This window comes from Lampris incognitus, chromosome 20 (genome assembly GCF_029633865.1).
Source record: "Lampris incognitus isolate fLamInc1 chromosome 20, fLamInc1.hap2, whole genome shotgun sequence".
In the NCBI taxonomy this organism is placed as follows: domain Eukaryota; kingdom Metazoa; phylum Chordata; class Actinopteri; order Lampriformes; family Lampridae; genus Lampris; species Lampris incognitus.
The window spans coordinates 19,267,111-19,339,199 of record NC_079230.1 but is presented as its reverse complement, the minus strand read 5'-3'; the positions used below and the strand labels follow the sequence as shown (position 1 = coordinate 19,339,199).

Here is a 72,089-nt window from a genome sequence, read left to right as displayed (position 1 = left end):
TGTCTTAAACTACAATTAGTTGCCTTTAGATTGAATACTTCACAACCTGTACTGCATGGAGGGTCGGTTTCTGTCTCAATGAATTTACCAAGCACTGTTCTGCTGACAAGATTATAGAGTATAGATTATTGACTATTGCAACTGTTCTCCCTCACGTTTTTTCTCCCTCTCTGAAAGTCTCTATCCTCCTCTCACTCCTGTGTGAATAATGTCTTCTATCTCTTTTCCTGTGTATGTTAATGGTATGATGCAAGTCTCCCCTGTGTGCATGTGCAGTCTGTCCTCCCAGGTTTCCATGGTGATGATGGTTGCCACCTGGACACTGCTTGGCGTCCTCCTCGTCCATTCTTTATATATCTTATAAATCCATATAATTTGGTTTTCCTGTTTCAATGTTGTAACCTCTCACTCCGGTGTGCGACTAATGTTTTTTTCTTATCTCTTCTCCTGTGTATGTGAATGGTGTGATGTGAGTCTCCCCTGTGTGCATGTGTAGTCTGTCCTTCTGCCAGGTCTACATGGTGATGGCGGTCACGTGGCTCAGGCCCTAGGCTATTCAGATGGCATCTAGACACTGCTTGGTGTCCTCCTCATCCTGCTCTTCATATATCTTATAATTCCATTATATTTCTGTTGTCCCCTTTCAATGTATTCTGTAAACTGTGTTCTATTCTTTACACACAACATCCATTGCACGTTTGTCCATCTTGGAAGAGATCCCCCCTCTGTTGCTCTCCCTGAGGTTTCTTCCTATTTATTCTCCCTGTTGTTCCTTATTCGATGTGAGGTTCTAAGGACAGGATGTTGTATTCCTGTAAAGCCCCTTGAGGCATTTGTGATTTGTGATATTAGGCTATACAAATAAAACTGACCTGACTTGACAATTGCTGACATGTTAAATGCCTAGGCAGAAATCTCAGCAAACTGTTTGAGGAGGTCTGCTAGCAGAGCTCATTTGGGGAACTGTCTCTCAGCACACCACTTCTCACAGCATGGTAGTGAGAACCACACAGCTATAGCTGGAGATGGGTCTTTTGTTCATCTGTTTTTCTCTGCTTTTCCCCTTGCCTGATCAGACGTGTTGGCCACGCATGATCTGCGGCCATTTGGATTGTGGTCGATTGGCTCAGCACTCACTGTGCATGTTCCTCCTTGGACAAATTGGGATGGATTCACTTCAGCAGTGAGAGTAATGGAAAGACAGAAAATGATGTTGAATGTTTGCCATTTGTCACATTCATGTACGCATTCAGAGAAGGGGCAACATTTAGTCTATATATCAACAACAGTTTTGTAACATAGATAAGGTTTGGCAGCATTGTAATATGGTGCACTTGACCATAAAGATACTACAATAGCTGCAAAGTAAAAGGTTGGCAAAGTTGCATACCTGCATCACCATTTGATCACAAAAAATTACTCAAGGACTACGTGATTTACTAGCAATTTTAAATGCCATGGAAATATCAGCTCTTTTGAAGGTACTTTGTAATACTGCTTGAATCCTGACCTCTATCATTCAGCAGTGTGATCAAAGTCAAAGCAAGCAAGATGAACAAATTCAAATAAAAAGACAGCAGATACACAGCACATTTACTGGCATCTGCCATTTTCAAACAGCCTTTTTATAGCGTTTTTTTGTGTGTGTCTTTTTAATGAGATCATTAAAAAAAATTTGAGGGCATATTTCTCCAACTGCAATCGAAAATCAAGTTTGTAAATAAAAATATATGAACTGACAATAAAGGCATCTGAATTGCAACAAATTTTACAGTTTTGATGGTTTTGGTCACAGACTTGAGAATTTTGCTTTTGAAGGAGGCCTCATTTGCATCATAAAAAGTTTTGATTGTTAATCAGTCCTCTTTGGTTGCAAGTCAAAAAGTTTTGCTTGTAAGTTGAACTGGACATAATGGACGGGATCGGGATCTACACTGATGGATGAGAAGAGTTTGTTTCTGATGGTGGGTTTGACTTGGATCCACAGCATGGTTAGACTCACAACAGCATGTTTGCAGTCACATGATTCCGATGACGTGTGAAATTCATATGGAGGGCAGGAAGTGAGAAGCAGAATGGACGAGATGCCTGTACTGTGCTAGTTTAGATGCTATTATGAGACACAGGTATAAACAGAACATAAGATATGTTGGACGGGATCCTTACGTTATGAAGAGGAGTAAATTTTCAACTGAACTGAAAGACTTGCCTGCTATCGAGGCAGTAGATATAAGCAACTACCTTGTCCTTGAGACATCCTTCTACTCAAGAAAACAAATGATAGCACACAAAAGTATGGAGGCATACAACTGTTTTTTTGTTAGCGGTTGGGGGTATGAGTCCTGGTCGCTGCACTGGCGCCTCCTCTGGTCGGTTGGAGTGCCTGTTCAGGGGGGAGGGGGAACTGGGGGGAATAGCGTGATCTTCCCACATGCTAAGTCCCCCTGGTGAAATTCCTCACTGTCAGGTGAAAAGAAGCGGCTGGCGACTCCACAGGTATCGGAGGAGGCATGTGGTAGTCTGCAGCCTTCCCCGGATTGGAAGATGGGGTGGAGCAGCGACCGGGACGGCTCAGAAAGCAGGGTGATTGGCCAGGTACAATTGGGAAGAAAAAAAAAAGGGGGGGGACACTGCAACTACAACTTCTATGGTTCATCTTAAACTAAGACAAATTATTTGCAATGTAATATCTTAAATTTTCCATGTGATGGACTGCAGACGTGTGTGTTAGAAATTGTTAGTTACTGTCATAAAGCACTGGCCCTTAGTAGGACAGTACTTTATGATCTTTATGCTTTTCACATTTTTCAGATTCCTGCCGCTTCTGTAACTCTTATTGCCAAGGAGAGGTTACAGAACCTCGCCTCGAAAAAAAAAAAAAAACTGGATGATGCCATAGCTGGGAAGTCAACTGAACAAACTAAGGTTGAAAAACCAGTTCAATGTCCACAAGTAAAGGGAGGGCCAGAAACGTATGCTAGGTTGTTTGATTCCTTAAGCAGAAACTGTCCGAGGAGTGCTGCACTGATGGCTAGGGAGAATTAGCACAAGGAATTTATCCCCAAATATTGCATGCTGCCTAAAATCGTTCTTGAAAACAGAACACCAGAGACTCTGCAGCTACTGCCCAAAGAACTTGGAGAACTCTTCCAAGATTTCCAGCTACAACAGCTAACCCTTTCTCAGGTCCAGGCTGTAGAAAAGGCAACTCAAAGACAGGATGCATCCAGGATTTGGTATCAACAAAGGCTTAAATAAATTCTTAAGACTAACCCTCTGCAACCATCCAAGAGCTTGATTAAGGCCATATGCTACCCAGAGGCACAGAAATTCACCACAGTTGCGACAAGTTATCTAGGGGTTTGAATTAGGATAAGACAGAGGTGAGATTTTGGGTAAGACTAGCACAAAGGTCAACATGAGGTATAGGCTTATAAGGTAAGGGTTAGGCAGGGGTAAAGCTAAGCATAGGGTTGAGGATAATAGTCAATATTTAAACCATTGAACCGTAATAATGTTACATACAATACTGACCCACTCCAGTTTCTAAATTCAACACTACATATTAAATTACCATTTCATATCAAATTACCATTCCATTTTTTGCTTACTGTTTCTGTGTACTGTTTACATTGCCAAATGCAAACATGAGGCAAAAGTTACAAAGTAACATGTTGACATGTAATATGACGAAAGGACACTAGCTCACATCATCTCAGGCACTAGCTTCAGTGATATTTTACAAAGGGAAAACGCATGATTAACATGAATTAATCTTTTTTTTGGCAATCAGATGTTTAAGAAGATTAAGTAACACAACAAAGGTATTAGTGGTTTCATATTTACAAAAACTAAAAAAGTGTACAGCTATAAATTGGATTCAATTTCATGAAAGTCCAAACTTTTCAGACCTATGGCTAAATTCAATCAAAAATACTGCGGAGTATTTGATGATCTGAGGAAGATTTGGTCTCAACCTCAGCGAAACTAAAATTATTTGTTCAAATTTAGAAAGCACAGACAAATAGCCACAGGTGATATAAGACCCACACAGTTGGAAAACCTGCATTATAACGTGTAAAAGCTTGTCTTGTCGTCCTTCTGAAAAGTCTCTAGGCTAAACTGTGTCCAATGCTTTAGTCCTAAAATCACCCAGCTCTGTTGTGGTTAGGGATGGGTATCGTTAGGATTTTATCGATACTACTACTCTTATCGGTACTGCTTATCGGTTCGGTGCTTTATCGATACTCTTATCGGTTCTTTTTGATTATTATGCAAGAAAAAAAGACAATTAAGAACAGAATCGACATTGGTTTATTATTCCATTATATAACTTTATATAAATATAAACAAATATTTATTCAGCAGCAGCAGCAATGTTTTAAATGCGTCTGAATTATAGACTTTATAATCAACATTCAACAACAACAAATAAGATAAAAAATAAAAGTAGATAAAGATAAAGAAAAAATATATATTAAAAATACACTACCGTTCAAAAGTTTGGGATCACCCAAACAATTTTGTGTTTTCCATGAAAAGTCACACTTATTCACCACCATGTGTTGTGAAATGAATAGAAAATAGAGTCAAGACATTGACAAGGTTAGAAATAATGATTTGTATTTGAAATAAGATTTTTTTTACATCAAACTTTGCTTTCGTCAAAGAATCCTCCATTTGCAGCAATTACAGCATTGCAGACCTTTGGCATTCTAGCTGTTAATTTGTTGAGGTAATCTGGAGAAATTGCACCCCACGCTTCCAGAAGCAGCTCCCACAAGTTGGATTGGTTGGATGGGCACTTCTTGCGTACCATACGGTCAAGCTGCTCCCACAACAGCTCAATGGGGTTCAGATCTGGTGACTGCACTGGCCACTCCATTACCGATAGAATACCAGCTGCCTGCTTCTGCTCTAAATAGTTCTTGCACAATTTGGAGGTGTGTTTAGGGTCATTGTCCTGTTGTAGGATGAAATTGGCTCCAATCAAGCGCTGTCCACTGGGTATGGCATGGCGTTGCAAAATGGAGTGATAGCCTTCCTTATTCAGAATCCCTTTTACCCTGTACAAATCTCCCACCTTACCAGCACCAAAGCAACCCCAGACCATCACATTACCTCCACCATGCTTAACAGATGGCGTCAGGCATTCTTCCAGCATCTTTTCATTTGTTCTGCGTCTCACAAACGTTCTTCTTTGTGATCCAAACACCTCAAACTTGGATTCATCCGTCCACAACACTTTTTTCCAGTCTTCCTCTGTCCAATGTCTGTGTTCTTTTGCCCATCTTAATCTTTTTCTTTTATTGGTCAGTCTCAGATATGGCTTTTTCTTTGCCACTCTGCCCTGAAGCCCAGAATCCCGCAGCCGCCTCTTCACTGTAGATGTTGACACTGGTGTTTTGCGGGTACTATTTAATGAAGATGCCAGTTGGGGACCTGTGAGGCGTCTGTTTCTCAAACTAGAGACTCTAATGTACTTATCTTCTTGCTCAGTTGTGCAACGCGGCCTCCCACTTCTTTTTCTACTCTGGTTAGAGCCTGTTTGTGCTGTCCTCTGAAGGGAGTAGTACACACCGGTGTAGGAAATCTTCAATTTCTTAGCAATTTCTCGCATGGAATAGCCTTCATTTCTAAGAACAAGAATAGACTGTCGAGTTTCAGATGAAAGTTCTCTTTTTCTGGCCATTTTGAGCGTTTAATTGACCCCACAAATGTGATGCTCCAGAAACTCAATCTGCTCAAAGGAAGGTCAGTTTTGTAGCTTCTGTAACGAGCTAAACTGTTTTCAGATGTGTGAACATGATTGCACAAGGGTTTTCTAATCATCAATTAGCCTTCTGAGCCAATGAGCAAACACATTGTACCATTAGAACACTGGAGTGATAGTTGCTTGAAATGGGCCTCTATACACCTATGTAGATATTGCACCAAAAACCAGACATTTGCAGCTAGAATAGTCATTTACCACATTAGCAATGTATAGAGTGTATTTCTTTAAAGTTAAGACTAGTTTAAAGTTATCTTCATTGAAAAGTACAGTGCTTTTCCTTCAAAAATATGGGCATTTCAATGTGATCCCAAACTTTTGAACGGTAGTGTACATTTTTACAGCAAAAGGCTAACGGAAGTTCAAACAAACAAGAACCTAGAACATTATCCTAACAGTTCTTCTGCAGAAAAATCAACATATCTGCCTTCTCCGGCAGGAGTCGTGATCTCTCCTGACTTATAGTGTCCCCGGCTATTAGCCTAGCTAACTCCGTATCTATGGCTTATATATTTGGAGCTAAACAATTAGCTAAGCAATTATATTTTATTTATTGGCCTATTCGTAATAATTCGTTATTAGCCTAGCTAACTCCGTATCTATGGCTCATACGGCTTACCTGCAGTGGACGTGGATGGAACACTACGAGCAAAGCAGTCGAAAACTCCGCATTTCTGCAGATTAATACCATGTTTCGACAAAAGATGTTTCGACAGATTGCTTGTATTGCCACCCTTACTGGCAAATGATTTGTTGCACTTGTAGCAACGAGCGTTGTTGTCATCAACTTTTGAAAAATATACCCAAACTTTTGAACGTTTAGTTCTCTCCGCCATGATGAGCCCTTGAGCAGAGCTGTCTGTGCGTGTGTGAGCGAGTGTGTGGAGCACAGCACAGCCCCGCCCCTCGCGCAGTAAGAGAGAGAGACAGAGAGATGGAGAAAACGGCGAACAAGATTATGTTCGCGACGTTTAAATTCCTCGAAAAACACAATTGCCACAATATAAATCTCACTCCATGATTTCTCGAGTACCTACCGACTACCGATAGCAAAACCGAAAACGTCGGATCTTAAAAATGCTCCGGTTTTTGCTAATTTAGAACCGGTTCCCGTTTAGAACCGGGTTTCGGGGGGGCATCCCTAGTTGTGGTTTACTTCAGAACATCCGCCATCGGCATACAATATATGGCAGTACAGAGAGAGTTTAGTTATTCAAATTACTCTCCAAATTATTAATAATTTGAATTGTTGTCTAGTTACCTTCTTAGTTGTCAAGATTCTTACAATGGTTCAAGTTATGTTTCAATTTATTTGCAGACTGTTGTTTTTATACCCTTATTAACTAGGTCAATTAATTGAGAACTTAGTTATTTACATTGTGTAAGCCTAATTCATAGTTTACATACGTTATTCGTTGTTAGAATCACGTCTGCCTTATTCATCGGTAATCTTAGATACTGGCTACACTTATTAATACAATTAATTTACCTTGTCGATCACGTAACATCTCAGTGATGCCCTCTGTCTCTGGGTTCTCGGCCGACTCATGGAGATACAGCAAGGCCTCTGCACCTTCTGGGAGTCTATGTCGATCACCTCCTGGGCTTCATCCTCTCCCCTCGCAGACGCAATGCCGCTGCTGGGCTTACCTTTCTGATAACCGTGGTTAACTGTAGGGGCCCAGTCTACGCCGTTTAAAGTGCTACGAACGCCTAAAGAGAACAACAAAACCATAATTACAATAAGGTTAGCTATACGGTTGCACCCTGCACAAGTCTTTGTAGTTAGCTAGCGTTAGTTATCGTTGCTGTGTGTTTGTTGTTCAGTTAAGTTAGAGATACAAACTCCAACAAAGCAAGGAAAAGACAATAACGATACCAAGTAAGGAACCAGTTAGCTACATAAACATAGCCAACTTCAGTTATGTTACCTTTAACGGAGTGGTCGCTGCACACACGAGAACATTATTCGACGCCACTCCTCCTTGACCGCCGACGAAAATGGCGATGATTCGCAAGCCGTTTTTTCCAAGTGTATCTAGTATCCGCAGCTGGTACAAACACGCCCCCACAGTGCTAAACACGCCCACATCAGTACAAGAAACGCCCGTTCCAGATCGACAAACGCGCACTTGTCAGTACAAGAAATGCCCCCTCCCACGGGTGGATGTTAAGATTAGGAAATTAAGGTTAGGGCAAGTGATGGGAGTGGGCGTGTCTTGTGATAGTACTGCAGGCTGCTGCTGGACCATGCTCATTCTTTTCCGGCGTTTTTTGGTCAATTTCTTGCATTTTTTTCCCCTTATGAACAACAACTCTTAGTACTCTTAAAATAAAAGCCCCTCGTGGTTTCTCGGTTCGATTGAAGGATGCAAACGATGCTTTTTAAGAGTTTATGACGATGGAGTGGAAAATCACTTCCATCCACAGCAACGCAGTGACGTGACGTCATATGCAAACAAGCTATTGTGGGTGTAGCCGTGCTGTGGCTCCAAATCAAGCCCACCAATGGAAACTCTTTTCTCATCCATCAGCGTACAGCGCCACAGACAAGAGATAGTAACAGAAGTACCAATGACGTGTAAGACGTAACTGGACCGCCGCCATTACTGTACGACTGGCGCTAAAATCAAAATATTGCGAATTTTGCGTGTTTTCACGCTGTTTTCATGGATTGTTGGTCATAATGAGTTGCGAAAATGCTGTTGTCATTCGTAAATGGGCTAATTACTGCCATGGCATCCACTGCAGTAGTAACAGCAAAGACACCATCGAGCCGAGGACGGGTAGAATCGTCCGATTCCATCGGTGAAGTTTGCGTCTTTTTATTGCGTCGCAGTACAAAATATTCTCTCGATGTTAATGTTACTGGCTGTATATTGATGCTTTGAGTTGAATGTTGAATTTGAATGGTTTTTCCTGCAAGGTTTAATCTCAAAGTGTCAATTTACCTGAAAGGGGATTTTAGAGTGTAGACTTACCTGATTCACCTGAACCTGAAGAGTTAACTCAAAGGATAAAATAACTGACACAAAATAGGTCTAGCTTGATAAAACAGACTATTATCCTATGAAAAATATAGATCAGTCTCATCTTAATTGGAAAATATAAAATAGATAACTGACTAAACTAATTCGAAACCTGAACCTAAAACAGCCTAATTGCAATTAAAAGGGGATTCAACCCAGGGATTTCAGTATATCTAAATGTATGAATGTGTGACACATAGCTGTGAATGGTTTACATGTTTCAAGTGAATCTACACTATTTTGTCATTAAACTGGCAGCTTTTTCATTTTGTAGCCCCAGTCTCTGGTCTGCTATTTTGTTGCTCAACCACTTTTTAAGAGCCTAGATCTGGTCCAGTGTGAGATAGTGACACAAGTGTTACATTTTTTATTCTATTTTTTTGCATCACAGTACAAAATATTCTCTCGAAATTTATTTAACACTTGTGTCACTATCTCACACTGGACCACAAAAAAAAACAATGTCATACCTTTGTAGATGTCTTTGTGATTGCTGCAAGGTTTGCTGAGGACTGCAAATGGAAGCCAATTCTTTTGGAGGGCAGAGCATTAAACAGCAACAAAACACCTCAGCCGGGTTCTGTACTTTTACATGTATTAATCTTACCTTGTTTCAGTAAGTAGCATCCAGCAACCGCTGCTGATATCTGCTATTCGTATCATTTCAGATCACGCTTTGGAAACACCAAAATATCACACATTTCACCTTTAAGTTTTGGTTTATATTTTAATTAAAACCCAAATCACTAAAAAAACAAAAAGCAGGCAAATAAACTCTGTACCTCAAAAGTGAGACAACCCTGATTTCAATGTAGGAGGGGGGGAAATGATGCAAGCAAAATGAACACAGTGCTTTGTTCTTTAGTCCTATCTCTCTGTATCCATCTGCCATAATCTGTCATGTGCTGTAGATTAATTTAAAGATTGCAGCGTGCCATACGTTTGCACAGCACAGGGGAGCACTGAGGCACAAGAAGAAATCACAAATGGTACCGCCAGCATCTTTCAGAATATATGGCGCAGTTTGCCCATACACTCCCTGTATCTTCTGTTTGCCTTTTCCTTCACTGTCAGGTGACACATCAAACTTTCCACTGACTCAAATCGATGGGCTGAGATAATTTAGTGGGACGTTATAACAATTGCGCTTTTGTGACTTAAAAGCGGATATTCTTTGCACATACCTCTGCAGGTATGCAAGACTGCAGCAGTGAAACTGGGTCAAAGTTCAGGGTAGCTACCAGTCAGTGTTGCATGGAAGTAAATGAGGTCAAATTTTATTTATATATATCCCCCCCCCCGCCTATAGGCTTAAAGTGGTTTCATATAGAGGCTGCATATTCCCCTGCACAGATACCTTCAGTAGCTGTGATTCATTTCAAACTGGCAGCCCATTTTAAACATGCAGTCTACATGCCACCTCTCCCCCACATAGCCGATCTATCAAGCCTAACCTAGTGGTTCGCGCATACGCTCCCATATCACAGAGGAGGCTGGCAAGCAACTGTCAGAGATGGCATGATTGAATTGTTCCCTTGCACTGTCACCAGAGGGGCTATTACTTCAAATTAGCATACAAATTCAAACCAGGACAGATGGATTTGTCACATTCCAGTCGCCATCTTCCTGCGAGATTGGCTGCGCTTGTGCTGCGTGATATAGATAAGACACCTGTCTGAGCCCCAATTGGTGTTGTCGGTGGTGGCGGGTGGAGGGATGTGGGGGGGGGGAAGCAATGGGAACGAAAGAGGGCTAGGTGGGTGGATGGATCTCCTGGAAATGCTGAGGTGTTCTGCAATAAACCTCCCCCACCTACGGGCTGAAATGATGATGGGGCACCATCCAGTACTCTGTGGGTGGTGGAAGATTGAGCCCTTGCTGCTGGAAGTGGTGATTTGCACTGTGTTGGGGAACTGGCTGAACAATACCCGTCTGCCATTTGTTTATCCTGGTATCTGCTGTCTTTGTTGAGTTATGGCCCAAGTCTTAAGCGGGGCTGCTCCTCGATTGTGTCACCAGAGACAAAGAGGGACTCTGTCAGCAACAGGAAGGCGCAAGAGTTGAAATGGACCTTAATGTTAACCGAGCGTGGCTGAGCTTGATTTGAACTCTGTTGATCTCGCAATGTTTTACATTACCATCACTATGTAAAATATGATATCCCTTCTGCCTCAGTGCATTTTGGATTAATAAACATTTTTGTCTAAAGCTAAGGAACTTTTACATATGAATAGCTTGGCCCTTTAAGAAAGACAACATGGTTTCGAGAACTGGGAGAGAAATAAATAAAACTACTTGCTTTCACTGTGTGGTCTCCCAACAGACAGTAACAAAATATAACTTGGAGAAATAATGATTTTCTTTTGTAATTATGGCACTGTGAATCAATGGGAAGTATTGAGCATGATAAAACGTTCTTACCTCAGGATCAATTCTATATAATTTCCCGATCAGCTCAAACTAATGGGTTTTCTATTGGCTCCAGTTTAGAGGGCTAATCTCTCTGGCACCATTTCTATGGTTCCACGTACGTTCCTTAGCAAAAGGCCATCCATTTAAAAACTTGCCCCCCAACAGTCCAAAAATATTGAAGCAAAAATGCTAATTTCCTGACTTTGCATACTGCAAAATCTGCAGGGTTACATCAGAGCCTCCTTTACAAGCATAGCATTTCCACAAAATGCTTCCATTAATCTCTCGCTATATCCTGGGCCACTGTCATGAACATGGTCTAACAAATAATTTATTTTCTTTTCAAGATATTAAAAGATTCACAAGTAAACCTAGTTTTCAGAAACCTCATAAGATATATTATAATATATGTAGAAATATAGAGGAAGTTGTTTCAACACATTGTGTGCCATGCACAGTCGTACCCAGATAGCAAAATTGCTGCGGCCTGGACCCGTCCCACACCCGACACTTCATCCGGCTCACATATTACGTGGAATGATGGCACTTGGTTAGTCCGCTCCTGTTTGCCAGATCTGGTCCAGAACCAAGCCATAGCAATGCCGCATGTGCCACATATTTGCCATAGGTGGCCCATATTTGTTTTGTGATATTTGGGTCATATTCACAATTTACCACACGGGCCACTTCAGGGTCACATCCAGATTACACATTGCCGAGAGCACCGCATCTTTGCCACACACAAAAAGGCCCACATTTGATTTGGCACATGTGGGCCATATTTGTTATTATGCATGTGGGCCACTTCGGGCTCACATCCATTTTATCTTCTGATAAAATGGATGTGAGCCAGAAGAAGGCCATCAGTGCCGCATCATTGCCTGAAGTGGATCACATCCGGACGCTATCTGGGTAGAAGGCCCAGAGGATAACATCAACCTAAGGAAAAGATTCCCACTTCTGACACAAATGTAGCGACTTCGGGGGGGGGGGCGCCGCAGCCGGGACTCGAACCCGGGTCTCCCGCGTGGCAGGCGAGAATTCTGCCACTAGACGGCACGGGAGCTTTGACCTGCTCCGTTGCCAGCCGGTGCACCCCTTCCTTCGGGAAGCGGGTCCCCCGCTTCACAATATCAGCTCACTCACGCCTCTGGGCGCACGCACTTCCGATGGCCTCACGGTCCATCATCCCACTTCTGACACTAATGTAGCAAGTTCGGGGGGGGGGGCAACCGCCGCAGCCGGGACTCGAACCCGGGTCTCCCGCGTGGCAGGCGAGAATTATACCACTGGACGGCACGGGGGCTTTGACCTGCTCCGTTGCCGGCCCGGACCGGTGCACCTCTTCCTTCGGGAAGCTTTCACAATATCAGCTCCCTCGCGCCTCTGGGCGCACGCACTTCCGATGGCCTCACGGTCTCACCATCCCACTTCTGACACCAATGTAGCAAATTCGGGGGGCAGCTGGGAACCGCCGAAGCCGGGACGCGAACCCGAGTGCCCCCCCCCCCGAATTGACTTGACTTGACTTGGCCTTCGACGCTGCCACAGACAACACCGATGGTCGTTTCACACTCACCCGAAGATTTAACCACCGGCACCCAGATGAAATTTAGGCACAGCAAAGAAAACGCAGACGGGACAGATGTTAGCTGAGAACGAATATTCACAATAACCACTGTAACCGGTTATTTTCTTGCCCGGTGCGGGATTCGATACGGGATGTTCTACACTACAAGACGACATCACTAACCGCTCGGCTAAAGCGTCAGACCCATTAACTAGGGGCTAACGTGTCTACACCACAAAGGATTCAAAAGAAAAATACCATATAGGACGCACTTACATCTGTTTACCGTAATATACAAGCAAGTAGACAAATGTTGAAAATTGTGACCAGTTTCCACATTTAAACCACCGTAACACCACAATTTGTCCAACTGCCAGAACGAGTCTTAAAAGGAAACGGGTCGCAATTTTCAACATTTGTCCCTCTATCTATATGTTGTAGGGATAACACTCGCTTAGCAGCCATATTACCAAGCAGTCTTGTGTGTGCCTCCGAAATGGTGCCAAATTGTGCAGACGTGTCCGCCAGTGACGTCACTAGCGGTCTATTCGTCAACGGCAATATTTGCATTTTCTTGTATCGTTCTGCCGTTGCCCACCGAATGTAGCTGCAAAGCCCAAAAGGGTTGTCGTTTTCACGGTCACGTAACTTTCCCACATTTCAGCAGCGTTTCAGAGACACGGAAAACTGCTCAGCATGGTGGCGGCTAATGGAGTATTATCCCTATAACGTATTGCAGCGAATTCGGGGGGCAGTCCGGGAACCGCCACAGCCGGTACGCGAACCCGTGTCTCCCATTCCGCAAGCGACAACGTTAACCAGTCGACTAAAGGGTCCGACCCGTTAGTCCCCGGCTGTGGCGAGGGTCTCCCGGACTGCCCCCCGAATTCGCTACGGTATATACTGACGAGCTAAAACATTATGACCACTCACAGGTGAACCGAATAACGTTGATCATCTCCAAACAAGGTTACATGTCTAGGTCTGGGTAGATTAAATGGTAAGCGAACAATGCTCACAGTCAGCGTGTTGGATGCAGGAGAAATGGGCAGGAGTAAGGACCTGAGCGGCTTTGACGAGGGCCAAATTCATATTGCCAGACAACTGGGTCAAATCACCTCTGAAACAACAAGACCTGTGGGGTGCGCCAGGTCAGCAGTGGTGAGGAGTGGTCCGAGGAGGGACAACCCACAAACTGACGACAGGGTGTTTGGCACCCAAGGCTCATCGATACGCAAGGGCAAAGAAGGTTATCCCGTCTGGTCCAAACCGACGACGGAAGGTCTACTGTGGCACAAGTCACAGAAAATGTTAATGATGTTAAGGAAGGAAGGTGTCTCAACACACAGTGCATCGCACCCTGCTGCGTATTGAGCTGTGTAGCCACAGACCGGTCAGTGTCCATGATGACCCCTGTCCACCATCAAAAGCACCTACAATGGGCACGCGAGTGTCAGAACGGGACCCTGGAGCAATGGAAGGCCGTCTGGTCCGATGAGTCCCGTTGCTTTATTTTAGACCACGTGGACAGCTATGTACATGTGTGCCGTTTACCTGTGGAAGAGATGGCACCAGGATGCACTGTGGGAACACAAGCCGGTGGAGGGAGTGTGTTGCTCGGGGCAACGTTGCGCTAGGAATCCTGGGTCTGGCCATTCATGTGGATGTCAATTTGACACGTGCCGCCTAACTACACATCGTTGCAGACCAGGTACACCCTTTCATGGCAGCGGTATTCCCTGATGGCAGTGGACTTTTCCAGCAGAATAATTGGGGAATGGTTTGAATAACATTATGTTCAAGGTGTTGCCCTGGCCTCAAAATTCTCCAGATCTCAACCCGATTAACCATCTGTGGGATGTGCTGGAGTGACAAGTGCAATCCACGGCGGCTCTACCTCGCAATTTACAGGACTTGAAGAATCTGCTGCTAATGATTTGGTGCCAGATACCACAGGACACCTTCAGGGGTCTTGTGGAGTCTATGCCTCGGCGGGTCGGCACTCTTTTGGTGGCACATGGAGTACCAACAGCATATTAGACAGATGGTCATAATGTTGAAAATTGTGACCATTTCCCATTGAGCCCTGAATATATGATCACAAAAGCCTGGGATTTATTCAAATCTTGGACACCTGCTAAGAAGCCCCCCAACCAGTACCCAACCACCCATCCATTTCTACCAACTGTGCTGGTTTATTCACAAGGAGACCGACCCGAGATCAGGGGAGAAGCCCCCGATCTTCAGAGGCCTTTGTTGAGTCCTGTTGTTAAATTCCTGGTAGAATTTACGCTCCGGCACACAGTCAGCATGCCTCATTTGGGCTGTTGACCCATAGAACAAGAGGGGAAAGCGCTCAGAAAGTTTGTCAGGGCTCATCCAACTTTTTGTTGCTGGGGATGGATTTTTACAAGTACTCGTACAAGCCTCAGCCACCACTTTTCTCAGTTGAGCTTTTAAGTTTTTTTGCGGTCAAGTTTTTTGTTGTTCAGTAAAGTGATCGAGTTAGTTTTGGTTTCTAGCAGTGCCTCTCCACACAAGATTGGCCTCCATTGATGAGCAGCCTGTAGCATGGCAGGGATTTCCCGCTGATCTTACGCCCAAGTATTTTTCACATCCTGCACACTAACCGTTTCAGAGGCTATTGCTACACCAGTGAGAAGACTTTGAGAAGCGGAGAACTCATTGGATTAGGCAGGTCAAACTTGATTAATGACTCGAGACTGAGTATGGTGAGGGTCAAGCAAAAAGCATACATAAGGGATCAATCCTTTTTTCCAAAAGTCGATTCCAGGGAGGGGGAAAAGCCTTTATTACAAAGTCAGACAGTTTTATTTATTTTAACAGTTGACAAGAAGTCTTACCAATCAGTGCACCCCTCCATAATGTATCCATGACACATCAAAACACATTTATTGTCACATCAGACTCGCTCTCCTCGTAGAACAACACATTTAAGCGTAACTAGAGGTACAGACCCACCAAATGTGATGTTCATTCTGAGTGCTTTCTTTTCACTTAGTATATTAACATTTTCACAAGTTTTAAGAGGAATGTTGATATCTACATGAATAGTCATGCTTTAGACAGAAATGGTCAGGAGCTTGCAGATGACAGGTCAACTTAAACCATTTCCTGTAGTGCTTCATCCTCTTCGTCGAGTCAAACACTACAAGATGAAGCCCTCAAAGCTAAACAGGAGAAACAGAATTTATCGATCGTTATGAAAACAATACATTACACATAGTGAGACAAAAATAGACTTCAAATAAGATTGCTGGAAATAATAATAGAAAAATTCGCTCAGATGAAGATCAACGGTTGAATCAGTTCATCTGGATACGTTTATTGACAGACGTTTCATCACTGAACTAAGTGGCATCTTCAGTCTAGATGAAGAGTTTGAATTTTACTTTTTTTTGTTTTTTGTTTTACAGATAGGGCAGTGTTGTAACACACCAAAATTTCAGTATTGAGCGTATTCCTTGGTTGAGAATTTTCCAATGATGCGTTCCAGCTGTCTCTTCGCTTCACACTGAGGGAAGTTGCTCATCTCGTAGTATTGGGGGGCAATTTTCACCAGCCTAGGAGAAGAAGTGGGTAACATGAGTCAAACACACACACACACACAAAAAGGAATTTACTTGTGGGGGACTGCCGTTCTGACAAATACACAGTGACCAGCGCAGACATGCCATGTGTGGTACATGAATGCACAAGTACACATTCACACAAAGAGGGAAAAGGAAGAGGTATTCATGCAAGTGCTTCAGGAGTCAGGACACATACAGTAACACTGGCACTTTAGATAAATGTGGATCTGGGAAACAGACTGACTGACTGACTGAAAGGTAAGGCTTACCACTCCGGTTTTATGTCAGTGCACGTGCGGATGTAGTTCTTGGTGGTCAGCACAAACTCGTTGTAAAGCACCCACTCAGGCTTGTGGTCCAGCACAGTGGAGGGGTGCAGCTGGACCACCTGGTTGTCCTTTACAGTCAGGTAATGGCCAGTACGCTCCAAATGGGCTACCTGTTCACAACACAAAGGAGGTATGAAGTAGAGCCCCGCGCAGGACCGTTTTCCTAATCCTGTTCCCGCTGGATTTCTGACCATTACCGCCCAAACTCGTAATGTCCGTGTTATACTCCCACAACGTGCTTGTCCACTCTCGCAAACATTCTGACCATTCAGGCCCGCACAGTAGAATTCCAGTGATTTTGTGTCTTCTCCCATCCCGCAGGAAAAACACAGTATTTTACTGTGTACTAGTAATAAAGGGATGCATACTTGTCGGTAATAACGGAGTGAAATTATGTTCTAGTGCGTAATTCCATTGATATTAGTGCAATAATTACAGATCTTTTGATTCAATAAGTACACATTCTAGGGCAAAGTTAAACTGTATTTATTTGACTTATTATTTTAGACTCTATGTTTGTTTTGCTGAGGTTGTTTTAACATTTCCCTGTGTCTTTTAACACACTGGGGAGAAGGAGCAGGTATGTCGCCTCAACCCAGAGGTGCCAGACTTGTGCCCGTTGTACATCAACACTTTGTCTGTCACAACTGAGAAATTTTTCCAAATATCAGACGTCCTTGCTTTGTTTTTGTATTGTGACCAACTTCGAGTTTCTTTTCAACTTCATTTGTTGACTCCATCGTTCTTGTTAGCGCTAGCTAACAGTTTATTTTCTGACCACCCGCTCCCGCGAGATTTGCGTTGGATCCTGTGGGATCCCAATCCCAATGCAGTCCTCTAGTATGAAGCCAAACTATCAACACTGGAAACAAACACCTAAAAAAAAAAAAAAAAAGATAACCCCAAAACAAAATTTGATATCAATGGGAAACAGATTCAAGGATTACACCAGATTTACATTGAACTAGACATTATCTTGGAAAAAGCAGTGACTTCCGGGTATTCAAGTCTTGTGTAATAACTGTCAAATGAAAATAAGAATGCAAAGGATGAGCATTTCATGACAGGGAAAAAGGGCATCATGCTTGAAAACCTTTCAAGCTGCGGTTACTTGACTGACATCTCCTGTGGACTGCATGTCAGTTTTGACAATTATGTTAACAGCAATCATCTTCACTTCAGCAGCCAATGGACGTTACTAACAGGTGTGAATTGTAGTTGTATGAGGTTAGCTTCAATTTTTCTCCTGTCGATTACAATTTGAGGTTATCCCCTCATATAAACTGGTCTTAAATTTAGTTATTTCAGAAATGTGTAATTGCTGTCTTTTTTGGTTTTAACATATTAAAGAATATGTGTGGGCCTTATTCACTTGGCCTTTGACCTCCTCCCTCCCATAAAAAGAACAAAAACCATTATCTAAACCGCTTATCCTGCTCTCAGGGTCGCGGGGATGCTGGAGCCTATCCCAGCAGTCATTGGGCGGCAGGCGGGGAGACACAGGCCGCACACACGCACACGCACTCCTAGGGACAATTTAGTACGGCCGAGTCACCTGACCTACATGTCTTTGGACTGTGGGAGGAAACCAAACCAAATCAAAACCAAATAAATATAAAACTGGGGACTGGGGTTCGCGCCCCGGTCTCGTCAGATCCGACTATGGCCGGACTCGACGAAGCAGCGATATTGGCAACGCTGTCTTCGGGAGGGGGACGGAGTCGGCTTGTGTTCGTCACATGAATGCGTCTCTGGGTGTGTCGGAAAAAACAGTGGTTCGGCCTGGAGTCGCCTTGCCACGAAAGTGGCGAGGCGTCTCCTTCGAGACTGCCGGCCGGAGAGATGCAGTTGGCGAACGCACGCAGTACGAGGGTGGGTGTTTGAATTAAAATAGGGATCGATTGGCCACTAAATTGGGAGAAAAAGGAAAAAAAATCAGAAATGTAAAAAAATAAATAAATATAAAACCAACATTATCAGATTTAATAATCATTGGCATTGTATTCCAACCCTTCCATCCCTACCCAGACAGACACAAACACAAACACACACACCGACCCATCCACACTGCTTAGTCATGATTTATCGCTGATTTGCAAAAGAGGTATTTAACAAACTTGACCCAACTAAATTACCGATTCTCTCATCACAACAGGCAGCGTCCAAGGCCAAAGACATTTAGCTTGTTTTCATCTGGGCAGCATGAGGAGTGATTTCCTCCATTTTGCGGGTATTTGGTTAAGCAGACAGGAGCTGTTGTGATTAACCAGGGCAATCAGTCTCAATAAAGACCTTTCCAAACAAAGACATGAGCTCAAATGCCCTGAAAAGTCGAACATGAGCCACAAATTTGTCTCCAAGATAAAGGTTAATGTTGACAAATATTTAAATATTAATGCCGTAATTCAACTTGTCAGGTGGCTTGTTTCAGGTAGCCCTGAAAATGGCTTCTTGCGAAATGCCATTTATTTTCCCTGAGCGGGGAGCAAATTGACTTGATTTCTTGTTATGTGTTTAAATCAAAGTAGCTGTGTGTGGGGACGCACACTTTGGCAAGGCAATCTATTATAATGAACATCTCGGTTACTATTTTTAAGTCAGTACAAAAACTTTTCGTGCATTAGCATTAATTCACGGCGTTACCCTGATAAGTTTCTTTGTAAAATGGATGAAGCTCAACACAGACAAATAAATTGACGGCAACAACTCCAAGCACCAGAATAACAATAGCGCAATATCAAAATCATTTTACTTGGATTTTCTGAAATATCTGACATGTTGTTGTTTGTACCCCATAAAGTCACAAGGGAACATCTAACAATAGATTAAGGGAAAAAAAAAAGAAAAAAGTAATGGACCGCTACATTCAAATGGTACAAGATGGGGTTAGTCTAATCCTAACCTGCTTTACTAAATGCAGATCTTACAATTAGGACTTAACTCTTATTTTCCTGTACAGTTTGTTCTTATAAATGACATGTTTAAACATTACAACCGTCTCATGTATGTAAATGCATTGTTTAACAGATATTTTGTTTGACTGTTTTTCTCAGCTTAAAACGTTTGCCCTCCCACCCGCACACCTGCATGAAGAAGCCGGTGACCAGCGCTCGGCGGATGTTGATGTAGTAGTCTCTGCTGCTGAACTCAGTGCTTCGCCGCGGTAAGCTGAAGCGGTCCATGATCCTAGACAACTGCTGGCGCACGTTGTCTGCCGACATCAATGAGCGGTAGTTGACAAAGTTGTCATAACACCATTGAGTGGACTCGTGGTCTGGATGAGGCCAGCGTGGATTTAAGATGGAAAGACAAATGAAGATCAGAAATACTTTTAAGTTGGAGAGCCGATTGATGATCACAGGATATTGTAAAACATAATTCTGTCTGATTTTCTTTTCATAAAACGTGTGTGTGTGTATGCAAGGGTGCATGCAAGTGGAACCACTTACTTTGTTTGAAGGCATGGTAGACGTTGAGCAGTGTCATGTGGTCTCCGTCAATGTGGGCAAAGCGCATCTTGGACTCATCGGCTGCCTTCTTAGCCTCCGTGGGCCGGACGAAGCACTGTGGGACTAAACAAGGTTGGTATGGGCCCCAACACAGCCGCCCACAGGGGTGAGTTAAGCAATTCCCACAGAGAGGAACAAGGCCTCAGCTCAAAAGGAGGCACATAGCACTTCACAGGGCACTTTGTATTGCCAAGGGTGCGTGTTGGAAGAGGGAAGGAAGAGAGCCGCGGAAGGGAGAAGAACAGTTTTTCCCCTCCCCTTAGGTTGTGCTTTACATAGCTCTGTGCTGCAGTAAACCTTTGAGCTCCCCCCTCTATCTATCAAGGATCTCTTTTGTGTTGCAAACAGCCATAACAATCCTACCCTATAGACCTGGTGTACTCAGAACGCACTGTCTGGCATGCCAAAGAATATTTCAGCCTATTTTTGCTGCCAATACCATACAAAAAAAATTAAAAAATTAAAAAAAATAAATTGAGATCATGACAAACCTACATATGTGCGTGCATGTCATGTCTTAACAGCTTTGGAACTCCATACTGTCATTCTCACAGACCCTCTCCCTCCCCTTCAGAAGGCATCAGATTCATGCGAATGAGCAGCATTCTGCTTTGGCAAGTCCAACATTCAATTACTGCTGCGGCACATGGGTATAGTTTGAGTGGCATTATTCATTTAGGCTAGACATTTTTCTTCCCGTCAGACAAATATTTACTGAAACCACATCTTTACACACCTGTTGCTTTGTTACTTAAGAGTTCAGTAGTTTTCTTACTGCTATAAGCGTGATGTGAAATTCAACTACTTATACTGTTAAGGCTAGTTAGAAATGACCACAACATATAAATACTTTCTCAAAACTCTGGATCTCAGAATAATGGACAAGTGCAAAATACAACCATAAATACACAACATTCCTTGGAACAGTCCTCATGTTTATCTGTAGTTTATCAAGGAACCGGTTTACTGGCTCTTTTCTGTTAGTTAATGAGTTTTAAAATAACAGACGAACAAAATATGCCTTCAGCATTAAAAAAAAAGAAAGAAAAGCAATTGCTCGTTGTTGTTTCCACTGGACTTATTGGTTATCTCTTAAGCAAGGTCTACTGGCACAGTCATAGAACTGAGTGGCAGCTCAAGACCTGCACAGTGGGCCAGCCCTGAGCATTACCTGACAACATGGCCGTGATGGAGAGGATCTCGTTGGAGCAGTTGAACTCGCAGCTGGCAATCACCATCTTGGCCAGCTGAGGGTCCAGGGGGAACTCCGCCATCATCGAGCCCAGCTCGGTTAGATCGCCATCGTCATTGAGGGCTGCCAGGTAGTTGAGTAACTCCAGCGCCCTCATCAGGGTCTCTGGGGCTAAAGAGGAGTGAACAGAGAGGAGGCGGGACGGATAGTGAAAGAAGAATCAGTAAAGGAGGAGAGGGGAGAATATGATTAAAACCACGAATATAAGCAGTCAACAAGACAAATGTGAGAAGAGAAAAAGCGCAAGCTCTCAAATAGAGCAAGGAGGGGAGGAACTGAGCATGAGATGAATGAAAACAAGGAGGCTCTATGAGTGTGATGGTCAGGCTACACTGGACAGCAACTTGGATATCATGGCGGAGAAGCTCATTTTTCATACTGTGCTCTGGCGATTAGCAACAACTAATGCAATTACAGGGGAACCATCTACTTAATTCTTCAACACAGAAGGCTCCCACGGTTTGGTCAAAAGATTTTTTGTGCAGATGCAATTATTGACCTTTGGCTCCTGAGAGCCGAAGCCTAATGTCCAGTTACATGTCAACTGAAAATTAGTTCCGAGCTTTGGCTGAGGTGCGCTTTCACTTCCAATTCTCTCAAGTGGTAGCAGAAAAAAAATATTCCATTTCTAAAAGCAAGGAGGTATTTTCCTATGATGAACAAATATCGATTTGGGGTATGAAAGCTCCTTTTTAAACAAAGTGAGTGGTAGTCACATTACTTACCACCCCAGCAGCTTGTGTGGGGCTGTGCGCAGCTGAAAATCTGATTTCCAAGTACTGGTAACATATGAACCAGTGAGGAAATGCAATCTATACTCCACGTACCTCATCAGAAAGGAACCATTGACCGCCTCAAAACACAAGAATCCGATATATTAACCAAGGGCCAAATCAATGAGACGAAAGGCTAAAGGTACATTAAATCACATTGGCTTGTGAAATGTACTTCTCTGGAAATGTCACGAGGCAAATGAATCCCACTCAGCCAAGTCCTTGTGTAAATCACTACTGATTTCTTTTGGATTTTCCATTTGGTTGGGTGGCTGCTCACACCGTTGCTCCTGTGCTTATTGAGAAGGTAGTAAGGTGGGCTGAGAGAGAAAATTGGCCAGTGTTGCAAGAATTCCCACGCAAGAGGAAAGCAAGGCTCTCCATTAGGAGTCGAGCACAAATGAAAAATGCCAATGGCATTTGCAGCTAAAATCTTTGATCTTCCGTGAGAAGGGGTCAGCGATGGAGAGGGTAGTGCTCAACCCAAATAAATCTGATTTAAAACTACATGGAATCTATACATTGTGCAACAAAAAAGTGCCTATTTTCAGTCAAGCAGAAGCCCCATCAGCCTAAGAAGACAGCTTTTTAACTGTGACATGAAAACAAGAAATAAATCTCTCGACCCCTTTCCGAAGATTACATTTTAATTCACTAGGCTTGGTGTTAAGTGTGTTTCCCAGGACTCCTCGATAAACTTGGCATGTGAGCAGTCCAACCAATTCAAAGACTTTAAAAGCAACCTGATCCAATCTTTCCCTTCCCCTTTCCTTGACACACCCGAGCCGCTTCAAGGCAAAAGGAGCCAAAACTGTCTACCCATTTAAAAAGCTGATCCTTTGCCAGGGGCTATCACAATTGATCCACTGTAACTAGACATCCTGACGGAGTTGTTGAGGAAATCTCACAGACTCACCACCACCTTCTTATTCTTTGTGCCCCAACCAGCTCCAGTTTCCTGGGAGCTGAGGAGCTAGTTAAAGGGAGACAGAGGTTTCACCGGGTAGATAAATAAGGTAATCATCCCCCCCCCCTTCCCAGTTAGGCTCAGCAGAAGAGGCTATAGCCAGTTAAGTCAGGGCTTACCCTTACGTTTTGTGAGAAGCATGGGAGGGGTGGAGGGGGTCAGTCACGTTCCACTGAAGGAATATAAAAGGGAAGGCAATAGCCCAGGTGATAGTGCTGCTATTGATGTAACCAATTTCATTCTCAAAATGGCGTTTGCCACAGCGGATGGGGAGAGATGGGTTTAATCTCAGAGGTGAGATGAAAACTATATTACAGTGAGAAAAGGGGGAGGGAGAGTGTGGTTAAGGCTGGGTATGGAAGGGAGGGTAGGTGGGTGGGTGTACATGGGGACTCTCCTCAAGAGAAGCAAGAACACACACTGTGCTGCTGCCTGACATAGCCAAGTGTCTCTTGTGTTTCATTTTGGGACAAGGGCACCTCTGGGGTTTTTTTGTACTAGCTCCAGCCCGGTGTAGGAGAGAGGGAAGTTAGAGAGCGAATAAATAAGCCAAAACAGTCAAAACATATTGACTGACCAACAAGGACTGGACTCTGACAACTGTCTTCTCCCATAGAGAATACAAGTAGACAAAATATTAAAGCAAGTAGTTTTTTTTTAACTGCAAAGCAGTGCATAGATCTGCTTAGGCTCAGTCTTCCAGTTCAGTTATCCTAAAATACCAAAACAGTCAGTGTTTTGTTTTGTTTATTTTACCTTTGCTTATCTGCCTTTGTCTACACTCCCCCAGTAACTAAGCTGACCCTCATTTTATCAGACATCCAACAACTGCAACTAAGTGGTTTTACAGACTCTATGGCAGCTTGCAGCAGCATAGACAAACAAATTGATATAGATTCCAGGATTTTGTGTATCAATAAGGAATACAAGCAAAAGAAAAGTACCAAGCTCAGAATGTGCCTACAATTAGAAAATAATTGTTTCCTGATACACAGCAAGTAGTAGGCCCCCCGGCTTAACAATGCACAATACCTGGTAACTTACAAAAGGAGATAAGGGAATGCTAACCTGGTGGATCCATGAAGTCAAAGTGCACCAGGTCATCAATGCCGAGTTTCTTCAGCTGAAGCACCACTGACCCCAAGTTAGACCTCAGGATCTCTGGGTAGGTGTTGTCCTGTGCCAGTGAGAGGTGTGAGAGCAAACCAGAGGAACAATTCAAAATGAATTAGCCAAGCCTTATTATCTCCTCACGCGTCGCTCATGTGTCAACCTGAACAGAAACCGGCAGTCGAGGGCATTTGAAGGGCTATTTAACTTGTTTAAAAAAATTCCCTTTGCCACTCAGCGTGACGTGAAAGAATTAGGACTGTTAAAGTTGAGGACTGGGCCTCCTCAGGTTCATTTGTCACACAGTGGTTGCGTCTCTGGTTCAGGTTATGAGAGAGGGCTGCAGCTGAGTGGTGGAAAACCAAGCTCAGAATTATAATTCGGCAGAAGTGGGATTCGTGGCGTTCTTGTAGAAAAAGATATTGCATAATACACGGCTTCCCAAGCTATAAGGCTGTTCTGTCACCATATATATCACTTGTGGCATTTCAGAAATGCAGATGTGAAAGTCAATCGCCTATTTACACCTTGTGCAATTTCTTTGGGGTGTCATTTTCAAAGTGCAGCATTACAGACCTGCATTTCTGTTTTGTAGGCCTTCTCTGTGTAGAGGCGGAAACACTTCCCTGGGCGTGTTCTTCCAGCTCTGCCCGCTCTCTGCTGGGCAGAGGCTTTGCTGATGGCTGTCACCAAAAGTGACTCCACTCTTATGCGTGGGTTATAAACCTGATGAGAGGAGAAAGGCGAGATTGGTTACACTCTTTTGACATTAAAAACACAAGTTAAGCCATGAGTTCAGGGCACATTCAACTGACAGTACAAGTAGAAGAGAAAATGAAAAACAAAAATGCACCCCCCCCCCAAAAAACACCAAGATCAACACACACCAATATAAAGGCAAGAACATACACAGGGGGAAAAAATCGCGTGAGAGAAACAGAGATTTGGTGCGTTTTGTGAATATAAATAAAATTCGACTCGGTACATATATCATCTCTGGTTGTGTATGAATTGGCTCCAGGCTGGAGAAATGTCAAAGGAATAAATAACTGGCTTCTCCATCTCTGCCACTGTCAGCTGCACGGCGCTGTGTTTATCTGGGGAGTTTCAGGCAACAGAAGCAGATGATCGGGGCAGATAAAGACTGGTGGGGGAATCTGGGGTGGAGAAGGATGGAGGCTAACCTTTTGCTTGGCAAATCCAGGATCAATTACAAACACCACACCGTCAATGGTCAGGGACGTCTCAGCGATGTTTGTTGACACCACAACCTGCAGGAATGAGAATAGCTGGATTCAGTGATGCCCCACTCGGGGAGAAAGGGGGGACAGAGCTCAGCTTCTGCTGGACTAAGCATTAATATAACTTAATTGAAATACTTTTTTGGTTCCAAATCATTCAGTTCCTCAATTTAAATAAAATAGGGACTTGCAAATTCAACCCCATTGTAACTAAGTGGTAGGTTTTACGAGTATAACTTTCACCAATACACCAATACCATCATCATCTTCATTCTGCACATATACTGCCGTCTTGCACAGAAAACCTTTACTGCAGATGTTTCACGCCAAGATCTTTGTCAAAGCGATGTCTGAAACAAAACATTTGCAGTGAAGGGTTTTCATGTTTCAGTGAAAGCTAATGAATAAGACAGAGCTAAACCTCATTAGCACATGCAAGCACTAATCAGGTGTGCAGAACACAGCCTCCACTACATTCTGTACATAAATGAAACGTATGAGCAGGCGTTCCAGACTTTCTCGCACAGTCCTATTTACAACACTTTTATCTGAGCAGATTACCAAGGCAACTTCAATGGTGGAAAGGTTCAGAAATGACAGCAGAGAGAGCGCAAGCAAGAGAGCGACAGAGAGAGACTGGGGGTAATGTTATCAGCTTTGCTTGAAACTCTAAAAACACATTCTCTGAAGCGAGCCAGTGGCAAACGTTGAGTGAATTCAGTTCTGGGAGATGCCTCTATGGTGCTTTGTAGACACAGTGTCTAATGTGACCCAACAAGGGAGTACCACAACCGTTGCCGCAATCAAGTTGAATGTGGCATCATTGTGCTTGTGGAGAGAGCTGCCTAGCTCCTCAGCGTCCCGTCAAAATATATTTGTCTCATCTGTATTTTTCGCAGGGGATGGGGGCAGGCGGTCAGCTGTGAACTCAGTGTGTGTTGTCAGTCCCGGAAAGACACTGGCTTACCCTCCCTATCTACACCTTTTGAAATGCAGGTCCCTTAAGAATCATTGTGGTAAAGCAACCAATGGAGGGATGATGTGAGAGGGGCAGGGAGGTTTTGTATTAGATGAGAATGCGACTTGTGCTAAAGGAAATAAAAAAAATTTAAAAAGAGGAGGGGTGCATTAATTTGGAGAAATGCAGTACTCTCCACACTCCACAAACAAACAGGTGACTCACACACCCGATGCAGTCCTGGGGAATGGGGGGGGGAAATCAACCAAATAAGAATCTCCCACAGCAAACACTAGATCCATGCTCCAAACCCACTTTTACATAAACATCAAGCCAAGTAACATAGTAACATTACAATCATGAAACCAGAGAAATAACTGCAATTACGAGAGAGAGAGAGAGAGAGAGAGAGAGAGAGAGAGAGAGAGAGAGAGAGAGAGAGAGAGAGAGAGAGAGAGATGGAGTGGGAGATGAGTCACAACCAATAAAGCTTTAATCTTGAGCTGGATAGAGGTGTTGGGTTGTGTCAACTTCAAAGGGAGGCTTGAGTTTTGAACACGTTATTTTCATACACGTTTCTATTCCTGGGTATAGGGTTAATGTTCAAATATTATGGCTCACTTTAACAACTTTTCAACCAAGTTAACACATGGTAATACCAGGCTTTGAGGAACAGGGAACAGAAAAGTAGGGAGGCAGTGGGTGGCAGGGCAATAACTCAGCTGTCAGGGTAGTATGGGAGCTGATCAAAGCAGTGGGCCAGGCTGCAACGTTTATTTTCACTCAAATTTAATAGGGCACAGACAAATACTGCAAGGAGGAAAGTGAGAGAAGTGGTGGGAGAAAAAAAAAAGAAGGAAAAGAAATGAAAAGCTGTTTGGGTTTTTAGGGAGCTATGTGTGGGGGGAGAGAGTGCATGGAGCCATGCATCTCCCCAGCCCCAGACCTTTTTCTATTACAATTATCCCCTATAGCAAGGCTGTCTATGAGAAATGACAGCTGAATCGCAGCAAAGAAATCAAATGAGTCACATCACCTTATAGGTCTCTCTCTGTCAGCGTACACACAACCATTGGGAGGAGGGAAGGGGAGAGAGTGGGGTGGGGTGGGATAGACAGATTTGCAGCTGCTCTCACGCAAGCCTCCATCGGCGCCTTGGTGCGCTCCCCTTAGGTAATGGTGGAGCTCGACTGGCTGGAGAACGCCTTTGGACTCGCTTGTGCTTGAGCACCATGGCACATGAGACAGGCGCACCCAGGTCATGGCACACTGTACCGGGAACTGCGTCTCTGGTTTCTCAGCTTGACGGGAAGGTTCAGAAAAAATGCCCGACTGCACTTTTGCAGCCCTCAATTTGCTCGCTTGCTCATTAACTGCCAAGACAGGAAGAAGCTGTAGGCTGTTCCAGAAAAAATATAATAATGTTGTGAAGGCACTTGCCCTCAACACAGAAGGAGGGCTTTAAATAAAAAAATAAAAAGATAAATAAATCAAGAGATCCATGAAAAATGTGGAGCGTGCAGTTTGTTTATGAAAATGCCCATGTCTGTGTACACAGACATGTTAAACTACGATTTGGTGTTAGCCATCCTCTTCCTTAGAAACCCCATCATTAAATATTTTCAAAGCCCAAAAGCAAAGAAGGTCTCTGTAGTCTTCGCGGATACAGGTCCACAGAACCAATTTTGCACACTTGACACACTTCCTTTATAGCTCTGCCTCTTCGGCTGTCTTGAAGCCATGAGCCTTAGAGACTTTTAAATCCCACCTTTTAAGCAAGGATTTCTCCTCAGCCTGAGAATGCCTGACTGTTTACATATTAATGGTAGGGAGTGCCCTTTTTCGCCCTTATTCATCTCTTGACCTCATGTAATTCACCTGTCAAAAGAGCTGTTCTTCTTTGTATTCATACAGTAGAGCTGAGACATGGTGAAAAACTCCAATATAAAAGTAATCATACTACACTCTCACTTCGCTTGTTTGAACTTGTTAATGTAACTTGTGACCTGACTGGCAAGAATATAGCAAATTTAATTTAATTTGCCTAAAATGAGAAAAAAAGAAACACTTAATAAGAATAAACGTTCATTATAAATAACAACCAGGTCGAGGTTGGAGTTTAACCAAAGCTAATTGCTTGCTTCAAAGCTATTAGCTGCACTCGATGGCTCATAGGTGGGTAGGAATCCCATCTTTATGAAGTCAATGAGCCACACTGTCACAGTCTGGAATCAATGCGGCTGGCCAAAATACAAAACAAAGACTGGCCGGTTGGTCAGGTGATGTCTCAAACAGACACTGTCTGCCAACCGACGATGACACCCACAAGGCGGGGAGGGCATACAACACTTCCGTGTCCAAATTTAAAAACGAGCAATGTGGCGCTGCCAGTGTCCTGCATGCCGAGAGTCAGTCAATGTCACAGCAGACACCGTGCATGGCCTGCCTCTCGCGTTTCATGATCATATGGGAAAACCTCATCGACTGCATTGATTCTGAAGCCATATTCAGACTGGGGCCATTACACTGAGCACAGGCTGGCTCCTTCCAGTCTGTTGCTGTGCCGGGCAATTCAGGCTTCTTCATCACTAATATCATTAGGGCATCATCTCTGCACGTTATTTCTGGGTTATTAACCTGCAGGGGGGCAAGCACTTTGGCTAACATAGGCCATCTTTCACTCACCCTGCTGGGTGAGCCAGCCTTGTTGACAAATAAAGCCTTGCCCTGATTGGTAAAAATGGAGAATGTGCCTTGAGCAGTCTGGCCCCGCCGACATTAGCAGCTCATTGAAACGGATCCTGAGAGGGATCATCGTTGACATTTAAAGGAACACCCAAATGTGAAAAACACTGGAGAACAAACCAAGTGCTAAACAGAGCCCATTTGTCGAGACAATCTAGGATACGTTGGGAAGCAGGAACAGGATTATGGTCTTTGTTAGTAATTACAGGGAATTGCGGCTTCCGCTCTAAATGATTAAACTGTTTCAAAAAAAAAAAGGAGATCAGTGGCTTTCCTTCAGAAATTGAGAGATGACGAGCTAGCGCGTTATGTTAATTGAGGGGTGCTTAATGCAGTCGTTAGCATGCACGGCAGTCGTTGTGGCAGACCTTAATTCTTTTTCACTACCTTTCTGAGCTTACTTCGACGACATTTCAGCACATCACTGTCAATGCCTGGCTCAGGGAGATTCCACTCATTGCCAATTCGGCAATCTCTAGATAAGTTTGCCTTGAGGAAAAGGATGTGAACATTTCATAAACCCTGCCAGGGTAAAATAAGCCATTTTAGATGACGGTTCTGAGGACGAAGTGTAACCCTAAGCTTCATTCTATACCATGTCTACATTTACAGGTGGCACGAGTCATTTCAGGTCAAATAATAAGGAGGAAAAATGGGGGGGGGAAGTCAGTATAAAGACTGCTCTGGACCCTCACCAGAGACAGGCAGCGCTGTCATCAGTACTAGGAGAGAGCCTTGGGAAGATTGCAAAATGCAAATTAACAGGACTTTTCCGACTAACTCTTTCACACTGGCCCTCTGTATTTCAATATGCGAGGACCTTGAAGGTGCCATCGCCAGGCTGAGGAATTTTGAAAACTAGTCCCTATGCGACTGTGGCCCTCTTTCATATCAGCATCTCTTTGAAGAGCACAGGGTTGATGTGTGAACTTGAAAAGATCCACGTCTCTGACTCTGGGTAATCAAACTACTGAGAATGGTGAGCCCCTTTTAAACACACAAACAGAAGAGCTGTCTAGAAGAGATAAAATGATACGGGAAGGGACAGAAGGGTGGGTGTAAAGTGTTTGATCTGATTCAGGGTTTCGACATTAACCATGGCCCGTGGCCATAAAAAGTTACTCTGTGGCCACCATATATCCCCAGTAGGTAGCCCCGTGGCCAACAAGTCAAGGTTAAATAAAAAAATTAAAAAAAATACTCATCGCCCTTCGCAAACGCAACATCACAGTTCCACAAACATCCCGATTCATTCGTGCCTTTTAATTCAACATTCTACGAAAACAGCTAACAATAACCTAATTTTACTCGTCACCGGCTAGCTGCCGATATGTCGGGGCTGCTGAAATATGGGTTTACTGAGCCTAACGTTACTCAAGCCGCAAACACGACCCCTACAGAAGAACCAGAAACACAAAAGGTGGACTATGAAAAAATGGAATGGCAACAAAAATTTAGGAGCGAATGGAAGCAAGATTTTAAGTGGCTAGAATATGACACATCTAAGGACGTAACGTACTGCGGTGTGCCGCCAATTTCCTCAACAAGCTGAGAAATCTAGCTCATTTTCATCGGAAACAATGCCTTCAGGGAACACCACATCACAATTCATGGAAAAAGTGGACAACACTTAAGGTGCACAGTTGCACACCTTGCAGTTACTTCGCCTGAAAATACACCCATGGGAAGACAAATACGTCACATGGAGAGTGAAAAAAGGGAGAAAATGATTAAAGATTTCAACACTGCATACTATTCTGTACGCAAGGCTCAGCGTTTTGGTTTTTACCGATTTTCACTGAAAAATGCCCAGATTTTTTTAAAAGGAGCAGATCAGTTTAAACTGATTTTCACATGGATCTTATGTTTCCACAGATCCAAAAGTTGTTCCTTTTCATGTGAGGTTATGTAACAGTGTCCTCTTGTGGCAGAATTCGGCATGCTGGATGGCTTTGAAAAATAAAAACTGAAAACGTTGAGCCTTGTCTGTATGCAACGAAATCACATTCAGTGCTTTCGCTGGGCTTATCGAACTCCATATCAAGAATGGCATGGACATGGTGCATGGATATGCAAACGACAAAGCCATAGCAAGGTGGGTTGGTTTAATTCTAATCTAGTCAGCTAGCTAGCTGGTTAGGTTTATATGCTGCAAATTAACATAGTGGTAATGCTACTAAGTAGAGCAGCTACCTAAATTTATTGGATAAATAATGTAACATTAGCTACTCTTCATCAGCAGTAGGCTATTGTTGGCTAGCTCGCATAGCATATTTTCTGTTTGTATTGCAGCTAGTTGCTCATAGTTAATGGTGTTAACGTTGTTGTCGGCAGCTTTAGTGCTGTAGATTCATTCCCCACATCTACAGTGACATCTGGGAACCAACACTGGAGAAGCTGCACCAAGCCCGCTATATTTCGGTTCTTGCGGATTATAATTCTACTGCTTTTTGTAATGTTTTTATTGCACACGACTGACGCCGGGACAATGCTGGGAGGGAGGGAGATAGCAAGAGAGAGAGTGTATGAAGCAGAGGGATGCGAAAAAGACTTAACTGAGACTGTGAGAGAATATATATGTACCATATGTTTACAAAAACTTGAGTTTTCAATTTAAATAATTATTAAAAAAAATGTCATGCCGCTCTGGTGGCCGAGCAGAATAAACCGCCGTTCTTGCAATCCACTCGTCATGTGGTTGGGAGGTTCGTATGCCAGACTCGCCGTAATCGGTCACGGCCAGTGTCCACGGGGTAAGGCATTCATTAGGCCACCCTTACCCGAGGGGTAGTGGGTGTAGATCGGTGTAGTGTTCGGGGACTCGTCATTCTCCAGCGACCCCTCTGGCCCATCCAGGCGCCTGCAGCCAAGCAACTGAAAGCATTCTCCCTACGTCTCCTTTGCGGCCTGAAGGTAATGCAATCCATACGAGGCTTCAGCGTGTAAAATAGGGAGAGCAGCCGACACGAGTTTGAAGGAAGCTGGTGTTACGACTATCTCCTTCCTGTGAAAATGTGAGCCAGGGGAGTTATTCGACAAGACTTCCGGCCATATGCGATTGGGTTAATCGGGTGGGATAAGGGGAAAAACTAAAAATAAATTAAAAAAAAGAAAAGAAAATTTTCATTCTGCCCATGTATTTTGACAATTTTGTGTTATAAGTTGTCTACTGCTTTTTGTCACGTTTTTATTGCAGACATGACTGACAAGCACAATGCTGGGAGGGAGGGAGGCAGGGATGGAGGGAGTGAGAGAGAGCGTGTATGAGGCAGAGGCATGGAGGGGGGGTGCGAAAAAGAGATTGAACTAAGAGACAGAGACTATTTATGTATGTTTACAAATGAACTTGAGTTTTCAATTTAAATAAATAGTTATATATTTTAATTTTGTTGATGTCTTTTCGTTGTTGATGTGTCACAGTTTTAAGTTGTGTTAAATGGCCTTTTCTGTGTTTTTACATTTGGGCCACCAAAAATGTTCTTTGGCCACCAAATTTATGGGCTTGGTGGCCCATGGGGCCAGTGCTTAAAAATATTAGCGTCTATCCCTGTGATTTCTTGGGGGACCCACTAAGCTTGTGCCAGGTTGTGAGTACACACTTGATGGCTGACCAGAGATCTGTTTTGTATTCCAAGATTCCAAGCTACAAAACAGTCACACGTGTGACTCAGGTTATGTTCAGCCTTTACAAATCAACCATTATTTATACTGCTAAATGATTTTTAGCTGTTATGATGACAGCCTGCTCCCCATCAATTAGGGAGTTGTGACTATGAGTCATTTATCAAACTCCTCCTCTCCCAGCAGATATATGGGGGGAATGTTTGTTAATTCACTGGCACCGATGATCCCGATACTCTATCAGATCGCTGGCCAGCAGTGTGGCAGGTGGTGCCACTCATTAAAAAAAAAAAAAAGTCGGACAAAAAACAAAAACAAAACATGGCCTTGTCAAACATCTATATCAATACGAGGATCAGCTGCACCTTTTGGGGATCACCTGACTGAAATGGACAGCGGCTGAGGGTCTGTTTGAATGAAAAACAAGGACAACAGTGGTTGGCTTCAGTAACAAATGTGCATTTCACAGGTTCTGAGAGAGCACTGTGGCTACCTCAAAGAGTGAGAGTGGAGGTAGTGCAACTTCAGTTGAGAGATAGAATGACTGAACGCAGCGCTTTCCTTAGGCTCAGAGGGTGTGAGTAATACCCCAGTTATAATTTAGAGCAGAGAATCGCATGCTGACAAAAGCAGCATATGTTGTGTGAGTCAGTTCTGCGCCAAGGCTGGGGGGTGGGGGGTTTAAAAAAAAAGTTTTGCAAACCCTCCCCCTCCAGCTCTCTTCCTTATCCACCCACCTTACTTCCCATCTCAGTATTATACGCTCTCCATTTCTCTTCCACTGGGCCATTCTACTTCAAAAATCCCCACTTCATCCGTTCCCACCATCTGTCTGGGATGTTTTTACAGCAAAAAGGGAGGCCATACCTTCCTTCCAATGGCACCGCTTGGTTTATTGGGTGGGGGGGCCTCAAAGATCTTCTGCTGCTGCTGCGGGGGCAGAGTTGAGTAAAGAGGGATGATTTTGATGTCGCCGACTTCAGGACCCAGGTCGTCAACCTCCCTCTTGATTCGCTTGCAGGCCTCGTCAATTTCCTAAAAGATGGAAGAATGTCAATTAATGCAAGCACACTGTGTGTACACAAAACGGCGAACCAAGCAGTTCCTGAGCACCACCTGGAGAAAAACAATAGAGGTGAATGTGGATGATAAGCAAGGGAACGGAAGGCAGCCAGGGAAACGGCGGTTTCCCCACTACAGTACATTTGTTCTGCCTATCGCTCCATCTGATGGAGGAAATTAAACCTGGACTGCAGTATGCCCTGCCGAGCTCCCCCTGGCTCTGTTGTCAAATGCAGCAATCATGGAAAACATGGACGCGCACACTTGGAAGGCAGGCGCGCGCATGCGCACACGCATACACACACATGCGCGCAAACAGGGTTCATTATTCCACAGTGCAGTATTGTAGAGGGGAATGTGAGATGAGACTGCAGCACTGATGCATAACCGGCGGCAAATCATGGCAGATCAGTTTAGTGGAGCTGAACGTTCTGGAGCCGGTGGGCTGGCAGACAGATAGAGGACCTGAGCAGCGACAGGAATAGGAAAACATGATGCCAGACACAGGGATTGGATCCCTTTTCTAAACTGGCGAAGTGAGGTAACAACAAACAGGGAGGAACAAAAAATAAAATGAAATAAAATAAAATAAATACATTAAAAAGATAGACATAGATAAATGAAAAATGCAAAATAAGTCTACAGCTAAAATAAAGACATTGTAGCTTTTAAATCTACACCTGCAGAATTCATTAATATGAATCTTATTTGATTAACACGAACATAGACAGAATTATGTTGATTAACACAATACTATAGATTTGAAGAAGTTGTTGCATTTTCTTTCTTTATGTAACTCACAGAGCAACAGTTCAGGGCCATTTTCTTTATGTTTGCTCAATCCACATCAAGGTTCAACTACTGTAAAATCCAGATTACAGCCTATACTGTGGCACCACCTACAGGCCCATGGGAGCAATGCAGTAACATTGCAAGGTTGTAGTCGCGTGCCGTCATTGACTTCAATTCTTAACTCATTTAATGGCAGCTGTTGACAGATCATGGGCTACCATAAAATACACATACAGCAAAGCTTTCTTCTTGCATGCTTTATATTATTTACCGGGCCAACATTATGTCAATAAATCTACCCTAAAATCTTTGTTTCCTCTCCCTGGAGGCATAAGCTAAGAAGCTACACAATCAGACAGTGAATTAACTTTATATCCAAGGAGAAAGTGCCATAAATCTTTCAGATGCACAAAGTCAATAATCATTGCCTCGACATAACAAACGGCTCCTGTGGTATTTCCTGTTTGCCTACTGGTACAGCAAAATGTTTCCAGTCCTGTTTGTCCCAGTGTTCACTACATTAATTTAAACCAAATTGACAGCCATTTGCCTCTTAATCAACACACTGACAAGTTGAAGAGAGTAAATCTGAATGGAGTGGTAAAATTAGCCTGGGAATTAATAGCCTATCAGGCACTCTGGATGCAGCATCTGTCTCGGAATAAAAGAGGCCCGTTTGCCAAAAGGAGTGGGACTGAGCTGGCTGTCCCTCCCAAACGAGACACTGCACGTGAACTTGCACAGGGGCAGGCGGCCAGCAGCAGGAACCTGTCCGCCAGCACTCCTTACGTACCCCCCTCCCCGACCCCCCAAAGACACTCTACAGCCAAATTCTTGAATTAGTGAGCACATTAAGGCATTCTCCTTGACAACCAAACAAACGCTCCTTCATTCCCCTTGTTTTGACACTAGCAGCCGAAATAAATAGCAAATATTACAACTTATCTTTGGCAAACAGCTGTGATAAATTTCAACTTTCTCATACAGAGTTAGTGCTTTTGGTTCTGTTTGTTTGTCGGCAAAATATCTAATGAAATTAAGTCTCCTTGGAGATAAACAAAACAAAAAAGGTCCTGCACTTTTTGCATGGGTCTGTTATAAATTATGCATTTGGAGAAAAACGCTGTACGGCTTTGTCGTAGATCTGCCTTCCGATCATTAGTCAACATCAAAGATGCTGGGAGACCGAAGAGGTTGAGAAGTGCTGGAGGGCGCAAAGCAGCATCCTTTGAACACCCATCTCTGCCAGACCTACCTCACATTAACTTCTTTGACCTAATTAGGGGGGGGGTGTTAATGAACTCACCATGGCAGTGCTCTCAGTAATGCCAGGGCTTTACACACAGCGAAGGCTGAGGATGTGGGGGAGGGGGAAGTTTGTGTATACATCAAAACCTCATGTCCATCTCTAAACAATGTTTAACACATTGCCTGCGAACCCATTCTACCTTCTCCTCGTACATTCAAAGGGAAGACTATTGGCCTTCCCGGCTGTCGGAGCAGCTGGAACACTGCTAAATCTAAAATCAATTACCGGCCCTCGAAGGAGACCACTTCAAACACAATGCCCTCCATGACTTCATCCCTTTCGTAACGAGCCAGGCATCGATCCCGCATCAGCAAATGAAAATGGATGTAGGTTTGCCAGCACAACTGTCAAGCTGCTGCTGAGTGACAAATAATCACTGGTGATGAACAGGCTCTCATATTAACTGATTAGGTGGGTTGGGGCAAATGCAAAACTACGCATTTCCTTTTTAAGCTCGTCTTGCGTGTGGATTATGAAAAAACGGTAGGGGTACTCAAAAGAGCATGAGGGAAAACAAATGGAAATGAAAATAAAATCCACTAAGTAGGGTAGTCTCCAGAGCAATTTATGTTGCATTCACACCAATTTGGTTGCTCCTTTTCAACCACAACCAATCAGCGAACCCAAAATGTGATTTTATGAGAATGTTGAGAATATAATCATAACACCACAGGCGCTGTTGGGTCCGACAGGCTGCTCTTCCTAAACCACGATCAGGAGACTCACATTTCTCTATGTGCATGCGTGTGTGCCTGCAAGTGTGTGTCTACCCAGCTGTGACCAAATTCATCATTTTGGGCATGAACCTTGCCCTCCATTACACATCAGTGGACAACATTTGCAGGACTGAAAAAAATAAATGACTTAATTTCAGGGAATCGTGGGGTGGGTGGAATCTGGGTCAACCCCCCACCCACTTCGCATCCCCACCCCCACCCCCACCCAAAACCTAATCCTGGTGGTTTACACACAGGCATGGCCACATGCATTAAATATCTCTTTTAATCTGAGCATTGATCATTTGTCGTGTTTGTGTGTGAGCTTGTGTGTGCGTGATTTGAAAGAGCAAAATATACAGTTGGTAATGAACACTATTCTATTCCAGGGAGTTAAATTATCATACAAGGTCAAAAATATACAAGCGTTATCATACCTTTATGCTGCAGAGAGAAAGAAAAAAAACACTTGCTCATCTACTGGGAAACAACAGTGATATAGACATTCTATTAAAAGTGGGGCTTAGAAAAGAAAGACGAAATGACTGTATGAGAAGGTGTTTCTTTGAGCAAATTAAATATCCTCAACATCAGCTCTTAGTGATTAACAGCTTTTTTTTACCTCTATGACTAACCCAGCCCAAGGGTTGACTGCCAACCTGGGAATACTTTTACTGCATGTCATGTTTTCAGTGACACTTTTCAAAGTGAACTTCCCAATGACTGCTGTGGAACAAAATGACCATCACTGGCTGACCAAAATATTTAAATAACTCTGCCAGTGGGTGGGTGGGGGCATCCTGGTGGCTCAACCAGAGAGGCTTGCACCATGTGGGCCCCGGCCTTATTGTAGCCCCCCAGGGAAATGACCTAGCTCAAGGCCTTCACTAGATGTCTTCCAATTCCTCTCCCAATTCCAGTCCATCTCACCTACTCTTCTTCTTTCAGCTTGTTCCCTGTTTTTCCGGAGTCACCACAGCGGATTATATAGTTTCCATCGGTACCATGTGAGGGTACAGCACCAATGGCAGCCACAGTTAACCCGGGCCTCAACAGATCCAGTATGGTCTTGTCAATCCGGATACTGATTTGGCAAAATTTTACGTCGGATGCCCTTTCTGACACAACCACTAACCCTATGGACGGGGGCACAGGTAAAGCACTAGATGCAATCCCAGTATTCATGGATTTGCACCCATGCCTGTCAGATTTGCTCATCTCATCTATTCTGTCCAATTGAAAAACCAATGCAGATTAACCAACATAGAAAAACACATTGTCCCACCTCTTGTCCAGTAAGGAAGAGCAACACGTCTCCCTCGTCCTCCTCACACATGTGGATTTGAATGACAGTGCGTATGGCAGCCTCCAGGTAGTCTCTCTCAGGCTCTGGCGTGTAGAAGATCTCCACAGGGTGCGTCCGCCCAGGGATGGTCAGCAGCGGGCAGCTGTCAAAGTAAACCTGGAACTTGCCAGCATCTAGTGTGGCACTCATGACGATGACCTGACCGAGGGAGGGCACAGGGGACATAAAGAAAAGTGAGGGATAAGGAATTTAGGTAAAGTGAAGGGAGAGAGAGAGAGAAAAGAAAACAGACAGCCCGGTATAAACAATGGTAGTAGTTATTATGGGAGTGGGCACTCATGTGAGGAATGAGTTGGCATTTGATATGGCTCGCTGATGACAGTAATAGGGGATAAGGGCACATTGTAAGTAGATAAACGGAATACCAAATACAGGATGACAAAGTAGAGGACAGCACAAAAAGCCATAGAGGGCGGATATTGCATGGGAGTAGAGTTTAGAATGAGGGCATTGGAGCAAACCCAAGATGGTGAATATACGGTATCAATTGACATTAAACTTCAAGTCCCTGACCTATGCAAGGCCATGAACTGAATAACGTTTTATTATACAAGAAAATACATGTAAATTGACTCTTGCGGTTTGCTCATATGAAACATAAGTCAAGTCAAGTCAGTTTATTTATAGAGTACATTTAAAAACAACAAACGTTGACCCAAGTGCTTTACAGAGATTAAAACAATTAAAATCAAACAAAAACACAGGAATGATCAAATTAAAACACAGGAACGATCAAATAAAAACACAGACATAAATAAGAGGCTCTAAGTGATAAAAGCATAGCAAATCATGGTAAAATCCTAACACAAGCAGCATTGCACAAACAACCAATAAAATACAAATAAAAGCCAGAGTCGTCAGGCATGTCTCAGTGGTTCCCACACAGACTTTACCTGGTTGGGCCTCCCAGGTATATTTACGTTCTCATATGCACAGGCATTGGAGCTCTTTGAAAAACCTAGTGCCGGCAGGTAATGCCAGCCTTTAACGCCGGCTACCACCACAAGTATATTTCAGACCTGTGAGAAACACTGTTGTCACAATGACAATTAAGAGGCTAAAGAAACAAGATGGGTCTTTAGACGTGTTTTAAAAATATCAATGGAAGGGGACAATCTAATTATTAGTGGTAAACTATTCCACAATTCAGGGCCACCAACGGAAAATGCTCGATCACCTTTTGTTTTTAACTGGGTGCGTGGAATGAAGAGCAGTAATTGGTCAGCAGATCTCAAGGGGTCTGGAGGTGGAATGGGAGATGAGCAGTTCAGAGATGTAACCTGGTGCCAGGCCATGCAGTGATTTAAAAACAAATAAATTAATCTTAAAATCAATTCTGAACTTCACTGGTAACCAGTGAAGAGAGGCCAGTAAAGGGGAGATGTGGTCTCTCTTCTTGGTACCAGTGAGGAGTCTCGCTGCTGCATTTTGAACCACCTTTAAGTGAGATAGGGATGACTGACTGATTCCTACACAGAGGGAATTGGAGTAGTCGAGGCGAGGAGAAATGAAAGTGTGAATTATAGTCTCCAAATCTTTAACGGACAGGAATGATATTAGTTTGGCAATGGATCCATGATGGAAGCCAGTACTGACAACTGAGTTGATTTGTTTATCAATTTTAAACCAGAATCAAAGATAACACTGAGATTTCTTACATGGGACATTCAATGAGAGGCCCGAGGGCATTGATTGTGGTTGTGGAGTTGTCTGGAGGGCCAAAGATTAAGACCTCAGTTTTAATCTGATTTTGCTGAAGGAAGCTTTTTGCTACCCAGGAGTTACATCCACAATGCAATTACAAGGGCATTAACACTGCATAGATTACAAGATTTCAGCAGGAGGTACAGCTGAGTGTCACTGGCATAACAATGATAAGAGATAATGTTTTCTGAAAAAAAGCCCTCAAAGGAGGCATATATAGGGAAAATGAAATAGGGCCTAAAATGGACCCTTGTGGTACTCCACAGATGGATGCAGAGGAAGAGAAGACTATCATTTCTAAAACAAGCTGATCAGTCTTGGAGGTAGCAGGCAAACCACTGAAGGGCCTGTCCCTGAATGCCAACATGTTTAAGGCCAACATGTTTAAGGCTGTCCAAGAGGATGGAGTGATTGACAGTGACGAAGGCCGAGAGATCTAACAGAACTAAAATAATGTAATTTCCAGAATCTAAAGACAAGAACAAATCATTTTTCACCCTCAGGAGAGCAGACTCTGGGCTATGGTGCATCCTAAAACCTGACTGAAATTTGTCCAGTATGCTGAATTTGTCCAAAAAGGAGAAGAGTTGAGAGAATGCTACTTTCTCAAGAACTTTGGATAAAAATGAGAGCTCTGAGACTGGTCGGTAATTGTTATGAACAGATGGATCTAAGTTAGGTTTTTTGATCAGAGGGTGAATGACAGCATGTTTAAAGCCAGCTGAGACATAGCCAATTACCAAGGAGCTATTGAATACTAGGCCCACCAGTGTCCAGCACTTTCTTAAGTAGGCGTGACAGAATAATGTCTAAGGGACATGTACTAGGATTCATATGAGATAATGTGTAAAAGAGGAGAGAGAAATCGGTTCAAAGTTGATAAAACTGGGGAGGTTGAGCTTATTTCTGACGGATCGTAGGAGGATGGTGAGATCTGAGATCGTATAGTGTCAATTTTGCTAATAAATAATCTTAGAAAATATCCACAGGTATCCAGTGTTGCTTCATGACAATTTGTGACTGCAGGGTTGAGAACTGTATTTATTGTATTAAATAAATCTTTGGGTCTATGGGTGTGTTTGACAATTACATCAGATAAATATTTGATTCTCTCTACTTGGACACATTTGGTATGTAGCCAGACAGTATCTCAGATGCTGGTGGAGCTTATCTTTTTTCCATTTATGCCCTGCTCGCCTGCACTCCTGCCTAGCTGCATGAGTTATGGCGTTAAACCAGGGCTGAGCTTTGATTTTAGCTTTTCTAACTTTGTGAGAGGCAATTGAGCACAGAATATTAGAGCAAGTGCAATTGAATACTGTGACCAGTTCTTCTTGACCCAGACCAGCAGGGGAAGCTTTAATGAGAGCAGAGGAGAAGCATCCGAGAATTGCCTGGCAGTGAGAAGGGTAATAGACTTGGAATAGTTTCCTGGCAGACAGGGTTTAGGAGTCTTGGAGGGGAGTGAGGAGGAAAACATAATGGGTCAATAATCAGATAAACTGACATCGTTTATCTGGACATAGGGGACCGGAATGCCAAAAGTTAAAATAAGGTCAAGAGAATGACCATGTTCGTGAATAGGACCCATGACTAATTTGATGGACAGCAAATATGTTAAAAATCACCTCAAATGAAAAGGTTATAAGATTTAGTAATCATAAAAGACAAAAACAAGAGAATTGGTCAATAAAAACCTTGTTGAATTTACAGAGTCTGTATATAAGAGCAAAAGGTACTGGAATTGACTGTTCAAACTTACACAAGTAATTCAAAACTTGCATATTCATCAGCCAGCATGGGTTTTACAGATTAAAAAGATCTTTAAAAAGCATAGCCAGACCCCACAATGGCCAGTAAGCCGCAGTGAGTTAAGAATTTTGTATTTTGGAGGACACAACTCAGAAACGGTGCTGATTTCACCAGGTCTTTGACAGGTTTCAGTGAGAAAAAAAAACAAAAACTAATTTATGGGTTAAAATAAACTCATTTAAAATGAAGGAATTGTTGGAGAAAGATCTGACATTTAAAAGCGTCATTTTTACGAGAGGTGCCACTTGGGGAGTATGCAGAATGGCTTGCCTGCGATTGGATGAACTATGGATCAGATTACATGCATTGGAAGCAGTAGTGTGGCCGTACTGGTGGGAACATAACCATAAGATGTAACATGACATTATCATGAAGTATGTCCAAGTTTAAGCAGGCAAGGAACATAAATTTTAGGGAGCAATGAATCTTTTCTTTTCAGTGTTCAAATGGGTAAAAGTCAGTTGAAGTCTACGTGAAAGAGAAAAACAATCAAATAATTGGACCTTTACACTATTCACACCCAAGAATGCACAGTAAGAAACATCAATATTAATATGTGCACATCTGTATTAAATTGTACTGAGTAAATTAATAAACATTTTGAATTACTCAGCACTCACACCATTGATTGAAAAAGCAGTCAGCGGTCATTCATTTTCAATGAGTGGGCGGTGAGAACCACATCACTGTAGTAGCAGCGGGCAGAGCGATGCAAGTACCCATAGTGACAAATTGAAGTTAAACTGAGATTAACTTTATGCAAATTATGGATGACATGCAGAGGCAGAAACCAATCGCATTCATGGATTTCTTCTCACTCTAGCATCTCTACTTCAAATTATATGGATTTTTGGGTAACTGAGCTTGATGTCAGTAACACAGCTTGAACAAGCCACCCCCTTGGCAACAACTGCGAGTAGGCTTGCAGCTTACAGCAAGTGACCAGAGTGACCGCTGGCGCTCATGATGCATCTGATGTGAGCAGAAGGTTAAACTACAAAATACTAACTATACTGCCCACTGACAAACTATCTAATGGTTGTGAAACTGAGTAAAAGGTAGTTGTGAAAGTAGGTACTGGATACAAGCAGGAGAGTATTAATGTCAGTTCATCTCAATGCCGAGACTGTACAGCTGACTGGATGGGACGGGGGGTGTACTGCTTCCGCGCCTGGTTATTTTAGTTCCAACTGTCTGATAATTGCTTTTCTGTTCACTACTAGTGAACAGAGTTTCTGTCTCAATGAATTCACCAAGCACTGTTCTGCCAACAAGATTATAGTATATATTATTGATTATTGCAAACTGCTCTCTCTCACGTCTTTTCTCTCTCTCTCTCTCTGAATGACATCATCTCATCTCTCCTCCTATGTATGTGAATAGTGTGATGTGAGTCTCCCTTGTGTGCACCTCTAGTCTGTCCTCCTCCGAGGTCTCCATGGTGAAGGTGGTCGCCACCTGGACATTGCTTGGCATCCTCTTCATCACATTTTTTTTTGTTCCGGTGGCATCTGACCACTCCTTGGCATCCTCCTCATCATATACTTCATATATTTTCTAATTCAATTATAATTCTGTTATTCTCTTTCAATGGTGTATTCTGTAAATTGTGTACACACAACATCCATCGCACATCTGTCCGTCTTGGGAGAGAGATCCCTCCGCTGTTCCTCTCCCTGAGGTTTCTTCCTATTTTTTCTCCCCGTTAAAGCGTTTTTTTCAGGGAGATGTTCCATATCCGACGCTAAGGTCTAAGGACGCGATGTTGTACTGCTGTAAATCCCACTGAGGCAAATTTGTAATTTGTGATAATCTACTACTACTACTACTACTTTCGGCTGCTCCCGTTAAGGGTCGCCACAGCGGATCATCCGTTTCCATTTCTTCCGGTCTTCTGAGTCTTCCTCTGTCACACCAGCCACCTGCATGTCCTCCCTCTCCACATCCATAAACCTCCTCTTTGGCATTCCTCTTTTCCTCTTTCCTGGCAGCTCCATATTCATCATCCTTCTCCCAATATACCCAGCATCTCTCCTCCACACATGTCCAAGCCATCTCAATCTTGCCTCTCTTGCTTTGTCTCCAAACCGTCCAACCTGAGCGGTCCCTCTAATATAATCATTCCTAATCCTGTCCTTCTTCGTCACTCCCAGTGAAAATCTTGGCATCTTCAACTCTGCCACCTCCAGCTCCGCCTCCTGTCTTTTCATCAGTGTCACTGTCTCTAAACCATATAACATAGCTGGTCTCACAACCATCCTGTAAATCTTCCCTTTAACTCTTGCTGGCACCCTTCTGTCGCAAATCACTCCTGACACTCTTCTCCACCCACTGCACCCTGCCTGCACTCTCTTCTTCACCTCTCTACTGCACTCCCCGTTACTTTGGGCAGTTGACCCCAAGTATTTAAACTCATATGCCTTCGTCAGCTCCACTCCTTGCATCCTGACCATTCCACTGTCCTCCCTCTCATTCACGCACAGGTATTCCGTAATTTGGGATAATGGGCTAAACAAATAAAACTGACTTGACAACTATACGTATTATCTGCGGTTTTGGGTAAGCGATTATCCTTGAGCATGGGCAGAAAACAGCTTATGGTCTACTGTGCTGACTAGAGTAAGGTCTCTCGATGGCTGGCGCAAACCAGACCATTATAAATAAAAAGTAAAGGATGAACTCAGTAGTTGGCCATTTTCTGTGGCAGGTGGAATTTCTTCAGCTGCCATGAGAGGTATGTGCTTCTAGTCCTGTTTTTAAGTTTGGTATACAATGTTCTCCCTGGATCCCATTAGAATGAGTGCATTAGGATTCTGATGGGAGGCACGTCTCCCATTTTCAATCTCAAATATTTTCAGGGGCCAGAGTCTCCGCATTTCGCTTTACGCTCTGCAAGACATCATAATTGCTCTTAATCAAGGCAAATTAAACTTTCAAATTTGGAAAGGAACGAGGATGAGGGATGTAGAGAAGCGCGGGAGTGGTGGTGGGGGAGGATGGTTTCACTATAAATGCAACCTCATTTAACAGTCCCCCGAACAACTGCCCAACCTTTGATTCCACACTGACAAACAACTAGTCATTACCCATCTGCTTTATGAGAATTATGTTTGGCACACTCAGTCTATAAACCCCGCCACCAAGCTCCCTGCAACAGCAGCATGCCCCCCTCCCATCCCCCGAATTAACTGACTTAAAATGGGCTGACCTGGGGAGCCATCTCTACTGTCACAGAGGGGACTAGCAGTGCATTTCTGAGCTCGACGACATGTTTTGCTTTACCTCAACAGACAGTTAGCAGATGGAGGATGAGTTGGGGTTTATAATGTAGACGATAACAATGATTTTTCCTTTAGCTCTAAATTGGCCACAACTGTAAATCTCATACTATAATGACTTGACTTAATGACAAGTGGGGCTACCTTGAGGTCCTGCCTCTGACGGACCACCTCCTTGAGGACCCCCATGAGGATGTCGGTGGCTAAAGTTCGTTCATGGGCTTCGTCCAGGATAATGACACCATATCGTTCCAGCAGGGGATCATTCATGGCCTCACGCAGCAACATTCCATCTGTCATATACCTGGGTGATAAGACACCAGACAAATATGTCAAAGGTGCATATAATTCTCCAAGTAGACAGCAAGGTCAAGAACAACCAAGTGTATTACATTGCTGTCCCAAAGTCTCAGCTCAGGTCTGTGGGCTCAAGACTTTGGGACATCCTACCTAAAAAGCTCAGGCTAGTCCATTCAATTCCATCTTTTAAAGTTCTCCTTAGAGCTCACATTTCATTCAAAAGGACCCCCCCCAAGCAATATTTTAATATCTTCTAACTGTTTGTGTTCTTTAAAAAGATTTTCAAATTCATATCAAAATGGCCAATATAAATAAATGTGATATACCATATTTACCATAACAGGAGATGAGTGTGGCATCATTTTAAAAAGGATTAAATAGTTTGCGGTAACAAACCCTTCCTCTTACTTGAGAACAGTCTTGGCTGAACTGCAGTCCTCGAACCTGATGGAATAGCCCACCTCTTGGCCCAGCATGACATCCATCTCATCAGCCACCCTTTGGGCCACACTCATGGCAGCCACCCTCCGAGGCTGAGTGCATGCGACAGCTCTCTTGGGTCCTGGTATGGCCCGCACCATGTCGACACACCACTGGGGTATCTGAGGGACCAGTTAATAGTGGTCACTTAGGCAGGGTTTAAACCAGACAGGCGTATAACACTGCATGTTAACACTCGAGATCTTCTGTCAGTTTGTATGTTCCCTCAGTAGTCTACAGTATAATTCAATATGCAGCATCAAATGCACAACTTTTGGAGACACAAAAGAGAAAAGCAGGTCTATTTTGAGAGTACAATTGGGAGCATTTGCAAAAAAAGGTGAGAACTAAAAAGTAATTATTCCCTTTGATGGAACATTTTCAGTTTTTAACAATGACTCCCTTTACATGAACTAATGAAGAATCAACATGCCACATTAGCTGTAGTGAGCATCCAGTATGTGTTCTTAGATCATCTTGTTTGTAATCAGTAAAATAAACCAGAAAAAAACAAACAAACAAACTATCAAATAGGTTTATTATGTTTCTTATCAGAGTTCAGCTAATCATAGCATTTGACATGATGACAAGTGACATGCCTACATGGAGGCCAAGATTAGGTGACAACTCAGCTGTAGGTACTGAAGTAAAGCTCTCATAACTAAATATCACATCAGGGTCCTCGTTACTGTAACCTCTCGATCACCACACACTGCAAACAATATCCTGCAAAGCAGATATCTGTATGAAACAATCACTTAAACCATTTTTATTGTTAAGCAGGAATCACTCTCTCCGCTAAAAAGCGGAGGAGGCCTGCAAAGATTGCACATGTTAGAGTCTTACCTCCACTCTGTTTGACTTGTGGTTTGGATGACTACAAAAATTCACACAGCAGCAGTACGATTTATACATAAGAGAAGCAGATCATCAGAGCCCCTTTACTGAAATGCACTTCGATGAGTGATGAAACATTTCTCCCACTAAACGTTGTGTCCAGATGAACTGATTCACCTTTCTGTGATTTCCTTACCGGAACTATTGAGCATGCACAAAGACAATACTTGGGTATCATCTCTTATTGGCCTCAACACAATGCAGCACTCAATTTTCATGAACTGGTTTAATTATCCAGTTATTCCATACATAACGCGAACGCCCCCCACCCCTTCATCCACACACACACACACTTCAAGTATAGCCGCCACTGACAAATATCTTCAAAATGCATCACTGCCCTTTGTTACAACAGTCATTTCAATAAAAGGACCCCACACACTTTATGATTGTGGCTATCTTCCACATTTAGTGTATACTGTCTGACAGGAAAAAAGTAAATCTTGACATGTTCCCTTGTCACATTTTACGAAATGAAGTGAGACAACTTTTACACTGTACGAACAGAGATGAATGATCGATGTCAGATGATGGCCATGGCCGCAGCAAAAAGATGACCTGGTCCTATAGATATTCAACATGGTCTCGTGTAAAAAAAACAAAAAACATGCTGTTACGGTAACAATGGCAATTTTTGACTTAAAAAACTCAAAAAGAAGAGATGATATAGGTTAACAATTCTCCAAAGTGAGGTTGAGATAGCAACATCAAGAAATTTTTAATCAGAGAGTCTAGACAGGTACTATTTTGGACTAGTAGATGACTCATAATTCCCTGACAACAATACATGCACATGCGTGTGTGTGTGTATAATAGTACTGAATAGTGTATACTGACTAGTGTCATCCTTTTGTTAAAAAATACGTAGCTATATATTCTATGAATCGCAACCACTTGTATGACATCAGTTTCTACCATCCTCCCATTGGCCACTCACCACGATAGTGTCACAACTGTAGTATTTATCGTTGTATCCCGTCAAACTATACGATGACGGCTGAAATTTTCTGACACTGCTAAAACTTCTTCAAACCCTATGATGGCACTCTGTTGGCTGTCTTTAACTCAGTCACATTGATACCCACCCAAGGTACCCAAGTCACCCAAGATAGCCGACCAATGCTCATGATGAACAACTTTCCCACTTCAAGCAAATCTGGTCTTAGGCAGCCTTACGATGGCCGATATGGCAGTGGGTGTGGGGGGCTAAAGGCTCTGTAAACTACTACTACTATTTTCGGCTGCTCCCGTTAGGGGTCGCCGCAGCGGATCATCCATAAAGCCTTTGTAAACTGCACGTGCTAAATCTGTGCATCCACACTTCATACGTTTTTGTTGTATATGTTTTCAGATGCGCAATTACATCTGGGTTATTCACAGTTCCAAACACAATGTGAGGCCAATCCACCTTGTGCAGTGGCCTGGCTGATCCGATCACACCATGGACTCAATGAAACTTTTGAGCTTCCAGACTTGTCAGTTGATGCAGCCTGGTGTGATCAGATCACTAGGTTGCATTGAAAAAATACATGTAATCGAAGCCACTATGTCATCAGTCCAAAATTCAGTGTACCAGAAGAAAGGAAAGAAGGAGCACAAAGCCTTCTTTACCTGTGTGGTCTTCCCAGAGCCAGTCTCTCCAACCAGCACAAAGCTCTGGTTGCATGCCAGGATGTCAGTGAAGCGTTCTCTGTACTCCCACACAGGGAGCTGTAGACGCTTCTTGAGGATCTCGTAGTAGCGGGGCGTATGGGGCAGGTTGGTGAAGGGGTTGATCTGCTGGTGCATGACTGTCTGCTTTAGGAGGCCTCCGACAACCGCAGCCGGGTTGAGGGCCACTGTGGGAGGCTTCACATCCCTCTCTCTGTCCTTGTCACGGTCTCTGTCCCGATCCCTGTCCTTTGACCTTTCATCACGGTCTCTGTCACGGTCACGGTCACGCCTGTGTAATGGAAGTGTTTGAGGATTAGACCGAGTTTAGCCTTGTTACAAGTTCTACCTTCTAAAAACACAAACCAGAAATTACCTTAATGTAGGTCAAACACCCACATACGCTTGCTTCAGAATCAACCACACCAAAAATAATTTTAACAAGAAATGACCAAACTAAGTGAAACCAGAACCAGACAAAGAACACAAAGCTGTAAAAGGCAAAACATGGAGTCGACAGTTTACAAATGTTAGGCCATGTCAAGTTGTATTCTTCAAATCACATGAAAAGGTTACTGCACATTCTTATTCACCATGGAGAAAGACATAGCCTAATCAAGTGTAGCATGCAAAGGTCATGAACAGACTAATTGTCTGCAATGCAAATCAAGTAAAAATAAAGAACACGTTTTCCTACTTCAGAAAAATGCTTATCTCACGGCTTGTGACCATAAGGTCACCCATTCTTATTGTTTTTGCTTTGTCTGGTTTTCCTTCTTTGTAAAGCGCTTTGTAACATTGTTTTAAAAAAGTGCTATAGCTTTAAATAAAGTTATGATTATTCAGAGCCCCAGAATAGTTGCTGGAGAAGTGAGCATAACGTTAAGTCCCGCCTCATACATTTGTATGTGTATGAACAAGGGCATCGCAGACAAAGAACATGCATGCCCAACAAACTTCCCCAAGATTAACAAAGGCTAGGGTGGCGTAGGTAACCTGATTCAACATTGATTCCTGCATTCAAGATATATTTTAGGGGAATAACAAGAGTCTCCGCTTTCATATTAATTGTCATACCCTATGATAGCTCTGACAGTATCATCATATGAGATGACACATCAATGCATTGTAGTGCTTGGTTTTTACTTCAATGCTGCTGACATGGAACGAATGGTTAGATGCAATTCATTCAGTTCTAACTGTTTGCCTATGCAGACAAATGCAATGTGCAAAGATACTCGGCTCTTCGGGTATCGAAAAGAAGTTCAAATTCACAAATAGAACTTGCACTAGGAGCACAGAGAAGTAGGGAAAACAGACCTTGCACACATCTTAACTATAGGCCGTGCTTTGTCGATGTCTCTGGGAATAAAAAATAAGAACAAGCGCGACACGTGTGGGTGAATCGACACGAACGACTCTAATAAAAAGAGTCGTTCAAAAAGATCGATTCCTTCACCTCCTGCACACTCTCGCCGATAGGGGGTTTAGGCCACGGTCAATGTGTGGGGTGCCCCGTATCCAAAAGCCGTGACTTGCATCAAAACAACATTTGACCTCGTTGCGTATTATAATACTTTAAAGTTTTACGGTTCGTAGTGTGTTGCCATTACGTGTGATCTGGCATCAGATTAAGCTCCCTGAAACATGACCCACGGGCCCCAGGCTTTAGCAAAAAGGCTAACAGGTAGCCACGTGTAGGCCAGACTGTAAACACATACTACTGGATTAATAATGCTATCTAACAATAAGTAAGAAATGAAACACCATCGGTTGTACTATTCATATCCAGTATTTCTCTGTGGATTGTGATCTTGTCACAGACCATAGCAGGAGACATAAACTGACGATGATGTTTGTTAGCATGATCAGTTAGCTGGCGTCACGCGTCGGGACAACAACAAACCATCGCCGTCGGCGGGTCGGAGGTGATTTCTCTGAGGTACAATAGTAAACCTGCAGGGTGTTTTTCTACTACATACCCTTCAGAGCACGTCCTCTTTTTGCCCGACGAATAATCATCGCCCAAATCTAAACGATGTCGCTTCGACATCTCACCGGAGTAGATCCGAATTTATCAATCGGAGCTGGCTGGTTTGCGCCATGCAATTTTACCGCACTCCGCTCAAATACCGGCAAAATGGCGACCGGAAGCTCTTACCTCATTATTATTATTATCCTCGAGAAAGGGACTCGAAAAGCTGCGGCTTTTTTAATCGGAGACCCGAAGGGCGCTTTGCAAGTAAACAATCCTCGGTTGATTTCATCGACGCATACTGTGAGATTAGGTGTAGTTGCAACGGAAACCGGTTTTTGATGGCAAAGGTTGGGATCCTGACGGTCCGCTGCCGTCTCTCGACCGGGTCGGGATTGTAAACCCGCCAAACAACAGTCCCTGTTGTTGCCTCGCCCCCTTGAGTTCACCGCTTCAACTTCACTGCAGTCTGGTGGGGGATATATATATATATATATAGATAGATAGATAGATAGATAGATAGATAGATAGATAGATAGATAGATAGATAGATAGATAGCTATATATATATATTTCCTATATCTATCTATCTATCTATCTATATGTGGATAGATAGATATATAGATGTAGGAAAAAATGTAATACATAGCAGTACAAGCTTGTTTCGTGCGTCGCGTACTCATCAGCTGCTAATGTGCTAATAACTTTAAAAAAATCCTACATCTATATTGACATATTGATATTCCGCTCTTCATTAGTTGAGCACTCTTATCACCACCACTGACGGTTTCCAAAAAAACAAAACAACAAAAACGCTATATATCCATTATCCAAACCGCTTATCCTGCTATCAGGGTAGCGGGAATGCTGGAGCCTATCCCAGCAGTCATTGGGCGGCAGGCGGGCAGACACACTGGGCAGGCCGCCAGGCCATCACAGGGCATTTCTTTAGCTATTCTTCTCAAGAGCCGAACCCAGCCACTGAGGATGCACAAGCCAGTGCATCCTTAGTGCCGGTCCCAAGCCCGGACAAATGGGGAGGGTTGCGTCAGGAAGGGCATCCGGCGTAAAATCTTTGCCAAATCAAATATGCGGATCATAAATAAGACTTACATACCGGATCGGTCGAGGCCCGGGTTACCATCGACCGCCACCGGTACTGTTAACCAGCAGGGTGTCGGTGGAAACTATGCTACTGTTGGGCGAAGGAGAAGGAGAGGGGGAAAGCATGTCCAGAGGCAGCTAGAGAGGAGGAAGGGTAGGCAAGTGGAGGTGAGAGTTGGAACTTTGAATGTTGGCACTATGACTGGTAAAGGGAGAGAGCTGGCTGACATGATGGAAAGAAGAAAGGTAGGCATACTGTGTGTGCAAGAGACCAGGTGGAAGGGGAGTAAGGCCAGGAGTATCGGAGGTGGGTTCAAACTCTTCTACCATGGTGTGAATGGGAGGAGAAATGGGGTAAGGGTAATTCTGAAGGAAGAGTATGTCAAGAGCGAGGTGAAGAGAGTGTCAGACAGAGTGATGAGTATGAAGCTGGAAATTGAAGTTTTATTGCTGAATGTTATCAGCGCATATGCCCCGCAAGTTGGGTGTGAGATGGATGAAAAAGAAGAATTCTGGAGTGAGTTGGACGACATGGTGGAGAGGGTACCCAAGGAGGAGAGAGTGGTGATGTTGGTGAAGGGAACAGAGGTGATGAGGAGGTGATGGGAAGGTATGGAGTCAAGAAGAGAAATGTGGAAGGACAGATGGTGCTGGATTTTGCGAAAAGGATGGAAATGGCTGTGGTGAAAACATATTTCAAGAAGAGGGAGGAACACAGGGTGACGTACAAGAGTGGAGGAAAGTGCACACAGGTGGACTATATCTTATGTAGAAGGCGCCATCTAAAAGGGATTGGAGACTGCAAGGTGGTGACAGGGGAGAACGTAGCTAGGCAGCATCGGATGGTGGTCTGTAGGATGACTTTGGAGACCAAGAAGAGGAAGCGAGTGAAGACACAGCCGAAGATCAAATGGTGGAAGTTGAAGAAGGAAGACTGTTGTGTGGAGTTCAGGCAGGAGTTAAAACGGGCACTGAGTGGTAATGAAGAGTTGCCAGATGGCTGGACAACCACTGCAGAAATAGTGAGAGAGACAGCTAGGAAGGTACTTGGTGTGTCATCAGGACAGAGGAAGGAAGACAAGGAGACTTGGTGGTGGAATGAGGAAGTACAGCAAATTATACAGAGGAAAAGGCTGGCAAGGAAGAAGTTGGATAGTAAGAGAGCTGAAGAAAGTAGACAGTAGTACAAGGTAGATGCAGCGTAAAGCAAAGAGAGAAGTGGCAAAGGCAAAGGAAAAGGCATATGGTGAGTTGTATGACAGGTTAGACACTAAGGAAGGAGAAAAGGACTTGTACCGATTGGCGAGATAGAGGGACCAAGCTGCAAAGGATGTGCAGCAAGTTAGGGCGATAAAGGATAGAGATGGAAATGTGCTGAAAAGCGAGGAGAGTGTGCTAAGAAGGTGGAAGGAGTACTTTGAGGGGCTGATGAATGAAGAAAATGAGACAGAGAGAAGGTTGGATGATGTAGGGATAGTGAATCAGGAAGTTCAGTGGATTAACAAGGAGGAAGTGAGGACAGCTATGAAGAGGATGAAGAGTGGAAAGGCAGTTGGTCCTGATGACATACCTGTGGAGGCATGGAGATGTTCAGGAGAGATGGCAGTGGAGTTTTTAACTAGATTGTTTAACACAATCCTGGAAAGTGAGAGGATGCCTGAGGAATGGAGAAGAAGCGTACTGGTACCGATTTTCAAGAACAAGGGCGATGTGCAGAACTGTAACAACTACAGAGGTATAAAGTTGATCAGCCACAGCATGAAGATATGGGAAAGAGTAATAGAAGCTAGCTTAAGAGGCGAGGTGATGATCAGAAAGCAGCAGTATGGTTTCATGCCACGAAAGAGCACCACAGATGCGATGTTTGCTTTGAGAATGTTGATTGAGAAGTATAGAGAAGGCCAGAAAGAGTTGCATTGTCTTTGTAGATTTAGATAAAGCTTATGACAGAGTGCCGAGAGAGGAGGTGTGGTATTGTATGAGGAAGTCAGGAGTTGCAGAGAAGCATGTAGGAGTGGTGCAGGATACGTATGAGGGAAGTGTGACAATGGCGAGGTGTGCGGTTGGAATGACAGATGGGTGGAGGTCGGATTACATCAAGGATTGGCTCTGAGCCCTTTCTTGTTTGCAATGGTGATGGACAGGTTGACGGACAAGATCAGGCAGGAGTCTACATGGACGATGATGTTCGCAGATGACATTGTGATCTGTAGCGAGAGTAGGGTGCAGGCTGAGGAGAGCCTGGAGAGGTTGAGGTATGCACTGGAGAGAAGAGGAATGAAAGTAAGTAGGAGCAAGACGGAATACCTATGCGTGAATGAGAGGGAGGACAGTGGAATGGTCAGGATGCAAGGAGTGGAAGTGACAAAGGCATTTGAGTTTAAATACTTGGGGTCAACTGTCCAAAGTAACGGGGAGTGCAGTAGAGAGGTGAAAAAGAGAGTGCAGGCAGGGTGCAGTGGGTGGAAAAGTGTCAGGAGTGATTTGCGACAGAAGGGTACCAGCAAGAGTTAAAGGGAAAGTTTACAAGATGGTTGTGAGACCAGCTATGTTATATGGTTTGGAGACAGTGGCACTGACGAAAAGACAGGAGGCGGAGCTGGAGGCGGCATAGTTGAAGATGCTAAGATTTTCACTGGGAGAAGGACAGGATTAAGAACGATTATATTAGAGGGACCGCTCAGGTTGGACGGTTTGGAGACAAAGCAAGAGAGGCAGGATTGAGATGGCTTGGACATGTGTGGAGGAGAGATGCTGGATATATTGGGAGAAGGATGCTGAATATGGAGCTGCCAGGGAAGAGGAGAAGAGGAAGGCCAAAGAGGAGGTTTATGGATGTGGTGAGGGAAGACATGCAGGTGGCTGGTGTGACAGAGGAAGACGCAGAAGACAGGAAGAAATGGCAACGGATGATCCGCTGTGGCGACCCCTAACGGGAGCAGCCGAAAATAGTAGTAGATTCTTCTCAAGAGCCTAAAAACACCCTGAAGCTGAAGCTAAAAATTTAACCTTCAAAATCAGTCTGTGGAAGATCCAGAGTATGAAGAATGGACAGAATATGTCAAATTCCCACTGTACTCACAACACCTGCATCTAACAATTGGACTAAATCACTGCCCCCCCCCCCCTTTGTGCTGTTGGTAGAAAGATGCCTGAAGGCAGAGGACATGAGGCGGTGATGAAGGCAGAGGACAGGAGGAGGTGATGAAGGCAAAGGACATGAAGAGATGATGAAGGCTGTCGGCTCTTCGATTCATGCTTTTTGCTCGTTTTCATGATGCCCAAGTGTTGTGTTTTACAGCATACGTATAGTAGTTTGTATTTATTGAACTTGTGTTACCCCAATTCATGCCCTCAGTTTTAGGATGCTTTCTCAAACCTGAGACGCAGTCTCCAATAATGTGGAGCATTAGTTGTCAGTTACAATCTGACATGAATTGATAACTTTTTATTAGCACTAAATAATGAAGTTAGAATGATGAACATTCAACGCTATATATACACTACCGTTCAAAAGTTTGGGATCACCCAAACAATTTTGTGTTTTCCATGAAAAGTCACACTTATTCACCACCATATGTTGTGAAATGAATAGAAAATAGAGTCAAGACATTGACAAGGTTAGAAATAATGATTTGTATTTGAAATAAGATTTTTTTTACACCAAACTTTGCTTTCGTCAAAGAATCCTCCATTTGCAGCAATTACAGCATTGCAGACCTTTGGCATTCTAGCTGTTAATTTGTTGAGGTAATCTGGAGAAATTGCACCCCACGCTTCCAGAAGCAGCTCCCACAAGTTGGATTGGTTGGATGGGCACTTCTTGCGTACCATACAGTCAAGCTGCTCCCACAACAGCTCAATGGGGTTCAGATCTGGTGACTGCGCTGGCCACTCCATTACCGATAGAATACCAGCTGCCTGCTTCTGCTCTAAATAGTTCTTGCACAATTTGGAGGTGTGTTTAGGGTCATTGTCCTGTTGTAGGATGAAATTGGCTCCAATCAAGCGCTGTCCACTGTGTATGGCATGGCGTTGCAAAATGGAGTGATAGCCTTCCTTATTCAGAATCCCTTTTACCCTGTACAAATCTCCCACCTTACCAGCACCAAAGCAACCCCAGACCATCACATTACCTCCACCATGCTTAACAGATGGCGTCAGGCATTCTTCCAGCATCTTTTCATTTGTTCTGCATCTCACAAACGTTCTTCTTTGTGATCCAAACACCTCAAACTTGGATTCATCCGTCCACAACACTTTTTTCCAGTCTTCCTCTGTCCAATGTCTGTGTTCTTTTGCCCATCTTAATCTTTTTCTTTTATTGGTCAGTCTCAGATATGGCTTTTTCTTTGCCACTCTGCCCTGAAGCCCAGAATCCCGCAGCCGCCTCTTCACTGTAGATGTTGACACTGGTGTTTTGCGGGTACTATTTAATGAAGATGCCAGTTGGGGACCTGTGAGGCGTCTGTTTCTCAAACTAGAGACTCTAATGTACTTATCTTCTTGCTCAGTTGTGCAACGCGGCCTCCCACTTCTTTTTCTACTCTGGTTAGAGCCTGTTTGTGCTGTCCTCTGAAGGGAGTAGTACACACCGGTGTAGGAAATCTTCAATTTCTTAGCAATTTCTCGCATGGAATAGCCTTCATTTCTAAGAACAAGAATAGACTGTCGAGTTTCAGATGAAAGTTCTCTTTTTCTGGCCATTTTGAGCGTTTAATTGACCCCACAAATGTGATGCTCCAGAAACTCAATCTGCTCAAAGGAAGGTCAGTTTTGTAGCTTCTGTAACGAGCTAAACTGTTTTCAGATGTGTGAACATGATTGCACAAGGGTTTTCTAATCATCAATTAGCCTTCTGAGCCAATGAGCAAACACATTGTACCATTAGAACACTGGAGTGATAGTTGCTTGAAATGGGCCTCTATACACCTATGTAGATATTGCACCAAAAACCAGACATTTGCAGCTAGAATAGTCATTTACCACATTAGCAATGTATAGAGTGTATTTCTTTAAAGTTAAGACTAGTTTAAAATATCTTCATTGAAAAGTACAGTGCTTTTCCTTCAAAAATATGGACATTTCAATGTGATCCCAAACTTTTGAACGGTAGTGTATATATATATATATATATATATATATATATATATATATATATATATATATATATATATAAAATCTAGTGAGTCAAGTAAATTCTTTACGACAGTACAAGCCTGTTTCATGCCATAAGCAATCATCAGCTTATATATATATATATATATATATATATACACACACATACATATATATATATATACACTCACTGGCCACTTTATTAGGTACACCTTGCTAGTACTGGGTTGGACCCCCTTTAGCCTTCAGAACTGCCTTAATCCTTCGTGGCATAGATTCAACAAGGTACTGGAAACATTCCTCAGAGAGTTTGGTCCATATTGACATGATAGCATCACGCAGTTGCTGCAGATTTGTCGGCTGCACATCCATGATGCGAATCTCCCGGTCCACCACATCCCAAAGGTGCTCTATTGGATTGAGATCTGGTGACTGTGGAGGCCATTTGAGTACAGTGAACTCATTGTCATGTTCAAGAAACCAGTCTGAGATGATTCGAGCTTTATGACATGGCGCGTTATCCTGCTGGAAGTAGCCATCAGAAGATGGGAACACTGTGGTCATAAAGGGATGGACATGGTCAGCAACAATACTCAGGTAGGCTGTGGCGTTGACACGATGCTCAATTGGTACTAAGGGGCCCAAAGTGTGCCAAGAAAATATCCCCCACACCATTACACCACCACCACCAGCCTGAACCGTTGATACAAGGCAGGATGGATCCATGCTTTCATGTTGCTGACGCCAAATTCTGACCCTACCATCCGAATGTCGCAGCAGAAATCGAGACTCATCAGACCAGGCAACGTTTTTCCAATCTTCTATTGTCCAATTTTGGTGAGCCTGTGCGAATTGTAGCCTCAGTTTCCCGTTCTTAGCTGACAGGAGTGGCACCCGGTGTGGTCTTCTGCCGCTGTAGCCCATCTGCCTCAAGGTCCGACGTGTTGTGCGTTCAGAGATGCTCTTCTGCATACCTCGGTTGTAATGAGTGGTTATTTGAGTTACTGTTGCCTTTCTATCAGCTCGAACCAGTCTGGCCATTCTCCTCTGACCTCTGGCATCAACAAGGCATTTTCGCCCACAGAACTGCCGCTCACTGGATATTTTCTCTTTTTCGGACTCTCTGTAAACCCTAGAGATGGTTGTGCGTGAAAATCCCAGTAGATCAGCAGTTTCTGAAATACTCAGACCAGCCCGTCTGGCACCAACAACCATGCCACGTTCAAAGTCACTTAAATCAGCTTTCTTCCCCATTCTGATGCTCGGTTTGAACTGCAGCAGATCGTCTTGACCATGTCTACATGCCTAAATGCACTGAGTTACTGCCATGTGATTGGCTGATTAGAAATTTGCGTTAACGAGCAGTTGGACAGGTGTGCCTAATAAAGTGGCCGGTGAGTGTATACACACACACACACACACACACACACACATATAAGCTGATGATTATAAAAACTTTTAACAAAGTTTATATATACATATATATATATAAAAAAACTGTTAAAAGAAACACTCACTGGTAGGGAAAGTGCTCCACAAATAAGGAGCCAAATAATCCAGTGAGTCAAGTAAATTCTTTATGAGACAGTACAAGCATGTTTCATGCCATAAGTAATCATCAGCTGTCAACAAAGTTACACGGGAAAGGACATACCATTTACTGCCTCGTCATGCACATCACGTGCACAACGTCCAGTGGGGAAGGGAGAGGTGCCTAGATTCAAAAATTTAAAAACATGTGATCGCTAATGGTCCAGTGGGGGGTGGGTGGTATTTGTCTATTGGCATGATGTATATAATTACAAAACGGGTGCTCATATCTATGTCTGCAACTGCTGGCCAATTCATTCCTGTTATTCAATGTGGACATTTCTGGTTTGTAAATGATAAAATATTTTTCAGTCAGACATAGGTTGCACATTTTACTACTGGCTGAATGCCTTGTTTTTTGAGAGGATTTTCCAGGTGGTTGAATAATTAATGTTACTAACCGTCAATGACCAAATATAACAGCTTAAAAGATGTTACATTCTTTAAATTGTTGTTTTGAAAGGTCCACGTGTGCATGTGCAGCTTTAGAACTCACACTTGCATACTGGGTCAGGTTAAAAGGAAGTGGGGAAGAAAACCTTACAAAGAAGACGTTACAGGATTGTTGGGAATATTCCAAGTTCCAGAGGTATGGGTTTGGGCGGGCAAGAGACGAAAGAGTGAAGACATATGGAATGGAGGCCTTAGAGTTCACCAGGTCCACCTAATTTAGTAGCGTACCCCCTTGGCTGTTCCCAGAAGTACAGATAGACATGAACATTCTGGAAAAGAAAAGAGAATGGCGAACGAATAAAGTGGGAGTTAAAACAAGTGTGTACCTGAGAAATAGTTATCACAGTTATCTCAAAATCTACACAGATGGTTCCAAGAGCAAACAGGAATGTGTGGGAATTGGTGTGTACGTCCCTGAGCTTAAAATATCTATTTCCAAAAGAATGTCTGACAAGTTATGAGTATATACAGCAGAAATAGTGGCAGCCATTATTGGGTTACAGTGGGTTGAAGAGGTCAGACCTGATAGGGTGGTGCTACATACAGATTCAATAGTCTTGCAAAGTATAGAGTCAACAAAAACTGTCAGAGAAGATTTAATCATCGAACTTTACCATATGTAATTTGCTAAGCCTACACAGAGGTGGTATGGATGTACAGCTCTGTTGGGTACCAGCGCATGAGGGACTGAAAGGGAATGACTGTGCAGCTAAACTAGCAAAAGGGTATTGCAAAAGGAAAGAACAGTATCAGTTCCACTTCGAAAAGGAGAAGGAAAAGCAGTGTTTAAGAGGAAAGGAATTGAGATATGGCAGAAAAGGTGGGAGGAAGACCAGAAAGGTAGGGGGTATTACAAAATACAAAAGTCTGCCAGGACAAAGAACAATAAAGAAAGGAGCAGAAGGGAGGAAATCATTGTAACAAGACTAAGATTGGCTCATACATGATTAAGTCAAATCAAGTCAAGTCAATTTTATTTGTATAGCCCAATATCACAAATTACAAATTTGCCTCAGTGGGCTTTACAGCAACAAAACCTCCTGTCCTTAGACTCTCTCACTGGACAAGGAACAACTCCCTAAAAAAAAAAAAACCCTTTAACAGGGAGAAAAAATAGGAAGAAACCTCAGGGAGAGCAACAGAGGAGGGATCTGCCTCCCAAGACGGACAACGTGCAATGGATGTTGTGTTTACACAATACAACATTGAAAGAGGATAACAGAATTATAGTGGAATTATAAAATATATGAAGAATATGATGTGTAGGATGCCAAGCAGTGTCCAGACGCCACCGGAACAGCCCAGGACCCAAGCCATGCGACCAGCATCACCATGTAAAAAAAACAAAAACCATGATAACAAAAATTATATGGATTTATAAGATATATAAAAAGAAAATGTGACGAGGGGAATAACCAGTGTCCAGGTGGCGATCACCATCACCATGAAGACCTGGGAGGAGGACCGACTGCACGTGCACACAAGGGAGACTCACACCATTCACACACAGAAAAAGAGAAAGGAGAAGACATCATTCAGAGAGAGAAAAGACATGTGAGAAGAGAACAGTTTGCAATAGTCATTAGTCATAATCATTAACCACATTAAATGGCACTTTGCTTATAATGGGGAAAAGGGACAGTGATAAGTGTGACAACTGTGGAGTTAAAGAAAACGCTGAACATGTAATATTGTATTGTAACATGTATGAAGTGGAAAGTCAAGTCAAGTCCATTTTATTTGTACAGCCCAATATCACAAATTACAAATTTGTCTCAAGGGGCTTTACAGCAACACAACATCTTGCCGTTAGACCCTCGCATCGGATAAGGAACAACTCCCTAAAAAAAACCTTGAACAGGGAGAAAAAATAGGAAGAAACCTCAGGGAGAGCAACAGAGGAGGGAGTTATCTCCCAAGACGGACAACATGCAATGGATGTTGTGTTTACACAATTTACAGAATAAAACACTGAAAGAGGAAGTTGTCCTGCTCAATAAATTATTTATAAATGATTCGAAGATACATCCTAGGATGCACTGGGACACATCATCAATGATGTTTCCTGAGGTCCTCGGGTGTTTCCTGTCTTTCAACATCATACATCTTCGCTCAGGCGACCCAGCCAGGGTTGATCAGGCCCTGGCTTGTGTCCCAACAGCAGTCAGGAAAGAGGCAGGCAACATCACTGCTGACACATCACACCCTGGTCACAACCTGTTCCAACTCCTCTCCTCTGGTAGGCACTTCAGAGCACCGTACCCCAAAACAACCAGATATAAAAAGTTTCTTTCTGCAGGCCGTCACTCTGATTAAGACTTCAAACAGTCATACAGTGTCAGAAACCATCCCTGTGCAATACACCTGTAACCCTGAACATCCACTATACCTACAAATGCTGCACTACATATCCTGTAGTTTAAACAGTTTGCCTATAGCTGTTGTGTACTATTCTGCAGAAAGAGAAAAGGAAAGAGAAAGGTTATAGGATAAAGTCCAAGAGGCGGGACGGGAGTGGAATCTGATGGGAATACTGGGAACAGAAGGAGAGGGAGAGGGAATTAAAATCACCAGGAAGGCACTCTTTACTTTCTCAAGTGACACACGGTTGATGGGTAGAATCTAAGAAATAGGGTAAAATGACATGATTTTACACACTCTTGCACAGTAGGTGGAGGTATGCACCTTAAAGTTGTTTGCGATCCACCAGTGAACCAAGAGAAGAAGAAGAAGACTTATTTGGCAACCATAGGGAGGGACAGAATAAAGGAGCATTCCTGGGGTCGTGTAATGTCAGAAACACGAAACGTCATTTCCCCCACCCCACAGCAGTTCAACACAAAGACATAAACACATCCAAAAATTACAACAACTACAAGAACACATACCCAAACAAACACATATATCTAAACTAAAAAAAAAAAAAAAAACACTGTCCAGGAGAACGAATGTCAGCCAGGATGACTGTCGGAACCGCCGGTCTACATGGGCTAGCAGTTAGCTTAGCCTGCCCCGCTTCCGCGTCCTGTCAGACTGCCCTCGGTGCTTCCTCTTCAGGTGCAGCTCTGGTCAGGGCCATGGTCCTTGGGCCAACAGGACGCAGCAGACCAAGCTCCCTCAGCCGATCCAATGCTAGCTCTCCCAGCCAAACACCCTCGACACACCTCCCGGGACTCCACTCGACGACACTAAAAACACAGTCAAGGCTTGGCGAGGCTGCCGCCAGATAGCCCTCAGTGTTATTGGAACTGCCAGTCTGCATAGGCTAGCAGTTAGCTTAGCCTGACTCGCTTCCACGTCCCATCCGACCACACTCGGTGTTACCTATTAGGACACAGCTCCAGGCAGGGCAGTGGTCCCTGGGCCCACAGGACGCAGCAGACCAAACTCTCCCGCCCAATCCAGTGCCAGCTCTCCCAGCCATCAAACGAAGACAAACTTAGACATAGACGTGGACAAAGACACTGCATGGACTGTACTGGGTGAGGCCACCGCAAACATGAATTCGCACCACCATCTTCTCACACCGGTACTGGGTGAGGCTGCTGCAAAGTTGAATTTGCGTAGCAATCTTCCTATGTGTCATACAGGACACAGGAACTGCCATTATAAATGAATCCTTGCCTCATCCTTCTCCTTTCCTGTAAGTGCTGTTCAGTTCTGACAAAGTGTTAAAATTTAAACAGCGCTATTGGGGTTGTGCGCTGTATGGGCACGAGAGTTGCGGATAAGAGATCTCTATCCCCAGTCTTCCACGCCGGTTCGCCACAGTATATATGTCATTGAATAAATGAATAATCTCAATAGGGCTAAGTAGTTTTTCAAAATAATTAATGCAGACCAAATCCATTCTTTACCGACTAACTTGACTGGAAAAAAAGTAATGTTAGTTTGCACAAATGCATACTTAAATTCTAGTGTTTCAAATTGTTTTGATCAAAACATTCAAATATTTAGAAACTATTTTTAGAGAATACCTTTTTCTCCTTGTCTCATCAGGACCACATTTATATATGATACAATACTACTACTACTACTACTTTTGGCTGCTCCTGTTAGGGGTCACCACAGCGGATCATCCATTTCCATTTCTTCCTGTCTTCTGCATCTTCCTCTGTCACACCAGCCACCTGCATGTATTCCCTCGCCACATCCATAAACCTCCTCTTTGGCTTTCCTCTTTTCCTCTCCCCTGGCAGCTCCATATTCAGCATCCTTCTCCCAATATACCCAGCATCTCTCCTCCACACATGTCCAATCCATCTCAATCCTGCCTCTCTTGCTTTGTCTCCAAACCGTTCAACCTGAGCTGTCCTTCTAATATAATCATTCCTAATCCTGTCCTTCTTCGACACTCCCAGTGAAAATCTTAGCATCTTCAACTCTGCCACCTCCAGCTCCGCCTCCTGTCTTTTCGTCAGTGCCACTGTCTCTAAACCATATAACATAGCTGGTCTCATAACCATCTTGTAAACCTTCCCTTTAACTCTTGCTGGTACTCTTCTGTTTCAGATCACTCCTGACACTCTTCTCCACCCTGCCTGCACTCTCTTCTTCACCTCTCTCCTGCACTCCCCATTACTTTGGACAGTTGTCCCCGAGTATTTAAACTCATATGCCTTCGTCACCTCTACTCCTTGCAGCCTGACCATTCCACTGTCCTCCCTGTCATTCACGCATAGGTATTCTGTCTTGCTCCTACTGACTTTCATTCCTCTTCTCTCCAGTGCATAGTTCCACCTCTCCAGGCTCTCCTCAACCTGCACCCTACTCTCGCTACAGATCACAATGTCATCCGCGAACATCATCGTCCATGGAGAGTCCGTCAACCTGTCCATCACCATTGCAAACAAGAAAGGGCTCAGAGCCAATCCTTGATGTAATCCCACCTCCACCTTGAACCCATCTGTCATTCCAACTGCACACTTCACCATTGTCACACTTCCCTCATACATATCCTGCACCACTCCTACATACTTGTCTGCAACTCCTGACTTCCTCATACAATACCACACCTCCTCTCTCGGCACCCTGTCGTATGCTTTCTCTAAATGACAAAGACACTGTAACTCCTTCTGGCCTTCTCTATACTTCTCGATCAATATTCTCAAAGCAAACATCACACCTGTGGTGCTCTTTCGTGGCATGAAACCATACTGCTGCTTGCTAATCATCACCTCTCCTCTTAACCTATCTTCTATTACTCTTTCCCATCTCTTCATGCTGTGGCTGATCAACTTTATACCTCTGTAGTTGCTACAGTTCTGCACATCGCCCTTGTTCTTGAAAATCGGTACCAGTATGCTTCTTCTCCACTCCTCAGGCATCCTCTCACTTTCAAAGACTGTGTTAAACAATCTAGTTAAAAACCCCAGCAGACTACATGATACACTAACTAACAATATACACTCACTGGCCACTTTATTAGGTACACCTTGCTAGTACTGGGTTGGGTCCCCTTTTGCCTTCAGAACTGCCTTAATCCTTCGTGGCATAGATTCAACAAGGTACTGGAAACATTCCTCAGAGAGTTTGGTCCATATTGACATGATAGCAGCACGCAGTTGCTGCAGATTTGTCGGCTGCACATCCATGATGCGAATCTCCCGGTCCACCACATCCCAAAGGTGCTCTATTGGATTGAGATCTGGTGACTGTGGAGGCCATTTGAGGACAGTGAACTCATTGTCATGTTCAAGAAACCAGTCTGAGATGATTCGAGCTTTATGACATGGCGCGTTATCCTGCTGGAAGTAGCCATCAGAAGATGGGAACACTGTGGTCATAAAGGGATGGACATGGTCAGCAACAATATTCAGGTAGGCTGTGGCGTTGACACGATGCTCAATTGGTACTAAGGGGCCCAAAGTGTGCCAAGAAAATATCCCCCACACCATTACACCACCACCACCAGCCTGAACCGTTGATACAAGGCAGGATGGATCCATGCTTTCATGTTGTTGACGCCAAATTCTGACCCTACCATCCGAATGTCGCAGCAGAAATCGAGACTCATCAGACCAGGCAACGTTTTTCCAATCTTCTATTGTCCAATTTTGGTGAGCCTGTGCGAATTGTAGCCTCAGTTTCCTGTTCTTAGCTGACAGGAGTGGCACCCGGTGTGGTCTTCTGCTGCTGTAGCCCATCTGCCTCAAGGTTTGACATGTTGTGCGTTCAGAGATGCTCTTCTGCATACCTCGGTTGTAATGAGCGGTTATTTGAGTTACTGTTGCCTTTCTATCAGCTCGAACCAGTCTGGCCATTCTCCTCTGACCTCTGGCATCAACAAGGCATTTTCGCCCACAGAACTGCCGCTCACTGGATATTTTCTCTTTTTCGGACCATTCTCTGTAAACCCTAGAGATGGTTGTGCGTGAAAATCCCAGTAGATCAGCAGTTTCTGAAATACTCAGACCAGCCCGTCTGGCACCAACAACCATGCCACGTTCAAAGTCACTTAAATCACCTTTCTTCCCCATTCTGATGCTCGGTTTGAACTGCAGCAGATTGTCTTGACCATGTCTACATGCCTAAATGCATTGAGTTACTGCCATGTGATTGGCTGATTAGAAATTTGCGTTAATGAGCAGTTGGACAGGTGTGCCTAATAAAGTGGCCGGTGAGTGTATATGGGCCATGGCAGACATGGCCATATAGTAACAGAGCATGATTGAGTACATACCAATTCATACCAAACCAAGAGGAGAGGTGGTCAACCAAAAAAACATACAAACTTAAATCTGTGCTTTTAGGGTGTAAAACCCTTCTATCAACCACAAATATGATTAAAAAGTGATGGATAATCTGTCACTGAAGACAATCATTACCACTGACACAGGTAATTACACAGCCTGGACATTGCTAACAAGCTGTATATAGCCAGGGGATTGATGGTGATGGTTAAAGAGAAGTCAACATTAGAACAAAGCCTTGTTAATGTTCTGTTATGCAAGGCTAATTTAAAGTAAGAGCTTTTCCCCCCCTCTGTCTGTCTCTCCCTTTCACCGGCTATTAAATTGGTGATTGAAATATTTCAGCTAAACACAGTTGCAGAGCTGAGTGTAGGAACTGACCAGTTAGTATATAGTGCATAGAAACCCATTCACTTTCTCATCTTTGAACAAATGCAAGCAACTTAAAAGTTTCAGTATCTTTCTCATTTAACTTGCCATTACTGACAAATAATACCGAGTACTATAGACAAGTCAAGTCAAGTCAATTTTATTTGAATAGTCCAATATCACAAAATACAAATTTGCCTCAGTGGGCCTTAAAACATCCTGTCCTTAGACCCTCGCATCCAAGAAGGGACAACTCCCTTGAAAAAAAAAAAAAAAAAACCTTTAACAGGGAGAAAAAATAGGAAGAAACCTCAGGGAGAGCAACAGAGGGGGCAATCTCTCTCCCAAGACGGACAGACGTGCAATGGATGTTGTGTTTACACAATTTACACAACACAACATTGAAAGAGGAGAACACAATTATAATGGATTTCTAAAATATATGAAGATACATTGAGTTCAGAAGACATCATTCAGAGAGAGAAAAGACATGTGAGAGAAGAGAACAGTTTGCAATAGTCAATAATCTATACGCTATACTCTCGTCAGCAGAACAGTGCTTGGTGAATTCATTGAGACAGAAATTGACCCGCCGTGCAGTACAGGTTGTTAAGTACTCAACTTAAAGGCAACTATTTGTAGGTTAAGGCAAAAAGATGAGTTTTAAGTTTGCATTTAAAGGGCTCATCAGACCCTGGTTGTCTGCAGCAGGCAGGTTATTCCACAAGAACGGGGCCCGATAGGAAAAGGCCCTGCCACCAGCTGACTGAGTTGGCAAACAGCAGTGCAGTATGCAGGCTATGCTGTGTGTGGCTTAGTGCTTATCTAACGATTAAATTCAATGAAGTGAACAGAAGTGACACTGACACCATGTGATTGAATTAGCACTGCCCTCAACCCCTTTCCATTGCATAACACGTATTGAGGTCAAGTAGCATTGTGAATACTCATTGCTAGATCCACAACCTGAAGTACACATAAAGGTAATTTTAAGTTAATATTTCTGCTGTGTCTTATGAATTGGTATTTTTTTTGTGTAAGTTGAATGTATCATGAGAAAAATAGCTTTTCTATTTTTGTAATGTATTTCTCATAACCAATAGCATAACAGATAATCAGGGCTTTGTAGTTGTAGTCAAAGCAAATCTAATGCAACTAGCACATCTAATAGCGCTAATGCAGTGTGAAGGCATAATGCGCTAATACAGCATTGTGATGATATTGCATTAACAAAGAGTTTTGTAATTTAACAGTTTTTTTCCCACCAAGATGTTATAAGAGTTAAGTCTTGCATCAAAGCTGCTAAAGTGTCTGGTATAGAAGCTGCTGTTGCGATTCGTTTGTTAACTATATGATAATATCTTTTGCACCCCCCCCCCCGTTTTTAGCTGTACCTTGCATGACTGTGTGTGAGGTTTGGAATTGATTTTAAGAATTACTACTTTGAAGGCACAGCAGTGGACTTGGTGTCTGAGTATACGGCTGAACTGACCCTTCAGTGGGCAGCCTGGTATCCTCAGACCAGCCGAGGCCTAGCGTGTTGTTCCCGAGACTGGGCTGATGTTGACGGGTGACAGGACCTTTGCCAAAGCCTGCCTAGTCACGCTCATCTTCTTTTTTTTGGGGGGGGGGGTCGAGATACTTTATTGATCCTCATAGGGAAATTACACTCTGCATTTCACCCATCCTAGCTGTGCAGCTAGGAGCAGTGGGCGACTGCCGTGCAGCACCCGGGGGCCAACTCCAGTTCGTCTTGCCAGGCCTCAGTCAAGGGCACAGACAGGAGTATAAACCCTAACATGCAGGTCTTTTTTTGATGGTGGGGGAAACTGGAGCACCCAGAGAAAACCCAGTGCAGACACAGGGAGAACATGCAAACTCCACAAACAGGACAACCTGGGATGACCCCCATGGCTGGACAACCCCGGGGTTCGGACCCAGGACCTTCTTGCTGTGAGGCAACAGCGCTAACCACTGGGCCAATGTGCCGCCCAAAAAAATCTTTTAAATCTCTTATTGTTTTTGTTGGGTTTTTTTGGTTCACCAACCATTCAACATTTTCTTTTATTGTGTTCTCTCACATATTGTTCTGTTATTTGTCAATCTGCTAATTAACACCTTGTTTTTTTAATTATATTTCTTTTTTACAGGACTGACTAGCAAGGCTCAACATGTTTCTCTTCATGTGTCTGTTGTTTGCACTAATCACCTCTGAGACAAAGGGCAGTGTGTTACCATTAGATGCTCCAACAGAGGTCATTGATTACAACAACACTTTCTATGCCACCTGTGAGATGAAACCCAGCACCAGTTTGCTTCAGGGTCCACCCCACATCTACGGACAGGTCTTATTTAAGCAACTTTACCCAGATGGGCAGCTGCAGGTACTGGTGAACCTCAGGGGACTCCCTGCAAGGGAGAGTGTAATGCGTGCCATCCATATCCACCAATTTGGAGACTTGAGTAAAGGTTGTGGAACTGCCGGACCCCACTTCAATCCTTCAGGGCAACACCATGCCAACCACCCGGGGGACCTGGGCAACTTTGGCTCCAGCCATGGCCAGATCTGCATGTTGGTCAGAGCCAAGGCCACGTTGTTTGGAGCTCAGTCAGTGCTTGGGCGTTCAGTGGTGCTCCATGATGGGGAGGACGATATGGGCAGAGGAGGAGATGAGGAGAGCTTAAGGAGTGGGAATGCAGGGCCGAGAATTGCCTGCTGCATTGTGGGAGTGAGCAGTTCCAGCCTTTGGGAGAATACACTGGGACCAGGCTCGGAAAATCCCACTGAAGAATAGGATCCGTTCCAAAGTTCAGAATGACTTGCTTCCTTACCCTCGATATAAGTTTGCTGAGAATGCACTGTGTTGACAGAGAAATGGAAAGCCGTGGTATGATTTGAAGGAAAATGCTATGCTACAGTGATCTGATGCAGCAAGAGTCTTGAATGTTGATGAAATACCAAAGAAGCTTGCGTTCCTGAATAAAATTCTTCATTAAAATTCACTCTTGTGCTCATGTTTGCCTTACCATAGTGGTGCGAAATTTCACAGAGAAGGGATTCCTGTTGTGATGGAATGTGAAAACGGCATTGAGACAATTCAAATGTAATCATCACAAATACTTTGCCACTGTAAATGAGAAGTCTTACCACAGTGCTGAGTTGCATTAACTTTGTGGTATGGTTTTGTAATGATATGGCGATGACGTTTGATTACAATTTCAACTGTTCTCGGAAGCATTAAAGACAATGATGTGTGGTCAGGGTAGGGAGGGTGTGATAATTTAATCAAAATAAACATACAACAAATTCATAATAACATATGAAAATCTCACTCTAGTTACAAGTATGCTGTGTTATAATGTATTTTTAATGATATTTTAATGTCCTTGTCCTTGTGCATTAATGTCACGCTGCGGAACTTCCGGGTGTGCCTGTTTGCATAAGAACTTCGGGTACAACCAGATGCTTACGTCCTACTGAATAATTAGTTAGCTGCTAACTTATCTGTCTGAAATCTTAATTTCGCCCGAAAAATCAATGAATCAAACAGGGCAAAAAGGGGCATTCAAGTTTCAATGCCATGAATCAGGCTCCACTGAGCACTATTGTGTGCCATGTGTGTGAATTTTGGTCAACCAAATCATGCCTTCAAATACTGACACTGTCTTTTCGTCATTGTTTGGGGATGTAGAGGAATGGGGGACGGAAAACAAGATATGTGAGTGCTTCGCAATTGTCAGTCATTCTTTTATTCCCCCAAGATTCTTATTTAGACTAGGATGAGCACACAGCACAATTATTACACGAGAAAATAAAATTAGTTTTTCTCAGTTGCTTAAATCCAATTCCTGAAACTGTCAACATTCTCAAAACTGTTAAGTGCAATCCCTAGAACAGTTGAATTGTTTAACACAACATTAAACTTCACCTGCAAAAGTCCCCAATACAGTCAAAATTATAAATTAATGTTTCAAAATTGAATAAATTTGTCAATAGAGTATAACAATATCACCACATGGAAATGTGTCTTCATCATTACATAAACAAAGGCAGGCAATATGCAAAGTATCAGCATCATTATGACACGGTCAACCCTGAATACACTTTTACCTTATATTACATAGACCGGATGATCACCAAATTACTGTTATTAGTCTCTGGACTACTGTGCCGAGTGTTGCCAACAATAAAGATTGTTCCGAACACAAAAATTCTTCAAAGGTACATTACAGTATTCAAAACAGTGTTTACAACCCCCTATAAAGTCAAAGGAAATACTGTAAAGATACTTTAAATTCGACTTTAGCATCTCACTGGTAATCCAGTCTCTCCTCTTTTTGGCCACAACATTTCCTCAGTGTCATTGTACTGAAAATTTGCGATTTTGAATGTACATGTAAGTTAGCAACATTAGCTGACTAATAAAAACAAAGTAGCAAGTTAACGTTAGTTGCAAGGCCGCCAGCTAACGTTAGTTAGCTAGCTAGCGCTAGCATAGCTGTAATGATGCCGTTACTCACCCTCGTAGTTGTCGATGTAGCTCGAAATATACATCTTAAACCCATTTTCTCTTTTGCTCGTCTGAGCTACAAAGGCAGCACTCACGGTGCGATGTACATCGTTGACCGTGATTTTAGGGAGGTCCTGCAAACAGCAAGTGTAAAACAAAGTCACCTCTTCTCGCAACAAATCAGACCGGAAGTCTTGCGCAAGTACTCGTACTCGTACGCACCCAGGCTAAGGGTAGGCTATGCTTTTTTCAAGATTGCCTTTAACGTTGTGAATTTCTGAGTTTGCGCATGCGTATTGCGTAGTAAGTGGGCGGAAATCAACGGACGAGGAAAGGCACTGCTTATGGCGGGAGTGTGAGTCAATCAGAACCATCAAGGTAACGTCATGTCTCCATTCGCGGTATTCTGTAACATACCGCGAATGGAGACGTTGAATTTTTTTATTTTGGTATACTTGAATGGTACTCGTTGGGAAATTGCGCTCTGCATTTAACCTTTCCTAGCTGTGTAGCTTGGAGCAGTGGGCAGCCGCCGTGCAGCCCCCGGAGACCAACTCCAGTTCGTTTTGCCAGGCCTCAGTCAAGGGCACAGACAGGAGTATTAACCCTAACATGCACATACTTTCCCCCACCGGGGCATCCGGAGAAACCCCACCACAGACGTGGGAAGAACATGCAGACTTCACGCAGAGGACAAACTGGGATGAACCCCAAGGTTGGACAACCCCGGGGTTCGAACCCAAGACCTTCTTGCTGTGAGGCGACAGCGCTAACCACTGTGATACCGTGCAGCCCAAGTAAGGAAGGTTATCAAAATATCATCACTGTATGACAATTATTTCAACTTCTGACCTCTCTGTCCTCTAGGCCGTTACATCTTAAAACTAGCTGAATTTCTGTTATTCGGTAGAGTAGAAGCTGTTGTCTTTTCTCAGACATCACTGTGTCAAAATATTTTAGATTCATTCAGAACTTACCTGTGTTACATACCGACTTAATGTTAGGCTTTGAGTCAAGTCAAGTCAAGTTTATTTGTATATTGCCCAAAATCACAAGCAGGGTCATCCATAAAAAAAAGGGGGGGGGGCTTTCAGGAGCCCAGCCACTAGGGGGGGAGCCCATGGAGGCCAGTAATACTCTTGTGCATCCTAAATACAAGCAATGATAATGGCAATATTTGCCATTGAGCGTGAACTGCCTAAACAGATGGACTTTAAAGACATTATAAGATACTAGATAGATAGATAGATAGATAGATAGATAGATAGATAGATAGATAGATAGATAGATAGATAGATAGATAGATAGATAGATAGATAGATAGATAGATAAATGTACTTTATTAATCCCCGTGGGGGAAATTCATCCTCTGCATTTAACCCATCCCATCCCAGCACACACACACTGGAAGCAGCGGGCAGCCGCCATGCAGCGCCCAGGGACCAACTCCAGCTCTTTTTGCCATGCCTCAGTCGAGGGCACAATAATAGGCAAAGATGAAGCCATGAGTTAAGAAATTCCATCCTTCCATTATCTTAACCGCTTATCCTGCTCTCAGGGTGCGGGGATGCTGGAGCTTATTCCAGCAGTCACTGGGCAGCAGGCGCGGAGACACACTGGACAGGCCGCCAGGCCGTCACAGGGCCAAGTTAAGAAATTGCATTTTCTATTAAGAAATGCGTGATGTAAGTGTAAGATCTTTGTTGACCTTGGTGTGTTTAAGTGTGTCAAAGGGTTCTATTATCGGGCGTCCTGGTAGTGTAGCGGTCTATTCCATTGCCTACCAACACAGGCTTGGTCGGGCGTCCCTACAGACACAATTGGCCGTGACTGTGGGTGGGAAGCCTGATGTGGGTATGTGTTCTGGTCACTGCACTAGCGTCTCCTCTGGTCGGTCAGGGTGCCTGTTCAGGCAGGAGGGGGAACTGGGAGTCCTCCCACGCACTACGTCTCCCTGATGAAACTCCCTACTGTCAGGTGAAAAGAAGCGGCTGGCAACTCCACATTCACCGGAGGAGTCATGTGGTAG

At 43.5% G+C, this 72,089-nt stretch overlaps 2 protein-coding genes across 4 annotated transcripts; one reads left to right on the top strand and one right to left on the bottom strand.

The window, feature by feature from the left end:
* Positions 1-15,560: 15,560 nt before the first annotated feature.
* Positions 15,561-50,567, bottom strand: dhx15 (DEAH (Asp-Glu-Ala-His) box helicase 15). 3 transcript variants are annotated; one of them, XM_056300882.1, is made up of 15 exons: positions 50,231-50,379; positions 48,210-48,540; positions 45,630-45,823; positions 45,066-45,225; positions 38,047-38,265; positions 33,750-33,917; positions 25,502-25,588; positions 24,894-25,043; positions 24,276-24,384; positions 21,387-21,578; positions 20,156-20,278; positions 19,790-19,980; positions 16,647-16,816; positions 16,244-16,368; positions 15,561-15,975 (listed from the first exon to the last, which is right to left on the bottom strand). In XM_056300882.1, the coding sequence occupies exons 1-14, from the start codon at positions 50,299-50,301 to the stop codon at positions 16,251-16,253; spliced, it is 2,283 nt and encodes a 760-aa protein (XP_056156857.1). In that variant the 5' UTR covers positions 50,302-50,379; the 3' UTR covers positions 15,561-15,975; positions 16,244-16,250. The 3 variants fall into 3 exon arrangements, with proteins under 3 accessions (XP_056156857.1, XP_056156858.1, XP_056156856.1); XM_056300883.1 differs by lacking the exon at positions 50,231-50,379 and adding an exon at positions 50,410-50,567 and having other exon boundaries at positions 15,561-16,368; XM_056300881.1 differs by having other exon boundaries at positions 15,561-16,368.
* A 17,153-nt stretch (positions 50,568-67,720) lies between these two features.
* sod3a (superoxide dismutase 3, extracellular a) lies at positions 67,721-68,344 on the top strand. Its single transcript, XM_056300184.1, has one exon. The coding sequence runs from the start codon at positions 67,721-67,723 to the stop codon at positions 68,342-68,344; it is 624 nt and encodes a 207-aa protein (XP_056156159.1).
* Positions 68,345-72,089: the final 3,745 nt, after the last annotated feature.

Excerpts from the sequence above, each read along its gene's own strand:
- sod3a (XM_056300184.1), top strand. The coding sequence starts at position 67,721 with ATGTTTCTCTTCATGTGTCTGTTGTTTGCACTAATCACCTCTGAGACA.
- dhx15 (XM_056300881.1), bottom strand. The coding sequence starts at position 50,301 with ATGTCGAAGCGACATCGTTTAGATTTGGGCGATGATTATTCGTCGGGC. Across the intron at positions 48,541-50,230 it reads AAGAGGACGTGCTCTGAAGG|GCGTGACCGTGACCGTGACA; the intron begins GTATGTAGTAGA and ends TCCATTACACAG. Across the intron at positions 16,369-16,646 it reads ACTGACATAAAACCGGAGTG|GCTGGTGAAAATTGCCCCCC; the intron begins GTAAGCCTTACC and ends TTCTTCTCCTAG.